Raw genomic sequence first — 52,548 nt, 5'->3', positions numbered from 1 at the left:
CCCCTCATTTCGTCCCTAAAAATGAGGGGCGGTGAGTTAAGAACTTGAGTTTTCAATGCCCGGCCCTTTTATCACCCCTAGTCGAGAATACGTGAGGGCCATGTAAACCTTTCTATGACGAGTCACGCTCTAAATGTCTAAATACGAAACATATTGCAAATTTGCAATATGATTACAAAACGATTGTGAAAATGATTGATTAGTGCATGTAACGTTAAGTGCTGGGAAGGTTCAAATAATTTCGCGGAGTACAGTCATCCATTCTCTTTTTTTGGTATTATGGTATATATTAAACCTGAGTTGCTGTAGTCCTGTAGGTCAACGCTCATAACTTGCAAATTGCAGGGGTTGAGTAAGTGTTGTGCTACATTGCCCTTAATAAGTGCAAATTGCAAGATTTTTTTAACACGGGGTACCTTAATCCCAAGTTCAATGAGACCTACATTGCCCTTATTCCCAAAGTGGTGAATCCTGACCATGCGTCTAAATTTCGACCTATCAGTCTCTGCAATTTTGGGTACAAAGTTTGCAAAATAGATTGAAAGGTCTCATGAACAGGATTATTTCCCCTTTTCAAGGGGCTTTTATTAAGGGGAGAAGCATTGGGGATAATGTGGGGCTTGCTTGTGAGGTGTTTCATAATATGAAGAATATGAAGTCAAAAAAGGAGGGCTGGTGTGCCCTCAAGATGGACATGGCAAAGGCGTATGACAGGGTGGAATGGGCTTTTGTTGATAATATTTTTGAAAAGCTTGGCTTCAACAATAAGTGGAGACATATGATCCACCAATGTCTATCCACTGTCTCGTTCCAGATCATGCTTAATGGTTCTCCATTGGAGAAAATTAACCCTGAGAGAGGGCTGAGACAAGGGGACCCCTTATCCCCATATCTCTTCATCTTGGTCTCGAAGCCCCTCTCAGATTGATTGCTTTCAGCCGAAGTCTAAGGAGGAGTTGCATGGGGTCAAAATAAGGAGGAATTCTCCTGCTCTTAAATCTCGCTCTACGGCGGATGATTTCATTAAAAGCCAACCTTGCGAATGGCCGTCAAACATATCCCGGAGTGTTATTGTAGGGGTTGGGCGTAAAATAAACTATGAGAAATCTAGTGTTTTCTTCAGTAGGAATGTTAGCTATAGACAAAAAATCAAGTTAAAAAGATTCTGGAGGATGAAGAATTTTCAGCCCAAAGAAAAATATCTGGGAGTACCTATTATGCTTTCTCGGAAGAAAGCTGAAGATTTTGACTATCTAGTGGATCGTATCCATAGAAAAGTTAAAGGGTGGAAAGCTAAGGCTTTATCACAGGCTGGGAGAACCACTCTTATCCAAGCTGTGATACAAGCTACCCCCCTATATGTCATGTCGACATATTGTTTGCCGTTGGCAACTTGCAACAAGATGGATAAGGCATGTAGGGATTTCGGTGGAATGGAACGAACAATCAAAAGTGTTCACACAACAAAAGTAAACAAGAAGGAGGTCGGGCCTCGGAAAACTAGAGATATGAACAAGGCTATGTTAGCAAAACTCCCATGGAAATTGATGTCCTCTCTGTGGGACTATGTTTAGTATTTATGGAAAACACTTGGATAGGAGATGTCCTTAAGCCACCGTGATCAAGCCTCCTTACGGAAAGGCATTCATCAGTGGGGGTGATGTGGAGAATTGGGAAAGGAACTACCACCTCCATCCTAAGGATCCTGGATCAAGTGTCTTAACAAACCTATGACTTGCAGAGGGGGGTGGTGGACAACTCCCTGAATAACCTTCATGTATCTAATCTCTGGATCTGATTAAGCTTAATCATTGGTTGCTTCTTAAGCCGGTGATCACGAGGAGATTGTAGTTAGGCCGCTCGCTTGCTCCGGTGATAAAATGATTTGGGCCATGGAAAGATTTGGCAAGCTAAGCTGTTAAGACGGTTTATGCCTACCTCAAAACAATGAAAAGGAGATGGGACAAAGTTCCAAAGTGTCAACTATATGCATCTCACTCCCCCGCCTTCTTATTTCTGAGATGTTTCTATGGAAACTATACATGCATGTGTTCCTCCGGGGATAGGTTAAAAAAAGAACATGAAAGGAGATTTCTCTTGCCCTTTTGCAATAGAGAAATGGAAGCAACAGAGCACCTTTTCTTCACATGTGATTGGACGGGTTTTGCTCCCAAGTGGGGCTAAGAATCAACACAACAATGGATTGAGGGAGAATAGAACTCTACCTATCTTGGTGCACTAGCAAGGGGCGAGGGACCAATGCATGGTGGGACCCATATCATGTACTGCTCCATTACATAAGCTAGAAATTGAAATTGACAAAAAGGAAGGCTAACAGAGATCGTATCATCGACAGAGTAGAGTCATGGCGCACAAATGCTTGGATGCCTTCAGAGAAGATTCCTTATCATTCCAATTACCTTCTAATCTTTCAAAGAACTCTTTAGAAAAGTTGTTCCCGAAATCCCAATTGATAGCATTGTGATTAGGTTTGATGCTTCTTATGACAGAAATCTGAGGGTGGATGGGCAGCCTATTGCTAGTAATAGTGAAGGGGATATGGTTGGAAAGAAAGGCGGAGGTTCAAGGCCGAGGATATTTTTGAGGTGGCATGATCTTCTTTGGGAAATTTTAAACACGATAGCTATGTGTTCGAGGGGGATAATCTGGAAGTTATTAAGGCACTTCAAGGGGCAGCATGTCCTTGGACCCTGGAGGTGCTGAAGACACATATTAACTCTTTAGTTCAGGCTTTTAGTTCTTGCATGTTCTTTTGGATTAGTAGGATTTACAATGGGGATGCAGATTCCCTAGCAAAATGGGCTAACCATCAGCTGGGAAATTCTGATCTTCCGAAGTGTATGTTGGACAACTTTTGTTTTCCTGCTCACCTTTAGGTGGCTCTAATGAAAGGGTAGAAAGTTTACATCGAAAAAAAAAAAAGAGTAAGTGTTGTGCTCAACTGCTCATTCCTATGAGAGGGCGGATCTAGGAGCTGGCTTGCCCGAGCTAGAGCCCCTCCTAATTTTGCTAAAAAAAACTTTTATAGTGGTAACTGTTCATGATTTATATCTTTAGAATCTCATATGAACTTTGTTTTTTGTTCGCCTAATCTCATGGGAACCTGTTTTTCAATGGTGAAAAGTTTTAGTATATTTCATCAATTAATTCACCAAACTGGAGAAGGTTCTCCCTTACGTCATCTTCAGTACTAGCATATTGCATTTTTAGATACATGGCCCTTCCAACAAAACATTACAATCTGGTATATTCAAATTTCAAATGATGTCTAGGACATCGCCTCAGTAACAATCTCACGTTGCTTAAATTTTAATGTTTATGTGTCTATGCAGAAATGAGTTCGTCTATTCTGAAAATATTTTTATAGGGATGAGATCAGAAACTATTGGATGTGTGATCTAATGGTCTAAAAATTAAAAACAAATTCACATTTTATTTCTTTTTTTTTTGTTTTTGATTTTTAGACTTTTGAATCACACATCTAACGATATGGAAAACCTCGTTTCTATTAAGATATTCTCGTAGTAGCCTATGGCATTCAGATCTAAAGAGAATTCCAGATTTTATTTTGTGACGGATAATTATGGAATGGAATTCAGATTTCGGAGAGGGTACCATTGTTACCAACAAAAAATAGAGGGCACCATCATGCGAAAACATGTGAAAGGTCAGAACGTGCACTGTTGACCAGAAGTTTTAACACATCAGGCACGTATCTCAAAGCCTATATCAAATATTCATGATTAGAATTGCATTTCAGTGAATCCTATTTGGGCATCCAATATCTTCATGGTATCTTAAGAAGTCCAGTGCTGAATCCAAGGCCATCATCTTACAAAGTGAATGCAGGTTTCAGGTGGACCACTAGCCCACCATTGTCAAAAGGCTCAAAATTCTGACAGTCACAAATCGCAATGGTAAAAAAAAATTGACTTGATTGGTTTGATGATTGCAGTCTAGTCAGACCCACGCACAAAAGCACCCCGCTTTAGGCCATCTCTACTCAGTACTCACTCTCCTCTCAAAACAATCAGCAAAAACTTACCACAAAGATACAACCTAACCACAGAGCATGCTGCTACATGCACACACTGCACTGTGCAGTCACTGTCCATTTGTCCTCACTCTGGCTAGTCCATCCAACCTCCAATCACACGTGTAACCTCACCACTCTACAACCCTATAAACTGCCACGTCCTCATGATAATGATGATGTGGATGAAATGTAAAAGGAGTAAAGGACTTAGATCTACAAGCACCACAGTAAAATAATAGAGTAGAAGCTAGCTAGAGAGAGAAAATAAGTAGAATCTTGGAGAGAGGTGGTGAATATATAGGCAATTAATAGCTCTTATCTACGTCTCTCTTTAAACTTGAAACTCTCCCTGCATTTGTTATTCATTTTTGTAACTCCCAACTTTGGAAGACAAAAAAAAAATGGGCGAGGTATGAAAACTTCAGTTAAATTATTTTCCTTTGTTATTCTTGTTGTTTGTATATTGGTATGAAGTGTATATGGTATTGCATGATTTTACAGGAAGAGAAGAAACAAGAAGGAGCAGAAGCCAAGAAACCTGAAGCAGAAAAGAAACCGGAAGAAAAGAAAGAAGAAGAGAAGAAACCTGAAGAAAAGAAAGAAGAGAAGAAAACAGAGGAATCAAAAGACCCACCACCCCCTCCACCTGATGAGATTGTATTGAAAGTTTACATGCATTGTGAAGGGTGTGCTAGGAAAGTTAAAAGATGCTTAAAGACTTTCCAAGGTTAGACCTTTTTTTTATTCTTTATGTTTCTTTTTTGTTATTTTCTTGAAATTTGATTAATTTTTTTTTTTTTTTTTTTTTTTCTTGTTCTGTTTTAAGGTGTGGAAGATGTTCAGACAGATTGCAAAACACATAAGGTAATTGTGAAAGGGAAATCTGCTGATCCATTGAAGGTGTGTGAGAGAGTTCAGAAGAAAAGTCATAGGAAGGTTGAGCTTCTTTCTCCAATTCCAAAACCACCAACTGAAGAAGAGAAGAAAGTGGCAGAAGAAAAGAAAGCAGCAGAAGAAGCTAAACCAGAAGAGAAGAAAGAAGAGGTATATAAAATAGTTTAACTTATCTTCATTGTCTTTTTATTTAGTTATATTATCCTTGTTTTGCAGCCAAAAGTGATTACTGTAGTCTTGAAAGTTCACATGCATTGTGAAGCTTGTGCTCTTGAAATCCAGAAAAGAATCATGAGAATGAAAGGTAATAAAGATTCACCTTTTTTTTTTATTTTTCATTAAAGTTCAGATTCAATTCAACTCAAATTTGTCAAAATGTTATTTTTAAGGAGTACAATCTGCGGAGCCAGATCTGAAGGGCTCACAAGTGACAGTGAAGGGAGTATTCGATCCAGAAAAGCTCGTAGAATACGTGTACAAACGAACAGGGAAGCACGCGGCAATCGTGAAGACGGAGCCGGAGAAGAAGGAAGAAGAGAAAGGGAAAGAAGAGAAGGATGAGAAGAAAGAAGAGAAAGAGAAGGCAGGGGAAGAAGAGAAGAAGGAGAAGAAAGAAGGGGATGGAGAAGAAGGGAAGCAGGGAAATGAGGAAGCGACTAAACTTGAGTTATTGAGAAATGAGTTTTATTATTACCCTCCTAAATCTGCTATGGAGTATGCTTATGCTTACCCACCTCAGATTTTTAGTGATGAAAACCCTAATGCTTGTTCAATTATGTAAATAACTAGGAACATAAATGGGTAAGAATGGCAAGTAGAGGAAAATTTACTTCTCATTTCCTTTGTTTTTCAGTATCTTTTAATCTATATATATCAACCGAGAAAGAATTGTAGAATTTTGTGAGGTTGTAGTTTTAGATGGAACATATAGATAGATAATATGCTCTGTTTCTGGTTTCTTGAATTCTATTATTCAGTGACCTACTCTTGGAAATTTAATTTTAACTCAATTTCCATTATTGAAGAACAAGCAACAAACTTTGTTTTAGCAGGTCAGCATTGATAGATAAAAAGTGCTTGAAAATCTGATTTGTTGTACTTTGAATTTCATGGATTCTTGTAGTTAATTGCTAGTTTATTTCTAGTATAAGGTCTTTAATAAATTCAATGTTGTACTTGTAGCATTTGGAATTTTATTTTATTATTTTTGTTTTGTTTTTTCTGTGAACTTTTATTCAAAAACAGGGCTGTCAATTTTTGGGAGTTTAAGGTAGCTGGGATTCTGGGAAGGTAAACTTAGGGAAGGTTTCCGTTGGTAGCCTCGTGCTCAGTTGCCCTTTTTATCCATAAAAAGGCTTCAAACTTTGAAAGCTATGTGCTACTGTGCTAGTCTTGGCCTCTTGGGTTTCTGGTTTATTTTATAATGTTGGGGCTTAATGGCTAATAGTCTAGAAAGAAAGGCTGGTGGCTTTGGTGCTATAGATGAGGCATTCTCAGATTTTTTTAACAAATAAAATAGAAACTTAGATTTGGTAAAGTTGAAGGTCTCACAGTTCAATGGAAACTGCTAGTCAAAATCAATTAAATTGGGACTTATTACTTTCAAAAAGCGAATACTGGTGAAATATTAAGTTATCAAAGATATGTGCTACTTGCCTACTTTATTTGTGGTTGATATTTTGCGAAAAATGTCTTTCTGTAGAATGGTTTGCAACTTGCAAGATGCACTCTACTTCACACTTGCGCTAACTTGTATACTTGAGCAATGCTGAGGTTCTAACTCGAGTTCAAACATATTGTCTCTGTGGATTCTCATAACCAAAATGGAATGGTTTATTCAGGGGACAAAATCTTGTACTAGTGAACTTAATAATCAACACTGGCATTGTTTTATAATCGAACCCTGCTTCAACTTTGGGACGTGTTTAATTAACTAACGTTAAATTAGGTGCGCTATTCCAGTTTTGCCTAATTTCCTCCTTCCTAATAGTTTTGGTTTTGTTTGGAAATAAGAAAACAGGGTTTATTGCTGGGTCATCAAGTAAACACCAGCGACAGTGGATTGCTACATAATTGTACAGATAGTCAATTTTGACAAAAAAAATTAGCAGAAGGTTCGTTTTTTCTGGTGGAAAAATAGAATTAGCCTTGCCCGCAACTTTAGTACTCCCTTTGAGCCTGACAAAATCATTCCTATTGCGATCACGAAACAATTCGGCATTGAGAAGTCCATCGGTACATATTTTCCCCTGCCGACACTTGACTGAACTAAGTTGTCTAAGCGGCTAGACCATTCTCTCTCAGCCAAGTAACTTAGCCCACAGGAAAGTACGGCCAGGACAGAAAACATGGAAGATGCTCTAAAAGCAACAAACGCGGGGCACAAAATGACAAGAGTTATAGATCAACAGCACTCAAAGAGTCAAGACTGTATACCCTTCTAATTCTCCCTAGGGAAAATGTGTAGTGTCCTTGTCAGCTAGGCTGTTTCAGAATCTCAAGGTAGATGCTACCAAATCACAACGAAAGTAGGCACGTACAGTTTTAATGTCTGGGAGCGAATGTCATAACGCCTTGGTCGATAACACCCACACGTACTCAGGATCAGAAAATTATTGGTGAGAACTGAGAAAGAGAATTAAAGGTAATGAATCATGAATGGCTATCACATGGTGATTGTACTCAAATAGGCCAAGTGGGTATTGACTGTATCAGAACCTGTCTGTTTTAAAACGGTAAAATGTTTTTCATTTTTTCCGATTATGAACAAGGAGTCAAAACACTAGAACTGGCAACCAAACAGTTCTCGTGTTAAATCATGTTAGTCGGTGATTCAGATAGTGCATGCCTGTATGGTACTCTCGTAGAAGTGACTAGTAAAGATGCTAATTAGGATTCGTGTATAGGCTATTCTAATCCTACCATTGGAGCTTTCATACAAGTTGTTTCTTGCTCATTACTCGGAGTAGTAACTTGGCTTCTACCAAAATTATAGTGACCACAGTGATAGAAGCATAAAACCCTCGTCCACACGTTAGATCCACACAATATTCTGTGATCTATATCATCTCTGTGTTGCTGTTGTAAAAGCCCATATGCAGTTCGATAGGGAAACTGCATTACATATTTCCTCATTATTTCCTACCCATATGCATCATCCTCTCCATATACTTTCTCTTTGCCTTTGCTGAACACTGAATTTTCTTTCCTAGTTTTCTTTGTTTACCAAACGCTTTAGAACCTTTTTTTTTTTTTTTTTTTTGGGTGAACTAGAATTACACCCCCACCCGCTAGAAATACACTAGATGGGAAATTAGGGTCTTAAATACACACAAAAAATTTCAACCAACCCACTGACTTTTTTTTTGTGTGTATTTAGGGGAGACCCTAATTTCCCATCTAGTGTGTGTGGGGGGAAAATCTAATTGGCTCATCTAGTGGGGGGGGTAATACTAGTTAACCCTTTTTTTTTTTGGTGGAAAAGCGAGGTTGTTATAGAGGACTTTAGAACTTTTTAAGTCCACACAAATGTTTTCATTTCCTTCAGTTTGTGTGAACGGTAATTATAAGGGACATTCTACCAAACACGTGATATGCACGCAGTCCACACACAATGACTCTGCCAGCTAGATTCCAAGAGTACAAGCACTTGCTCACTCGTCAAGATTGGTCTAACATCAACGACTTGTCACTCGACTTCATCTCGTGACGTTATCATCTGCCGCCCTCATCATGGCTATCATTAGCATTGGGCATTTGCCCATTGCAACACTCAAGTCATTACCATCATCACACCCTTAACCACACTCTTTCTATGATAGCTCAAACAACATAATACTTGGAGCTACCACACACATGCAATTTGTGAGGACGTGTCACTCATCCAAGTAGCACATTTGTCCATATCACTACACGTGTCCTACCAACTATTTGCTCACAATATTTATAAAAGCCACCCCCAGAACTTCTAGTCTCACTCCAAAGTGTTGAATACATAAGCATCTTCTTACTCATGAAGAACAACCATTACCATTCACCAAAACCATCCCATTTCTTCATATAAATTAAAGCTAAGTCATAAACCTTTGGTGTAATGTCCTGTTAATCCTCCAGGATAAAAATAGACACTTATATTTGGCACTATCTGTGGTAGATTTCTTAAAAATCTGATAACTCACACATCTCTGTTCTCCAGTGATCAACATCCATCACTGCAGCCTTCATAATGAACGTTGATCTACCTCCTCAACTGCAGTCACTTCAAGAGTAGTACAATGCATTCAAAACTACACAACCTGATCCACTAGTCAATGGTTCTGAAGTAGAAAACCATGGTGACCTTGCTCACAACCCGTCACATACTGAAGCTGCTACCGCAGCAGCAATACAACACCCTCCTACCATCACAGAACCACATGCCAGTAAAGACATGTCTCAAGCTATTCTCCAAACACTGCAGAAGTTTAATGACTCTCCCCCCACTAAATAAATCCAAGAAACAGTGGCATCACTGTATTTTCAGCAACCATATTTCTTGATGTACGATGGCTCCACTTGTCCTTTCGAGCACATCAAAAGCTTCTTGCAACGTCTGACAATGTACACTCACCTTGACCGATTGTTATGTCGTATCTTCCCATCTACCTTCAAAGGACCCTCTCTCAAATGGTTTTTCGACCTACCTGCTGCATCCATCACCAATTTCTACTCTTTTAAAACCATCTTCCCACAAGAATTCTTCCACAATTGAGCTAAACAACCAACCATGGTTACCATCTTCAAGACTCACCAGCGACACTCTGAAACACTCGAGTCATACCTCCAACACTTCAAAAAAGTTGTTTTGTCACTCTCGGTCATCATCATCACCTTTCGAAACGGTTTCACGCCCACTTCTAGCCTCAGTTGATCACTGTTGAGAGGCGACCCACTACACTGGGTGACTTGTACAAAAAAATGAACAAGTACATCAAAGAGGAAAGCAGACTCGTAACACTTGTCGAAAGAAACGAACTAGTCGTAGCAACATCCACTTAAGATCCGCCCCATAAGCGCCCCAGAGAACTCGATCATGAACCTTTCATCAACCACACCAAAATGCTACAACTAGACACCCGATCCTAACCTCGAGTGTTCACACCTCTAAATCGATCATTGTCCCATATCTACAATTGAATCAAGAACGCTTGATGGTTCAAACCCGAGATCCGACAAATCAAAGAACTCCTTGACCATGCTTACTGTTAGTTTCATGACATTCGCTCTTATCCCACCAACCATTGATGTGGTCTAAGAAATTACATCCAAGACTTGATCGACCACGACAAGTGATAAACACCCAAAACTGTAATATTAAACCCCATAGAGACATAACAATTTGGTTAATTATGTGTTTAATAAGTATGAAATAATTAGATTTTTGTACTTTTGCAGGTTTTCATAGTTAACGTGAAAATAATGGTTAAACCTGCATTAAAGCACGGGAATAGTGTATATATCTGAAGTCTTCCTATTCATCTTATGTGAACCTCAACAAAGCCGGACTAAAGCCCGGGGACTCAAACAGGACAGAATCAAGTCATAATGGGATTATGTGCAGAAAAACATCAAACTTTCGAAGCTCATCTCTTAAACCTGGACTCCGATTTCGGCGAGTAAGCTGCCTAGACGATCAGTACAACAAGCTCTATCTCAGGCCAGATTTTGCAAAAATCAACTTGCAAACCCACCAATGGACACAACACATGGACCCACTCTGCAGGCCCATAAGAAGAGATGAGTCATCGATCATGGAGCAAGTCAAGACAAAAGTACCAAATTATTGGCACAAATTGACATCTTGCATGTGATTAAATGCATTATTTTGACTTGTATGCTAAATAGTGTTTAATTTTGGCATGATTTGATTTTGGAGATAAGATTGTAATAAAGGTGAGTAAATGGGGGGAGATACTTTCACGTGGGAAATGAGAGAATGCTCTCATATATATTGAATTTGGAATTGGGAGAATTCATTCCCATTCATGCATGTTTTATTTTCTAGCTAAGTTTTAAGTTTCTTGAACTAGTGTTAATGGAGTAACCTTTGTTCATCAAATAAAATCTTTTATCCTTCAAGTAAAAATCAGGTATTTCATTCTTATTCTTCTCTTTTTATCTTAACTTAGAATAGCCCATTTGCATAATCATTTACTCTCATGATCATAAGCTAAAACCCTCCAAGGTGGAGGGTTAATGATGATCATGTGAGGATCAGGCTACGAATTTTTAGATTACAGAATCATTACTTAGGAACTTAGGACTCATTTGACATCCTACCCCAAAATGATAGTGTCCGGCCAAATTCGAAACTTGGAGCTCGAGATGAACTCGCTTGCGCGACCCAGGTGACACTAGGGCTAGTCGCGCGCGTAAGCCTTGGTGATTTCAGACTATATTTGATAGGTTGATGTAGAATGAAACCAGGAGTTGAGATGATATTTCAAAGATGAAATATTAGTTCAACTCCTCATGCTAGTAAAATGGACTCAGAGATGAGTACATCTTGCTAGGGATCGATACTCGAGTCCATTTTGGGTTGTCCATGAACCTAAAATGGATTAGAGATGGATTAGAGATAGTAGTGATCATTTTTCTAAAAAAATACGTAGTTAGACTTTGCATGAGTAGGATTAATCCTCTATCTTTTTCTCTTTCTTTAGTTTTCTCATAAAGTTTTATCAATTACCTTAACTTGCATATTAAGTTATCTTAGAGCATCATTAACGCATTTCTAAATTTTGTTGCAACGCTTTAGCGTTTTTTGTGAATCAAAATTGTTAAAAACGAGTCAAGCACCAAACCAAAATTTCTATATTTATTGTTTTGATTTCGCATGGCAAAAGTTGTCCCGTCCATCATTTTCCTCCATTTCTGTGGCGCCAAACCATTTTTGCGCCCATCGTTTCCCTCTATTTTTTACGATATATATCAGATCAATAACAGGTGAAGCATCATATATTTTTTCATTTCTTCATCTCCTCTCATCAGTCATAAACTTTCAATTATTTTGTCATGAGTTCTAGTAGTCATAATAGCAATTGGTGCGAAAGAGTAAGTGAACTAATTTTCAACGACGATGATGAAACTACCGCAATCGTTCAACAAATGCAAAGTGATGCAATTGTAGTGGCGACAATGATTTCATCTTTCAACACTTTATCTGTACCAATATGGGGTGGATATGTTGATGGTAGATAATACACTAACCGTGATCGTGTTGGTGCGCATGAACGGTTGGTGGCTAATTATTTTGTTGCTATACCAAATTATAAAGCAGGTAAGTTTCGTCATAGATTTCGTATGAGAAGACCACTTTTTAACCGTATATTGGAAGTTGTCACTAATTTTGATCTATATTTTAAGCCTTCTTGTGATGCTCTTGGTTTGCCTGGGGTTTTGAGTTTGGTGAAGATGACAGCTGCAATACAGATACTTGCTTATGGCTATCCAGCTGATTCAATGGATCACTGGATAAAACTTGCTGAGAGTACGGCCCGAGAATCACTTCATCATTTTTGTAATGCAGTTGTCAACTGTTTTGAAGAACAGTACTTGAGAAGCCCAATAGAAGAAGATGTAACACGCTTGTTTGCAGTAGATGAAGAACGCGGTTAGCCAGGTATATTAGATAGTTTAGACTGTATGTATTGAGTATGGAAAAATTGTCCAACTGCGTGGCATGGAACTCATTTGGGCCACGCTAGAAAAGCGACTGTGATTTTGGAAGCAGTTGTAAATCATAAGCTATGGTTTTGGCAAGCATACTTTGGAATGGTTTTATCGTGTAATGATCTTAATGTGTTAGATAATTCTCATTTATTTGATAATTTAGTCAAAGGAACAGCTCCAGCTTGTGTTTATCAAGTTAATAACAATCCTTACAACATGGGCTACTACCTTGCTGATGGAATATATTGACCATGGGCTACACTGATTCAAACAATCTCATCTCCTGCTACTCCCATGGATATTAACTTTGCAAAAGTGCAAGAAGTGGCTCGTAAAGATGTGGAACGTGGTTTTGGTATTTTACAGGCTAGATTCGCAATTGTTAGCAGGCCTGCTCGTCAGTGGGACAGAGGAGCTCTATCTCGTATAATGAAGACATGTATTATACTTCACAACATGATTGTTGATAATGAACACAATGATAATGGTGAAATGAATAGCTTTACCTATGAAATAAAGCGATGAACTCTAAACGCAAGTAAAACTAAACTTCATCTTATCAGTCTATATTTATCAAAGATTCTACTCTCAAGTCTATGAGATATAGTGGAGTAGAGTGATTCGTTCCACTCCTAGTCCTTCCATCTTTGTGTTCTCCGTGTTCGTACTCTCTACTTAAAGTCTAATGAGAGATTTACGAAAAGGCAACTAGACTACGATGCAACTACCCACGAATTGCAACTAGTCGGCGATGGGAATAACTTAAGGGAATGCTACGTTGATTCGATGATAAGGAGTTAGAGGGGAATTGATTCCACCTTAACTCGACTTAATCCTATTAACTACAAATCGTCGTAATCCGAATTGAATCGCCCATGAGAACAATTGGTTCTTCCTAATCCCTAATTACACATGGCATTTCTACCAATTAATAACTAGCATGTGAACGATTAAACCCATTCTCATGGTGAACTAAACATTTCTAGAGTGGAAAGGAAATTACGACAAATCTATGTTAATCGGAATCAAGCTTTCATCAAGGCTTCTCAACCCCCTCTAATGGAGGTTTAGCCGAGAATTATTACGCAATCATTTCCGATTACTTTTAAACTAAACATGATATAAAGAATTGAAATTTACTTAATTAAACAATAATGAAATCTAATTTAATGACTCAAATGAAATAAGGACAGGAATTGAAATTAGATCTAGAAATGGAAATGACAAAATCGAAATTGATAAAAATACTACTTTATTGATCTAATCAAAATGAAGAACAAGATTCAAAGGTTTAATCTAATACAATAATTGAAATGGAACTAAACTTAATTAATCTACATGAAAAACTAGATCTAGAAGCTATTTTAATGGCTACTTTCTATTCTAAGCTACCTTTATTTTCTAACCTAAAAATCTACCATTAACAAAGCATTAAGCTTTTGTTTTTATACTTTCAGATCCAAAAATCGTGCATGGGCTTGGAGCCATGTTTTGGGCAAGAGAATTAGGCCCAAAACCCAAATCTTTCAGTCCAAAAAGGCCTCTTCAGCTGCAGTTGGCTTCAATAGACTTTCTGTCCACTTCTGCTCCTCTGATTGGGTCAAGGCTTAGACCATTGGAAAGCTCTTTCCGAACCGGTCGTTTTGACATAAGGTAGGCCCCATTCCGAGGTCTGAGTTCAAAGATATGTCCTTCGGAAGTTCTGCTGACTTTGTGTGCTGTTTCGGCCCGCGTCGACTTTTTAGCTTTTGACCGGGCTTTTAGAAAGGCTTTGTCTTCTCGAAACTTGGCCTTTAATCACGGAACTCCTTAGTAACCGACCTTTGCTCCTTTATCTCGCTAAAGTGGCACATTTCGCACATAATGGACTTTGAAGCACGAAATGCATAAAACACGTAATCAGTGTTAACTCTTAATTATTACTCACATAATTGGTCTAAAAGTATGACTGTTAAAGGGTTAAAACTACAGTTTTGGGCTCTTATCACACAATGTACAACTTCCAAAGTGGAAACCACTTTCAGATGAACGGTTGCGGCATGAAGTTGAGATGCAGAGTAATGACCATTTGTTTGTTTAAAACATGGTAGCTGGACATTAAGTATTCATTGTGGAGCTACTAATCAACAATTGAAGAATGATCTGGTTGAACATCATTGGGCACGTTATGGTGCACGCCACAACCAAAGGAACAACTAATAAGTTTGTTTAAGTTTGTTAACTGTATTTTTTTAGTGTGCTTTTTGTATTTTTTGTTAATTGTACTTTCATCAAATTTGTTTTGTTTAAATAAGATTGTGATTTGTTGAATAAGCTTTGCACATACTAGAAATTAAAAACGTTGCAATATACTTGAAATTAAAAACGTTACAACATACTTGAAATTAAAAATGTTATAACTAAAAATCATCATTTTCATATTCTTCATTTTCATCCCTCAGAAATGGATTGGGAGAGCGTGCTCGCCTACCATGAGACTAACTAACAATGTTTGTTGATCCAGAAGAAGAAAAAGACCCAAACTATTGAGAATGATGAGTTTGAATGCATGGACTAGGAGGGGTTGGAATGTATGGACTAGGAGGGGTTGGACTGTATGGAGTAGAAGAGGTTGGAATGTATGGAGAAGAGGTTGGATAATGAGGAATAGAAAGAGCAATAGGAATACCTTGTTCTTGTTCAACCCATTTACGATAGATAGCTATTTGCTTAGCTTCCCAAAATGTCAGTTGAATACTGCTAAACTTGCTTAGATCAAGCATCATATCATGATATCTTGTTCTTTCTGTGCTTCAAGCCTCAATATTTTGTCTTCTTTTTCCTTTTTCATTGAGAGGAACATTTGTCGTTTTAGCTCTGTTTCTTCTTGCAGTTGTAAGTTGATTGTCTCTGACCTCCTCCAGAGTTTGTGCTATTTGGTGCGTAACTTCATCAGCATCTCTTTTCTTAAACTTTCTTCCTTTTAATCGTTTTTCTGATCCAGGCACTTCCCTCAATGGTTGACTTTCTTCATCTAACGAAATATTGGCTATTCCAATATTATATTGTTAGCGATTGATCCACCACTGACGCCACCACTAACATCACTACTAGAAGTTGTTCTCTGCTTTTTTGAACTACTATCACTTCTAACTTGATAGAAGTGATTCCATTTTGGACTTAAAATTAAAATCCAATAACAATGCTCAAATTTAAATGGTTCATTTTGAATAGTTGAAAAAATAGTACGAGCTCGTGATATTGTATCATCCGCATTAGTACCACTAGCATTCACTTTCAATTGTTGATCATAATAACCTTGAAATAAACTTACCGCATGTTGGATTATGTGAAAACGCGCTTGAACCAATCCACCAGTTCGTGGTTGCCATACATGACCAAGCTGGCTTAGACGCTTGTTCATTTCATTAGCAATTTTCTAAAAAAAACATGTCTATTTTGGCCCATTTCAACAATTGCATCTTCTGAAATAAAAATCCAACTATGACATAAAATTTCATCTTCTATGGCTGTGAATTTTTTTGAACAACCTTGAACATAGGTATGTTGGCTATTTTCTTGGCTTTGGTTTTCACTATTTCTACCACCTCTATTTCCTCCACCTCTAGACCTTTGTGAAGACATTTTGTGATTTTGGTGAAGAATAAAAGAAGAAAGAAGAAGATGTGAATTGGTAAAAAAATTAGTTAAACAACTATGCAATATATATAGGCCCAGTCCAACGGAACTAAATATAGCCGTTAATTCCAATGGTACAAAATCGAGCCATTTGAATTTTTTATTAAAAAAAATGCGGACGGTAAAATTTGGCTCGTCCCACTCTTGGACGGGACAACTTATCCCATGCGAGTCACTTATATTTATGACTAATTTGGTTTCGGATTTGACAATTGTTAAAATAAAAACGGTGTTTTGATAGCGCGTTGGGGACGAAAATTACCATTTTTTTTTGTCAACTGTCACATTAGAAATCGATTTTAACAATGCGTTGATGATGCTCTTAGGAAGTTAAAATAAAAAGATTAACACCCTACTCACATAGTTCTCTAAGGTGCTAAAATTTCAGTTGTAACATCATTCTAGTATTAAGGTTAGAATGAAAATCCTTACTCTAACCATACACACGAAAATATGTGAGTAAGGAAATCTTGAATATTGGTGTGTTAATGGTTGTGAAACTTTCATACATGTAAAGCCATCAAAGTGCTAACATTAAATGGCGCCGTTGCCGGGGAGAAAACTCAAGGATTGACTCTAATAACGTGTTGACTTCCTGAGTGTAAGAGTTAACATCAAATTCAGAAGCACCAAAAGATAGAAATTAGTGAACTTCATTGTCAGGAAAAGAGTTTGTTAAATACTCTTGCGCGAGACTATCAACCATGCTAATCTCACCATCAATGTTAGCCTCTGGAATTTGTTTCATTAACTTGAACACATTTACCTCGATTGAAAGATTTCCGAAGGACATAGTCATGGAGCCATCCCTAGAGTTTATGAGGGCATTAGCAGTTACAAGGAAAGGATGCCATAAGAAGATAGGAATGAAGTCACATGCAACTTCTGTATCCAGAATAACAAAATCGACGGGATAGTAAAAGTCTTGGACTTTTACGAGGACGTTTTCCACAATGCCTTTGAGATACTTAATGGAACGATCAGCTAACTGCAGAGTCATGTTGGTAGGTTTTAGCTCATGAAGACCTAGCTGTTTGAACAAGTAATATGGGAGTAAGTTCACACTAGCTCCTAGGTCTAGTAGTGTAGTAGCAGTGTATTTGTCTTCCAATGTGCATAGAACAATTGGTCTATCAGGGTCCTTGTATTTGATAATACCTTTGGATTCAGTGATGGAAGGGAACTATTCGATGAGGAACGCTTGTTGAGGAACATTTGTTCTCCTTTTTATGGTACACATATCTTTCAAAAACTTTGCATGTTTCGACAATTGTTTGAGGGCTCCGAGAAATAGTAAGTTGATGGTCAAATTTTTGAAAGTTTCTCGAATCTCATCAAAATTTTCATCAGGTTTGTTCTTTGCCAAACGTGCAGGAAACGGTGCCTTGGGTCAGAATTTTGCATAGGGATCGGCTTGCTCGTTTCTCAATTTTTGAGGTGGTGACTTGGTTGGACTTGGTGTTTCTAGCGTAGGTTCAACATCAGGAGTAGGGACTTTGGGAGTATCAGTTTCCTTTGGGAGATTATCTAGCATACGTATTTGATTGTCTACGATTTTGCCAGATCGAATAGTAGTGATGGCATTCACCTCCCCCTGGTTTGGATTACTTGTACTCGGTGCATTGTTTAGTTCAAAGGCAGTGTTTGCTGGCTTAGGGTTTGGAACTACTTGGCCAGGAAACATGCCTTTCTAACTATTTTCTTACGCTAATAATTGAAGCGATTGTTGGATAGACATCAGTATTTGAGATTGTTGGTTCATGTAAGCCAAGAAAGTCTCACCCGTCTTATTAGTAGCGAGTTGCACAGGTGGTGCAACAGGGACTAGTTCACAGTTATTGCTGAGAGGTTGAGGATGATATCCGTAATTTGGATTAGCTGGAACAAGGTTGCAGTTGTTTTGGTAGTTAGGATTGTAATTACTTGGAAACTGATTTTGACTTTGTTGGTACTGTTGATTATTTCTTTGACGGTATGAAATATAGTTGGTGGATGGTCTAACAGGTGGATTGGTGAAACATGGAGGAGCCATCTGTTGGTATTTGGGCGCCAAGTGAAATTCGGAATCTGTCTCCAAGGTGCATTAGGAATGTTGAATGCACAAGCCTCTTTCGATGGTTGGGAATAGGAGTCATATAACAAGGGATAATAAACATTAGGATGGTCAGGACTTAGACAAAGAATACATGGTGAGGTGTTAACGTTCATGACCTGTTTTGGTTTTTGATCGTTCACTTCAACTGCAAGGGCATCTACTTTTTTAGTCAGGGATTCTACCAGATTTTTTTAATTCGGGATCGGATTTTACCTCAAAGACAGATGTAGCTTTTGTAATAGTGTCCTCAATGATCTAGAAGAATCAGTGTTACCCTAATGGGTAACTTTCGTTGCTTGTTTTTCAAGAAAATTTTATGCCTCGGTAGCTCCTTTGTCCATGAAGCAACCGCCATTCATTATATCAAGTGTTTCTTTGTGATGATCGAAAAGTCTATTAAAAAATGAACGAATAAAGACAGTGATGTCGAGCAATTTGGAAGAACATCAATCTATTTTCTCTGTTGAAGATGACTTCCTCAAGAATCTTAGATACCCACTCTTCCTACCCTTGACTTAAAGCCTATTCCTTCGGATTTAAAATACCTACATCTTGATCCAAATGGTAGTCACCCAATTATCATTTCATCCAAATTGACTGCCGATCAAAAATCCCGTTTAATTAACGTCATTCAACAACACCGTTCTGCTTTTGGATGGTCTCTTGATGACATCAAGGGCATTAACCCTAGTGTGTGCACCCATCACATACATCTTGAAGAAAGTACAAAGACGTCGCGTGAACCGCAACGCCGTCTAAACCCCGCCATGAAAGATGTGGTGCAGGAAGAAGTTTTAAGGTTACTTGATGTGGGTATTATATACCCTATCTCTGATAGTGTTTGGGTAAGTCCTGTCCACATTGTTCCCAAGAAGTCTAGCATTACAGTTGTGCGAAATGATAAAAATGAATGCATCTCCACTTCATCATCTCCACTCGTATCCCAGTGAAATGGAGAATATACATTAACTACCGCAAACTTAATGCGGTAACTCGTAAAGATCACTTCCCACTTCCTTTCATTGACCAGATGCTTGAATGTTTAGTGGGTCATGCATATTCAGGCTATTTTCAAATTGTAATCGATTCTGCTGATAAAAAAAAAATGTTCACTTGTCCCTTTGGCACCTTTGCATATAAACGCATGCCTTTCGACCTTTGTAATGCTGGTACATTCCAACGCTGTATGCTTCACATTTTCAGTGATATGGTTGAACATTTTATGGAAGTTTTCATGGACGATTTCTCCATATTTGGTAACTCATTCGATAGATGCCTATCAAATCTTTCCCAGGTTTTTACGTGTTGTGAAGAGAAAAATCTAGTCCTTAACTGGGAAAAATGTCATTTTATGGTTACCAAAGGAATCGTTCTTGGACATATTGTTCCAAGGACGGAATAGAAATTGATAAAGCTAAGATTGAAAAAATTGCATCTCTTCCTATACCAAGAACAGTTCGAGACATACGTGCCTTTTTGAGGCCACGCAGGGTTCTATAGGAGATTTATTCAATATTTCTCCAAGGTTGCTCGACCTTTAGCAAATCTCCTGATTAAAGATGTCGTCTTCGACTTCAATTTCAATAGCAAACAAGCTTTTGAAACCTTAAAAACCGCTCTAACTACAGCTCCTATAATTCAACCACCTGATTGGTCTAAATCATTTGAACTAATGTGTGACGCTAGCGACTATGCTATTGGAGCTATCCTAGGTCAACGCCGATACGACAAACCCATTGTCATTTACTACGCTAATAAAATTCTTAATGAAGCTCAACGTAACTATACCACCATTGAGAAAGAGGTCCTCACTGTTGTCTATGCCTTAGATAAGTTTCTTCCATACCTAGTTGGTTCTTCGACAATAGTCTACACTGGCCATGCGGCATTTCGTTACTTACTAGCAAAAAAGGATGCAAAACAGAGATTGATCCGATGGATCCTCCTCTTGCAAGAGTTTACTCTCGAAATTAGAGATAAAAAAGATTGCGAGAATGTTGTTGCCGACCATTTATCACGACTCATTAGTGATGTCGATAATGATTCAGACCCCATCTGTGATTCCTTTCTTGATGAACACTTGTACTCAGTCTTTTCGTCTCCTTGGTACGCTGATATAGTAAACTACCTAGTTACCGAGGAAGTCCCTTCATCTTGGTCTCGTGCTGACCGAAAAAAGTTCTTCTCCACTATGAAATTTTATTTTTGGGATGATCCCTACCTATTCAAGTATTGTTTAGACCGACTAATACACCGTTGCATTCCCGACTAGGAACACAATGACGTGTTATCCTTCTGTCATGAAAAATCTTGTGGTGGTCATTTTAGTGGTAAGAAAATTGCGGCCAAGGTTCTACAATGTGGCTTTTATTGGCCAACACTATTTAGAGATGCACATGAGCATTGCAAAGCATATACCCGCTGCCAGCAGCTAGGATGCATTACTCAACGCAATATGATGCCTTTAAATCCAATTCTAATTGTAGGATTTTTTTTATGTTTGGGGCATCAACTTCATGGGTCCCTTTCCAAATTCTCATAGCTTTCTCTACATCACGGTAGTTGTTAACTATGTGTCAAAATGGATTGAGGCAATAACATGTTGTGCTAATGACTATAAGACTGTCATTTTTTTTTTGTACAAGAAAATATTTTCTCTCGTTTTGGTGTTCCCAGAGCTATCATTGTGATGGGGGAAAACATTTTTGTAATAAATTTTTTGAGTTGTTATTAAAGAAATATGGAATCACCCACAAGATAGCAACTCCGTACCATCCGCAGACCGGTGGCCAAGTGGAAGTCTCTAATAGAGAGATTAAGTCAATTTTAGAGAAAACAGTCAATCTATCTAGGAAAGATTGGTCTCTCCAATTATCTGATGCCTTGTGGGCATATCGAACGGCCTTTAAGACACCTATATGGATGTCTCCTTACCGCCTCATTTTTGGAAAACCTTGTCATTTGCCGGTTGAACTTGAGCAGCGTATTCTATGGACTATTAAAAGCCTCAATTATAATATCAATGTAGCAGGCGAGAAGCGAAAATTGCAAATAAATGAGTTTGAAGAAATTCAGAGTGATGTATATGATCTCTCGAAATCCTATAAAGCCAACATGAAAAGACTGCATGACAAGCACATATTGAGAAAAAATTTCAAAATTGGTCAAAAAGTTTTGCTATACAACTCAAGATTACATATTTTTCCAGGAAAATTGAAAACACGATGGTCTGGTCCTTTCATTGTCTATGCTGTCACCCCTTATGGGGTAATCTCTTTGAAAAATTTAAACAATAACAACGAATTTTAAGTAAATGGCCAACGCCTTAAACATTACCACGAGTTACAATCTCCAGATGTCAAAAATACTCTTCTCCAAGATCCAATCTGCAGAGACTATTCGATTCGCTGGTGTACTTCCTTCCATTTGTTTAAAAAAAGGGGAAGTACACTATTTTGGTAGTCGGGCCCTCTTTTCTTTTCTTCTCTCATATCACTTGGAGTGTGTGGTTGCAAGCGCTAGAACCGTAGTCCACAACAACTCTATTTTAGAACTATGTATAAATGTCTTCTGATAATTGAGCAAACGTGCCTTCTGGTAAACGATGGGTACCAAAAATTTCCCCTCCTTCCTTCTCTTCTCTTTTCTAATCTTTTTCTCGCGAACTTCAGCTAATCATTTGGTGTAAGTCTCACTCATCACAAATAGGTAATGGTCGTAGTACTTTTGCTCGTAAACGATGTGTGCAAAGGATGGGGTGGTGTTTGCATTGTCAAACACCTTTCTGTCCAGGTTTTCAATCACTATCTAATACTTACCGGTATAAGGTATACTTTTGCCTGACACCAGCTGAGCAGGATAAACTTCATCGCCGTGCCGTTGCTCCCACGGGTTGGGAATCGTCTTGAGGATCTGACGTTAAAAGATTCAACATGTATATACTCGTGTCTTTTCCATTTCCCCTTTGCACTACGAGATTCATGTTCAACATCAGATGTTGCCTACTTGGGACACGGGTAATAGATTCCACCAGGCCAACCCCTAACTGTTTGCTATTTGATTTCGTTTCGGGGCGGTTTGAGGCTATACCATATGCAATAAGGGTAATATTATTAGACTGTTACACCCCTCGCACGGTCAAGGATGGTATCGTCTTGCACCCTAGGCCCCAAAATTATCAAGGTTAAGCGAGAGTCTGGCTGGATTGGGTTCGCTCCAGCGTCGGCATGATCCCCTATTTTGCCGCTTTTAATTAAAAACAAGTTTTGCCAAACAAACTTATCCTCTTAATCTTCATACTACCTTCCTTTTCTTGATTTTTAATGTTGATCATTTTGGAAGCTCATTTGTCCCATTTGGAGTTGAAACGAATCGGGAATCCACGTTTGAAGTTTTTAGAACAATTAAGGACATAATTGGCATTTCTAGATTTTATTTGGGCTTGGGCCAAAAATTCCACCCCGACCCAAGTCACGTGCCCACTTCATAAACCCACCACGCGACCATCACACGCGTCATTCCCTTCATCTTTCTTCCCCAACAAAAATCGGATCTAGTTTCCATCGCCTTTTCTTGCGCATGCGACACACATCATCATAGTTAGACTCGCGCACGCGACCTAAACTAAACCAAATCCAGTTATTTTCCTACATTAACTTCCCCCTACATTGCTCACTTCACATCCACCTCATGCGAGTCAAACACAATTCTCTATGGCCGCGAACAGACGCATAATAGTTGAGCGAAATTTTTTTAATCTCGTCAATGGTGGTATGTTCCACCCATTTTTTGACGAGGAGATTGAAAGTAGAGGGTGGGAGTATCTATTGCACCAAAATGCGGAACATTACTCCAAAGATTTGGTTTTGAAGTTTTACAACAATGGTGGTTTTTGAGGAAATGAATTTTGGATTGCGGTGGATGGGTTGGAACGTGAACTCATGTTGGAGTTGATCTTTGATATCACTAGCATTCTAATCAACTACTATACTCTGACACTGCAAATATTGGAGTACCCAACCACTTTGGACTTGATGATCGACACGCTAATCAAGGGAGAATACAATGACGGCTCAAGATGCGCGTACCAACACTCTCTGCGACGAAACCAACTGGCAGTCACTCAATGGATGGTCTACAATGTGATTGGCACATCAAAGACATCGGACGTTAACAAGATGTTTCTTCACTTGTTGTGGATCCTACAGGAGAGGAAGGAAATTTTTTGCATGGTGCACTTCCTCGGCTATATCATTACTGAAGCCTCTAACAGGTCAGCCCCTCTTGCTATTTTTGTTACACAGATAATGATTCATTTAGGTTTCCAGTCTGCTACTCTATTAATTCCCACAAGGCCCTTTGAAAACTTTGGGATTTTTGAGACATGTGTCATGGATCACTAGGACCCTACAACGAAAGTAGCGGCAGAGCACAATACACTCAATCAACACTGGCCTGCGTAACATGTTTATGCGCCAAGTGAATATGGAAACTTCCATGGGTGAATTCCAGCAGAACATACATACTCGTCAGAACAAGTTTCAGTGCATGATCATGGCAAACCAGCACCAGCTTCAGGGTCAGGTGCTGCAGTCTTTAAAAGATATTTAGGATTAGCTAGCCACCTTGGGAGCTTGACGCCCTCGTCATCGCCGTAACCCTAGTTCATCTTCAGCTAATCTTGAAGATTCACAGTAGCAGCTTTACTCATTCTAGTTTAATAATGACTTTTGTCATTTGTTCCTTTACGTAATTGCATTTTATTTTTCTATTAATGTAAAACGGTGTGTTGTTTAATTTCTCAAAATTTTGTATCTTGAGACAAATTAAATTGGTATGAGAAATTATCTACGTATAAGATTATCGTCTTCCTTATATATAAATATACATTAATCAGTTGCATTATGCATTAGGCCTAATGATTAAGTCCAACGGACTTATCCAAAAGTAAGTCCAATGAACTGATCCAAAAGTATGCTCAACGTTCTCATCCACCACTAAGCCTAACGACTTTATTCTGCACACTTCTCCACAAACGGTCATGTTTTTTTTTTTTTTTGCTATAAAATTTGACCCTCCTCACCATACTTCACTCATCCCATTCTCTCACTTTCCACAACTTAATCTTCACCAACTCTCATCTTCTTTAACATAATGGATCCGATTAAATTTTTTGAAAAGCATCAACGTGATGATGCATTTAAGGTCTTCCTGCTAACAGTATTTATCGTTGTCATATTGTTGGTTATGCATCTAATTCTCTAAAATATCTAGATCTATGTAACGTACATCTCTCTTTTTCTTTGTACGATTTACATATTAAATAGAGAAATTCCCTATTTAATATTTGTGTATATTAATTGTATTTTTACCGTATCATAAACATAAAAAATTATAAAAACCCATAAAAAAAAATCAATAACTCGCAAAAATAACTCAATCTTGATTCATTGTATTCAAAGCAAGTCGCGCACGCTACTTCGGTACGCCTAACAAATGTCGCGCACGCAACTATATAAAATCTAACCATCTTCCACTATTGAGGTTTGCTACATCAATTCAGAATTTACCTGTAGGTCTAACTATCTTGTGGCCCATTCCTCCGTATGTTTTATCTCTTTGCATGCCTTAATAACAGTCTTCGGGACGTGACATTAAATGCCTTATTTGACAACTCAAGATAGAAAATACGTGTTGATCTAACTGCCATGTGAAACCTTCCTCCGTATTATCTTCTATTTGTGAAAATATCTTAATCATCTCGGGAATCTGACTTTAAAAACCCACCTTAGATATCCATACTCGATACGTCCTGCCACATTAATGTGATGCAACAAGAGCACCTGTTCTATATGTTTTTTTTTTCAACATATTAATTTTGGATCTAACTGCACTTGCCATCCTGATCCGTTAATATTCATATATTGCCTATAAATATCGTTCTTTCCACCATCTTCATTTCAATCATTCTTCACTATTCTTCCCTCACATATAATTTCAAATGGCTCAACTAAAACAAATCAAATATTGCCCAAGAAAAATTTTATGAATTTTTTTCATGATGGCTTGTTTTCCCCATATTTTGACACTGAAACTGTACGTCGAGGATGGATGTCTCTGCCATATCATTCGGCAGCTGCCTATTCCAGAGAATTGGTTATGATGTTTTACCAATTTAGCGAAATGGTCCATGGTAAATTCTATTTCCATGCCCATGGACAACGTTTTGAATTAACTCCAGAAATTATCTCCGAAATCCTTCAAATTCCTATGATGAACCCTAAGTTAGCTATTCTAGAGTCACAATTTTTTACCATCAAGCAACTAATGCAGGCCACTGTATCTCGTGGCGAACTTGGAAATAGAAACCACATTGTTCTTCAGCGCTCTTTGCAACATAATCAATGATCCGTTATACACTGGTTAGGACACAATGTGGCTGGAATATCAAAAACATCTGAAGTGACCAAACCTCTTCTCCACATACTCTGGGTGAAGCAGACTCAAAGGGATGACTTTTGTATCATCCAATTTATCTGGAACTAGATCACCAGGACCAAAAAATGGTTAGCCCCTTTGCCTATCCTAGTCACGCGAATTATGTTGCAATGTGGTTATCAAGCCGTTTATCCAGAAATACCTATTCAAATAGCTCGCCTTACTACCCTTCACGTAGAGTGCGTCGCTGGTTTTTGAACTCCATATACTTAAATGAACCTGACAACCGAACAAGAAGACCACAAACCATCCTCTGAACATTTCTTTGATGAAAATGCCATGCATATCATCTTTAATCCTGTGGAAGGCATCCAATTTCTTCACCAAGGCTTGGGAGCACTGCACGCCCGTCAGGAGATATTCTTTACATGTTTGTTGGAATCACAGGAAGGTCAGGCAATGCACGAAGTGGCACAAGAAGAATTCTTGAACAACCACTCACAGTTTTTGGAAAATCACGCGATTATAATGAAGAACCAAAGCGATTTTTCCACTCACCAGGGTGAAATTCAGCAGCATCTCATCCAGCAGATTGATCAACTCGACAGTCTTGTAAATGATCTGCTTCCACTTAGCCATCCTTGCCGTCAATAAAACCTTGGATTTTGTTCCACCTTTCAATATTAGGTTTTTAGTTATATTTATCTCTTAGTCAACCTATTTTGTCTTTTTTAATGTTTTCTATTGTTAAGCAGTAGTTAAAGATATTGTGCCCATTAAGTTGTAATAATTCTTGTTGTTATCAATAAACCATCATTTCAAGACAAATTTTAAACTATTGTTTTAAATTTGTTTGTAGGAGAGCCTATCTTCTTTCATACTCTTTCATCTATCCCGACAGACTTTATTGGATTCTTCCCTTTGTATCACTTTATCCATCAGGTGTGGTGAACAGACTTGATTCACTTACAGTGGGACCTTCTCGTTGCTTCACGCAACGTGACTATTTCATTTTGGACGTTTCCTCACACTGATTAATAGTCTGTCTGGACTCCTTGCCTTACCCCTTTATCTGCTCCAACTAACCTATCTTCATCAAGCATGGCTACACCAAAAATCATTCCTGAGTAATCCTTCCAGGCTTTGATGGATTCCCATGCTTATGGCATTCATTTTCGTGAATACATCACCAACATTGGGTGGTCTTCCCTAGTTTTTCAATTTGACCAAACTTATTCTCCAGGTTTGGCTGCATACTTTTATGCCAATATGGGAGACACACAATAATTTAATCATGCCCAAGGTTTCTTCTTAGACGGGTTCACAATCGAAGTTGGTGGCACACAACATATCTTTTCTGAGCCAATGTTTGCCTTAACTTTGGATCTTCCTTATCACAAGCTTGTGACAACTTGGCCATACATCAGCCAGAACTCGTACTGTTCCTTTTCATGGTGTGCTTTTCGTGGAACATATGGTGACAGTCTTGTAATTAAAAAAGAAGACATTACAACTGGCAGATGGCCAGACACCACCATTCCCTTAACAAGCATGACCATGAACGTAGGGAATGCAATGTTGTTTATCCTTCTGAACATAATGGGAGATTGACATTTTTCTACTGCTAATGATGTTGCATGTGTTGTATTCAATGCACTTGCTCAAGGTCATACATTCTTTGACATCATAAATTGTGTTATCACCAATCTGAAAAAAGTTCGCACTGTTCGGCATCAATATCTATTTTTACCTGTAATTGCTTGTTGAATTATGAGGACACATTTCCCACAGTTTTTGGCTACTTTTAACGATTGGGTTAAAGTAGATTCTATGTGCCCTGCGAACAGAATAATTCGTTCATTAAGGTTTCGGCAATGGCGTGAACGTCTTTCACGGTACCTGAGGTACGTTCGCTGTTTTCCTGATGGTGATAATATGTTTGAACATTTGAACGAATCAGGGGAACAACAATGGAGCACCATTTGGCAAACTATTACCGATTGGCGCAATCCTAAGGAAATGCATTTCACTCGAGATGACAAGAGAACATCAGTATCTAGTGGCTGATAAATTTGAGTACGCCACTGTGTATATAAATCTAACTGTATATAGTTGTGTTGGTGTGCTATCGTTTTTGTTTATTTTTGTACAATATATTATGTTAGAATAACTTTTTGTTGCAGCTATCCAGCCCTAATTTTGCTCAAGGTTCTCAAGTAATTTCTTTATTTATCTCTTGATATTTCGAGGACTAAGCATCATTATGTTTGGGGGTGAGCTTTAAACCTGTAGCAAAAATTAGGCAACTTGTAGGTTGTATATAGTTTCTATTTTCTTTTTAGTGAATGTACTTAGTGACAAAGTCTTATTTCCTTTTCTATGATGAAAATTTTCTAGAAATCTCACATTATCATTCGAATTAGGATTTGTTCTTAAGAAACTTAAGATAATACGTACGCAATAGTTTTTACATCTTTTCATGAGTATTCATGCACTTAGTATCATCGATTGTACATAGTAGTAAGTTTATGGAACCCACAGTTAGTCTACTTAAATTATCAATCCTGTGAGAATCTAAGCAAAAAGCTTCGATATGTATGAATTATGAGTAATGACACAGACGAGTAGTTTTTTAGAATAGAGAAAATCACGCGTCTACTTACTTGATCATCATCCGAACCCTAAGAGGGAATTTAGGCCTTCTTTGGATTGACATAGCCAAAAATTCATACCTGTTACAAATTTTACCGCTAGTCGCCCCACTGACCCTTTTATCAAACCTTTTACTTTCACCAACAATTCCTTACCTACCTATTAACCCCAAATAAAATAAACCCACCTAAATGATGAGGATGAGAAATAGGATGAAATGTAGAAAAATAAAGAGAATGACTTGTCCCAAATAAAAATCAGTTACTTACGTCAAAAAAAAAAAAATTAAAGTGGAACTCCTAAAAATCAAATCAATAGGAGTCCAAAAGTTTAAAAGTTCAAAGTAGGGAAAGTCGTGTAGAAGCAAGAAAAGAAAACAAGGACTTCTCTTGTGTAAACATCTTGAAGACTTTATTCTCTCATACTTGTTATTTTTTGATTTTCCATTCCCATTTTCTTCTACACCACCACCTAAGTCCCATAATACCTAATAAAGACATCTAGCTCAATTAGGAGTAGGATGGTGTGATAATAAGTAGTAGATGTGATTGATCGACCTCGACTCCTCTAACTGTCATTGAGATGTGAGGAAACGTGTGCCACTGTACACTGGAGTTAGCAAAACCTGAGTGGAAAAATTATGAGCGAATTTGTGTTTCGACATATACCTGTGAGAACCTATTTAGGGACGCTCTCCAAAGGATCCAGAAACGGCCCTGCTTGTATATTTCAATGAAAATTTCACTGTATGCATGTTTATATGTAGATGTTTTAATTATTGTATACATATTAATTTGAGTTTCAAATGAATTAATCCTTGTTCCCCACTAGGAAGATGTATAGATATCTGAGATAAATTTAGGAAACAAACTTTTGTTACTGAGTCGTTGTAATATAGATGAAGTTTGTGAGTATCGTCTCTGGAAAACTCTCATGAGACTATAACTCATCCACTAGGGAATTCCTAGTAGTTTAAGGCCTTGTTGCATACGGTCAATGCAACCGCACTCTGCGAAACGAGAATTAGTTTAGGATTACACATTTTTTGCAACTTATGTGTTTTAATGTCTCTTCTTTGCTTAAGGACAAGCAAAGTGTTGTTTAGGGGTGGTGTGATAAGTAATAACTAAGTTTTAATAGATGTAAAAACAGTAGTTAAAACATTACTAAATTATGCTAATCAATTAATATAATACTCTCTAAAACATGTTGATATAGAGGAGTAATCATTTTTTATCCACTCTTGCATGCACGTACTTGTAAACTTAACGAATCTAGAATAAACTACTATTAACTAATGAGAGTAATATGAAAACAGTGAATTAAAGATAAGAGAAAGATATATAGGAGAGTAATAAATCTACCTAATGATTAGTTTCATGCAAATCGAATTATTCATTGAAAAGAGATAATCTTTAGGTTTTCATGCAATGATCCAACCTAAAGCCTCAAACTTTATCATCCCTAGCAACAACCTACATCTCTATAGTCATTATTACTAGCATGTAGGATTATTACAACCAAATCTCTCGATTTAATCATAACAATCCCTAGTTTAATTTACTATATGCTTATTTTGGAAGTCATACAATAAACTAAACTCATTGAAACACATACAAAATTAAATAATTATCACTAAGCAATATATTCCTCATTAGGCTTTATAATCACTCCCTCTAATAGGGGGATTAGCATAATATCATTGGATTTATTAAACTAAGACAATAATGTAAAGACAAGAATTGAATATAAAACTAAAGCTTTTTATTGAAAGGTTCTAATTAAGGCTACACTACAAACTAATTAATTAAACCTAAACTAAACTAAATAGGAAGAGAGATAGAGAACCCTAATTACAACTAAACTAATGTGGGAGTAGCCAAGTTTTGTTTAGCATTAACCCTCTTTATATATAAGAGGGTTAGGGTTACATTTTCATGCATGAGCCAAAAAGGGGGACTTTGGGCCTCTAATGTGAGTCCAAAGTCCATTAGGTTAAGTCTAAAGAGGCCACAACTGTTGGAAATTACTTGAGTGCCTTTTTTGTCAACTTTTACAGCTTTTATTAGGATAGTCCTGGGTTTATTGGAAATATTATTTCGAGTCGGTCGTTTTGACATAAAGTAGGCCCAATTCTGATGCATGAGTCCAAATATATGCCCTTTTGAAGTTCTTATGGTTTTTTGCCTTTTTTCTACCTGAATTGTCTTCGACTTCTCAACTTTGACTGGGCTTGAAAAAAGCTTTTCTTCCCGATTCTTGGGCTTTAAACATAGAAATTCCTCAACAATCATCTTAACTCGTTTTCAATACAAAAGTGGTGCATTTAGTTACCGAATCAACTTCAAGTCCTGAAATACACAAAAACACATAAACATTACTAACTCTTATTTATTATAAACATAATTGGCCTAAATAAAATACTATTAAGGGGTTTAAACTACACTTTTGGGTGCTTATCAATAAGCACCCAAAACTGCAATATTAAACCCCGTAGAGACATAGCAATTTGGTTAATTATGTGTTTAATAAGCATGAAATAATTAGATTTTCGTACTTTTACAGGTTTTCATAGTTAACGTGAAAATAATGGTTCAACTTGCATTAAAGCACGTGAATAGTGTATATATCTGAAGTCTTCCTATTCAGCCCATGTGAAACTCAACAAAGCTGGACTAAAGCCCGGGGACTCAAATAGGACATAATCAAGTCAGAACGGGATTACGTGTAGAAAAGTATCAAACTTCTGAAGCTCATATCTCTTGAATATGGACTCTGATTTCGGCAAGTAAGCTACCCAGACGATCAATACGACAAGCTCTACCTCAGGCTAGATTTTACAGAAATCAACTTGTGGACCCACCAATAGACACAACACGTTGACCGACTCTACGGGCCCACAAGAAGGAATGAGTCATCAATCATGGAGCAAGTTAAAAAAAAAAGTGCCAAATTATTGGCACAAATTGACACCTTGTATGTGATTAAATGCATTATTTTGACTTGTATGCTAAATAGTGTTTAATTTTGGCATGATTTGATTTTGGAGATAAGATTGTAGTAAATGTGAGTAAATGGGGGGGAGATGCTTTCACATGGTAAATGAGAGAATGCTCTCATATGTATTGAATTTGGAATTGGGAGAATTCATTCCTATTCATGCATGTTTTATTTTCTAGCTAAGCTTTAAGTTTCATGAAATAGTGTTAATGGAATAACCTTTGTTCATCAAATAAAAGCTTTTATCCTTCAAGTAAAAATAAGGTCTTTCATTCTTCTTCTTCTTCTCTTTTTATCTTAATTTAGAATAACCCATTTGCATAATCATTTACTCCTATGATCATAAGCTAAAACCCTCCAAGGTGGAGGGTTAATGATGCTCATGTGAGGATCAAGCTACGTATTCTTAGATTACATAACCACTACTTAGGGACTTAGGACTCATTTGACATCCTACCCCAAAATGATAGTGTTTGGCCAAATTCAAAGCCTGGAGCTCGAGATAAACTTCGGCGTCTTGTGACCTAGGTGACATACTTGGGGTTAGTCAAGACGCTTGAAGCCCTTGGTGATTTCAGACTCCTCTATTTGACAGGTTGATGTAAGATGAAACCAGGAGTTGAGATGGTATTTCAGAGATGAAATATCAGTTCAACTCCTCATGCTAGTAAGATGGACTCAGAGATGAGTACATCTTGCTAGGGATCAATACTCGAGTCTGTTTCGGGTTTGTCTATGATCCCAAAACGGATTATAGATAGTTGTGATCATTTTTCTAAAAAAAATACGTAGTTAGACTTTGCATGAGTAGGATTAATTATCTATCTTTTTCTCTTTCTTTAGTTTTCTCATAAAGTTTTATCAATTACCTTAACTTGCATATTAAGTTATCTCAGGAAATTAAAATAAAAATATCAACACCCTACTCACATAGTTCTCTAAGGTGCTAAAATTTCAGTTGTAACATCATCCTAGTAGTAAGGTTGGAACAAAAACCCTTACTCTAACCATACACACGAAAACACGTGAGTAAGGAAATCTTGAATATTGGTACGTTAATGGTTGTGAAACTTTCATACATATAAAGCCATCAAAGTGCTAACATCAACAAGTTAGGTGACTTTATCGACTATCCGCAAGATCCACTCCATCGTCTCTTACTGGCAGACCGCAACCGCTCTCTGTCACCCCCAATTGCAGAAATCCTGCTCCCATCCGTCGTCATACTCATTCACCAAGATGACAATCCTCACCATCACCACTACAACACAATTATAATCGACTTCCTGCCCCAGCAGTCAACCAGGAAAACGACAGAGTCATCAACACCATCACTCAAGCTAACGAGCCCACCGCAGACTACTCCCATCGCGACAAGCGTCACCAAATCGGTGATAAGAACCATTGCTTCAACCTTACTCATACCAGAGCTTCCGTCATTCCACCCATCAAAAGCCTCAGACTCTACTTCATAGATGATGTTCTCAACAAAATTTAACTTCATACAATGATGCACTCGTAGTCCAACTAAATGTCAAAGCCATTCGAATCTAGAGAATCTTAGTTGATCCCGGAAGTTCATGCAACATCCTTCACTACATCACCTTCAAGTAACTCGGGTTACCCGACTCTATCTTAATTCCAACAGCCGCCCCAATCTACAGCTTTAACGGACTATGCACCGATCCCAAAGGTTATGCCTTACTGCTCGTCTCCATCACAAATAACACAGGTTTTAATGTCACCATGAGGATCCGCTTCAGCATCCTAGACATCCCATTTTCATACAATGCCATCTTAGGACGCCGCTGGATCCACAGCATGAAAGCAATTCCATCAACCCTGTACCAAGTCATTCACATCCCTAGTTCGTATGGCATCATGGAACTTAGCGGCGACTAATTGCAAGCGCAACAATACAGTCGAATCAACACCACTATTCCCGAAGAAACTTTTTACCAGACAGTGTTCACTCCTCCACCACCCGTCACTCCAGCTTAATCGACTCCCAAACATGGTCAAACTTCAACACCCCCAGCCCTTAAGATAAGCATTGACATTCCAAGTGTCCAGGTCAATATAAGCACGGAAAAACATGTTTTCATTGGCTGTGACCTAGGACAAACCATCCATGAACAACTTGTAAAACTGCTAATTAAGTGATAATAAAGATGTTTTTGTTTTCTCATATACCAATATGCCTGGTATAGATACTTCAGTTACATGCCATCGACTCAATGATAACCCAAAATATCGACCCGTCACATAGCGACCCCATACTTTGTCACTTAAATACAAACATAAGGTCCACAACGAGATCGAACGATTGAAAAAGGTTGGGTGACCAATATTGTCGTTGTACCCAAGAAGAATGGTCAAGTCCGTGTTTGTATTGACTTCACAGACATCAACAAAGTATGCCTGAAAGACAGTTTCCCACTCCCACGCATCGACCACCTTGTCTAACAAACTTGCAGCCATGCCTTACTCTCATTCATGAATGCATATATTAGGTATAATTATATCCCACTACACCCGGATGATCAAGAATAGACTGTTTTCATTACTGAAGAAGGTTTATTTTGCTACACCGTCCTCCCATTCAAAATAAAAAATGTTGGAGCCACATTCCAATGATTAGTTAACACCGTATTCAATGATATGATTAGTAAAACCATGGAAGTTTATGTTAATGACATGCTCGTCAAAAACATGGAAGCCGTTGATCACATTATGCTCCTACAAATTGCTTTCGATAGAATCCGTTAATATAAAATGAAGTTCAATCTTGCCAAATGCCTTTTCGGCGTAACTTAAGGTAAATTTCTCAGATACCTTGTTTCCAAACACGGAATCGAAACCAATCCTGATCAAATCAGAGCTATAGTCAACATGCTAACTCTAACCACCAAAAAGTAGATACAACGACCCAACGGACAAGTCCCCGCTCTCAATCAATTCATCTCTAGAGTATCTGATAAATGTCGACCTATCCTCAAGATTATCTGCAAAGGCTCCCCATACATATGGAATGATGAATGCAATGAAGCCTTCTCCAAACTCAAGACATATCTTTATACTCCACCAGTAATCTCCACCCCTGTCAGTGATGAAGATCTCTACCTATATCTCTCCACATCTGATTTCACAATCAATTATGTACTTCTCAGAAATGACAATGGAGTCGAAAAATCGGTTTACTTCACTAGCAAGACACCACTACCTACTGAACAGTGTTACACTCCACTCGAAAAAGTCGTCTTCGATCTCCATTATTTTGCTAAGGAATTCAAGCCATATTTTCAAGGGCGCACCATTAGTCATCATCGAGTACCCCTTAAAACACATCTTGAATGACAAATCCAAACCAGCTCATATCGCCAAATTAGCAGTCAAGTTAGCAGAACATGACCTCGACTTCCTACCACAGACAACTTTCAAAGCCCAAGCAACCATTGATTTTTTAACTGACTTCTCCGCCGAAGATCTACATTGGCATCCTAAATACGAACCCTGACCGCCAAAGCCAACTGGACAAGACATATGGTCTCTTTATATTGACGGTTCTTACAACAACGATGGCAGCGACATCGGTGTGACACTTCACTCACCACATGGCTCCATCATTGGAAAGTTTGTTCGAATGGACCTCACAACTTCTAACAACGATGCAGAATATGAAGCTCTCATTGATGGTTTACAAACCACCCAAACTCTACAAGCTCAAACAAGATGATCATCGAATTCAATTAAATCCAATCAGTTTCACAATGATAAAATTCTTATTCTACAATCTAATGTCAAAACATTATTTGTTCGCAATCATTAATAGTACTTTTCCAAAATATTCTCAACATTTTGCCTTAAATTTCAAAAAAATCATTAAGAAATTTAACAAAATGAGTTCACTTGAACAATTCTTAGGGTTTAATTAATTTTTTTATTTCTTCCAACATAGAATCGAATCGAATCAAAACTGCAAATTGGCGAGACGGGGTATCTTGTTTGAAGAAGAAATCACCATTTGAGCTAATTTGATTTCTAAATGAAGTGTGAGAAATGAAAAATGATGTTAGAGAAATGAGGCGACCTAACAATCATTTTTATGTTTTCGTGCTCTACTTTCGCTATAAAGCCTTCGAGAGTTTATCGCGTGGTGCGCTCGTGAATAAGAGGAGAACAAGTACACACTTTGGTGAATAAAAGACGCCCCTGTACGCATCGTATTAAAAAAACAATGTGAAGCCGTCATTGGACTTGTCTTATAATTGGCAATCTGGTGTAGTATCGTTGATCTCCACCTGCTTCGACTGTATCTCAGTATCAGATGCCGCAAACACCGAAGTAAGAACCTCCAGCTGCTACATATAAAGCATATTTTGCACAAACAAAGAGACGCTAATTCGTTACAACGAACAAAAGCCAAGCAACAAACACAACAACTCATTCAATACTTCCACGATAGCTATTCACAATAGTCTGTTCCAAAAGCTCCCCAACAGTCATCGACTCCACTTGTTTCTGATTAGCATCCAATCGGATCGAATCTAGTAAACCATTCGCCATCAAAACATGGTTATAAGCTTCATCAGTACGACGGACACGACACTCGATTCGGTAATCCAGATACACAACCTTCCCTACATAGTTGTCCTCCCTCACCTTCTCCATTTTTGGCATCGTAGCCCGATTGCTAATCACCTTGCCACCCTTCAATGTCCAGCCACCCCTTCCACCATCTCCTTTCTTCATTGGCCGGCTAACAATCCCTCCTACACCACCATCACTAAGTAAACAATCAACCTGCTAAAGAGCCAACTATGCCACAACTCCATCGACCACGCCAGCCTCAACTCCCCCAGTTGTATCTTCCACACCAGCTCCATCCTTTGCATCAACAACTTCCTCCACAGTCAGATCCACAACCGGTTCCACAGTTTTCTTCCCAACCAACTTCACAAAAATCAATCATAACTGCTCCCGTCTTTGGCCTCTTCAAACTTAACCCTACAGTTTTAGACGAATCCACCCCCTTCTCCCGATTACCACCTTTTCTCTTCAAACCTTTTTTTTTTTCATATTGTCAGACGAATCTCTCAACAAACCCGATGACACCCCTGGACAAGTTCCAACTCGATCCTTTTGCAACTCCCTCCTTTCATGAGCTGCAACTGATCCACGTTCTTCAAAGTAATGAGAAACCAAACTTAACAACGACTTCTTATGTTCCCTCCCCAAAGCAGCAAACCCTTTAATCTTCCCGTGCCGCTTGGCACTGGCACCGTATACTTTGAAACCTCTGCAAAACCAAAAACAAGAAACATCAGCAACTTCAAACCCAAACAACAATATATACACAACCAAAAAATAAACCCTTTTCTTACCTTCATTATTACACTACTTAGAGTTCAAAGCACAACCCGATTCACAATTTATAATCAACACAAGATATTCCCACCATGACTCCTGGTTGTTTAACTCCAAAATATCATCCATACACGTCCTCAAACTTAAATTAAAGCACACGTCATGACATTCCTACACTTCGGCCAAGTTGACTTCATAAACATGTATTCCAAAACATCCTTCAGACCGATATCATACCCGTGTTTCTCATTCAACAGATCAAACTAACACCCTAAGAGACCTCCAGCTATTTCCAGAAAATTGGTAAGGACTCTTCTTACAATGATTCAGAAATTCCACAGTCAACTTTGAAAAATGAATCCTCAAACCGGCACGCACTTGACCAGTACTTATAACAATGATCTGCAGTGGCAACTCGTAGTCAGGAGTCCTCACCACATACGCATCTGGCCGCAAGTCAGCAATCACCTTAAATTTCAACTTTTTAACCCTAAGATCTCCCTAAACACTTTCTCAAGCAATTCAACACTTTCCAAACCTCGGTGCACCCTCCCCGCCACAGGATCGCCCACTACCCCACTTGATCGGCCCTCACCTTCATTTGCCTCATCACCCACCCCATGATCACTACTACCACTATGTACCTTCCTCCCGATTCAATGACAATTCATCCATGTCAAGAATCTCTTTACAAATAGGACCTCTACCACCAAAGTTCACAGCAAATATTACCTCCTTCGAAGAAACACTTCTCTCTTCACTAACAAAATATTCATTTCCTACATAAGTGTCATCAGAACTATCATTATTACTATTTAAATCACAACCAAATATCCAACCATACCTCATAACCAAAAAAACTTTTGTTCTAACACAAACCTTCCCTAGCCAAAAACAAAAACCGACGATTGAGATAAAAAAAAAACGCACCTTTTTTTACAGATGTAGAATCTACTCCTTGCAAGCTTCACTACTGATGATAGGTAATAGTTGATATCGTAATCCCTCTTACAACACTCCAAAACTCCTTGCAGCTTTGAGATAAAACCGTTTTTTTTTTTTTTTTGCCAACTCCTTCGAGTTATATACTCCCACCAAATGAACCACAACCAACAGATGGAAAACTGTCATTTCCTTTATCTACGGTCCACAACCACGACCTTTCACATACCCGTTATGAGCGCCAAGTTTCAATATAAAAAATCCATATGAACGACTCTGAGTGAATCCATCCAATGGTCAAACATCAATACCGCCCATGCAGAGCTCAACCAGCGCATTGACCGTCACATACCCACCTTGAGCTCCACAGCCGTCTCTTCAACGAAAAAGCAATCATAACCGCAACAGTTATTGTTCTAGCTGTTCACCACTTCTCCACCTAACCATCCCATCACGTGACTTCGGTTTCCAGATTTCTCGTCAACACGCCCTTTTCAATGGCGTACTAACGAGAGAGGGTTATATAAAGGTAGGGCTGTCAATGGATCGGTTTGGGTCGGGTTTTGGAAAATCCAAACCCGAACCGATAAGAAAGTTAGGAACCCAAAACCGAACCAAACCGATAAAAAAATTGAGAATTCGAAACCGAACCGAATCGATAAGAAATATTGCAAACTGAATCCGAACCAACCCGAACCGAAAACTATAAAATCAATTAAATCAATTAATTTCAATCACATAATTGATAAACATATACAAAATTAATCATAAATATTACTAAAATGTCATCTTATCGGTTCAGGTTCATATCGGTTCGGTGGAGGGCAAACCCAAAACCAAACCAATATCTTATCGATTCGGTTCAGTTTCGGGTCGGTAAAAAATAAATCAAATTATCCCAACCCAAACCGTTTTTTATCGGCTTGGTTCGGATCGGTTATCAGGTTATTGAAACCCATTGACAGCCCTATGTAAGGGACATCCTACCAAGCACGTGATATGCACGTAGTCCACACACAATGACTCTGCCGACTCGACTCCAAGGGTACAAGCACTTGCTCACTCATCAAGATTGGTCCAACATCAATGACTCGTCACTCGACTTCATCTCATGACGTCATCACCTGCCGCCCTCATCATTGCTATCATTAACATCAGGCCTTTGCCCACTGCAACAATCAAGTCATTACCATCATCACACCTATGTGTACATATTTTAGCAAATAAATATGTGACACGTGACAACATATTCTTAACTCTCGGGTATGGTCTTAGTGTGGGTAGGAAGTACCATAACACACTTTAAGTCCAGGTCCTGACTAACTCACCTCCTAGGTTCAGGAGTGAAATAAGAAGAGGAGGTTCGGAATTGGTTGGAGTAGTAGGTTTGGATTGCTAACTCCTGACTAGGAACTCCAAATCCGTAACTACCAAGTTCGGAACTCCAACTCCCAGTCCAAACCTGAACATATTTCTTTGTTGTTTAGGTCAATAAAAGAGACTTATTGACTTAGGAAACATGAGCTTCTAGAAGAGTCTGGATAAGAATTAACAACATATTGTTTCATAGTTAAACACTAATTACTTATCTCATAAGTAGTTATGAGAAACCTAATCTATTCTTATAAATCGAATAGTTGAACTACATTTTGAGTTTGATTCCTTTTCACAGGATACGTAGGTATCCATTAAAGAATGTGGTTCAACTCATCATTTTCTAGATCTCTTCTTCTTCTTGATCCAATATTTCTCATTGTTCTTTGATCATTAACAAAATATTTGTATTTCTAGATTAGGAAAAATCATCACACAACACCCTTAACAACACTCTTTATATGACAACTCAAACAACATAATACCTGGAGCTACCACACATGCATCCTATGAAGACGTGTCGTTCATCCAAGTAGCACACCTGTCTATACCACAACACGTGTTCTATCAACTATTTACTCACAACACTTATAAAAGTCACCCTCATAACTACATTGGCTTGATTCCAACACACTTGATTACAACATACTTGACTTCTAGTCTCACTCCAAAGTGTTGGATACGTAGACATCTTCTTACTCATGAAGAGCAGCCATTACCATTCACCAAAACCATCCATTTCTTCATAAAAGTTAGAGATAAGTCATAAACCTTTAGTGTAATGTCTTGTTAATCCTCCGGGATAAACATAGACATTTACATGAACCAAACATAGCAACAGGAATAAACTGTCGAGCCTTGCTCTACGTGTGCTATTTTAATGGCCGCAACCAAGCCCCCTACCCCCGCCTCCCACTTTCCAATCCCCACTCCAACCCACTTCAACCACCAACCCATCTCTTGTTGTTTCCACCAACTCTTCCTTGGGTGTGGCGAATCCATCTATTGAGAAGGAAGCTTCCTGCTTTGATAATATCTATAGAGCTTCTAATCCAAATCCTTCACAGCCGAACAATGAGGGAAGAAGATGGAGCTCATTGCTTAAGGAAATCCCACCTTCTGCAGATTGTGAGGAGTTATTTTATTTTGAACCCAAATTTTTAGGTGATGCATTGGTTATTGAAGACCAGGTGTTTGAAGAAGGTGCCAAGGAGTGGGAGGACCGTGTAGTGGGGTTTTTTCTCGACAAAAAGCTCCTGTATACTATGGTAAAGACCAATGTATCAAAAATATGGAACTTGAAAGGCGATTTCGACTTAGCTCTTGATGGAGATATATACTACTTCAAGTTTTACAATAATGAAGACAGAGTAAGTGTCTTTGATAACGGGTCATTTTGTATTGCAGGAAAATTATTTGTTATCCGACCTTAGACAATAGAGGTTGAAGAGAACAAAGGTTTAATTAGTAGAGTCCTTATTTGGGTGAAACTTTATAATGTTCCAAAACATCTGTGGAATGCTAAGGGATTTAGTTACATAGCTAGTTCTCTAGGTAAGCCTCTATTCATGGATAAAAACAACTGAAGGAAAACAAATGCTTACTTTTGCTAGGATTTATATTGATATCAATACTGATAAAGAATTGCCTGTATCTATTAAATTGAAGAGTAGAAGTGGGAATATCTACAAAATTCTATTAGAATTACCATGGAAACCCCTGATTTGCACCAAATGCAAGGTTTTTGGTCACAATTTGACAGGATGTGAAAAACAAATACCAAAAGCCGCTCACAGTGCAAGAATTGACCAAATGACGCGTAAGAACGATGGGAATGTAAAGAGCACTCAAGGGGCATGGAGAAAAAAGGAACAGAGACACGAGAAGGTCGCAGATGAGCCGATCATCGAAGCCACCCTAGGCAGTCCATCAGTGAGAAATTTGAATGCAGGTAACAAATTTGCTGCCCTCGCAAATGACACAACACTAGTTGCTATCTCTGATATTGTTCAAGCTACTACAATAAGAGAATGTGCCATTGGCATAGAAACTCAGCAAGATAGTCTACGTTTTCTCCAAGACAAGCACCACCAAATGTATGAAGCTCTTGTGAATACAAGTGAGGATGAATGCTCGAATACTATCGATGGTGAGGTCAGTAGAGAGAAAGAGGATGAGTTCTTCAATGACCACATTATTCTTGTTACAAACCAAGTTGAAGGCACTCATCCTCAAGATTCTGTTGAGGTTACTTATGAAATCTTGGCAGTAACACCTCTAATTAATAGAGATGAATGGAGAACTATTGAGAAGAAAAAGAAAACTAAGAAGCACGTTCAGCGATCTCCTGGTGAAATTGATGATCCCACTCTCGCCATGATGAAGAAAGTTTCCTCTTTGGCCAGGAAAAAGATTAAACATCTTGATGGTTATATTAAAGAGATTTGGGATGAGCGAATGGGTCAGACATTTGCTTGCATCCATTGTGGAACCTTCTTCCGAGAGTTTGATAAGGCCCAAAAACATGTTTCGAAAGATCACTCAGCTGGAAAGTAGGTGGAATGAGGTACTTCTAGTAATGGTGTACTTTGAATAGATTTGATGTTAGGCTTGAGGCCTTAGAACTTGTGTTTTTGTCGAACCTCCTTCTAATGACTATACTCTTAGGGAAGGTATGCATGAGAATGATGCCTCATGAACTCCATATGTAACAAGTTGATTATCAATGAAGCAGGCCTTAACCCCAGCTTAACTTTTTTTTAAACAAAAACATAGCGACAGTTCAAATTTCAACTAGAAAGAATTACAACATGGTAAAGTACAAATGCAAACATACTATAAGTCTATATAAAAGTATGATGGTATTGAGCCACCTCCAGCTGGCTTTGTACTGTGTGATGGTACTGTGTACCTTTCTCATTTCCAATTTAATCGGGAAAATAAAATGCACATTGGTGTGGGGCTTTTCATATCCCGAGTTAAACATCTGCAGGTTAAACACCGCCGATTGAAGTCTGCTGAACGCTTTAAAGTGCCTGACTGAAATTAAGAACTGCGGAGCTGCCTCTAGTTGTGGGCAATATAGATCTAGGGTCCACCCTAAACCTATTGAAGAATATCAAAACGAGGTTAGTATAATACTGATGAATAATCAAATTTTATTGTTACACGACTATAGGCTTAACTGCTTAAGGTAGTAAGCAAAAACATTGTCTCAATCATTTCTGGTCACATGTTTTAATCAAAGTTGGTATGATGTGGCTTTTGATTTTGGAGATGTCATTTTTATATTTGTTCGGTTCTCCTCAAATTTCGGTTCGTCCATTGATTACCATACCAGTCATTTTATGGTCAAGATACTTCATAATTATGTTGAATAATTAACTAAAGGAATGGCGAAGAAGATGTGGCATTATTTAAAGTAATTCTGCACTTTGGCGACAGTTGAAGAGTTTGGTGGTAGGTCCAAATACGTGGATATAATAAAGAGTTTATGTTATGTGTTTAAGAGACAAAGCCAGCGAAAAGTTAGATCTAAACATAGGAGCACATGAGGCGCTAAACCAACAATAATCTATCAAAAACCATTATTTGAGGACCCCTCTTATTACAAAACCATGATAATAGGCCCCGCTCTTTATCGAAGATCTCCATGCAGTACATTATATTCTGTTAAATCAGAGTATGGAAAGATCATTAGTTTATAGAGAATAGTCCAAAGTGAGCGGTAAGTGTTCTGTGTTCAGGTGGACAGAATGAAGAGATTATGTATCCTGCATGATTAATGTACTCTATATCATGAAGCACATGTAACGGCACTAGCAATCAAAATGGTTATAATATAATGGATGCATATTCCTGGGATTGGGAACTTTTGGATGGTTGGATGATTTCATTGGACTGATCTTAAGCCAATTAATGTTGGATGATATGGCCTTAATATTTCGGAAGCACTTAAATTGAAATATTTAGAATTCTTTCAATTCAATGTCTCGCTCGAACCTACCTTAAAACAAAAGGAGCAATGACATACTGTGGGAGAATATTTTTATAATCCTTCTAAAGAGGATACAATATCAATTAAGAAGACGAGCAGAAGCCTTACATTGCCGAGTAGCTGGGTAGGTCCTCCTTTGACCATATTTTTTGGCATGCATATATAATCAGAGCAAGTTGTGCATCAGGATCCACAAATGTTGTTATTTGTTAATAATAGATAACTAGGCTTGATTGGTGTCTCTCTAACAAAACTGGCAGTCATCTAAAAACGTTTCTTAGGTGCAGATGGACTTTACATAACAACAATGTTGAATTCCCAATTGGCTTGAAAAGCTTCAAGCGAAACTCCAATAGAAGAACTTGAATCTGATTACACAATAACCTTGTTACAGCGTCCATCTTTAATGGGCCAGAGCACCACTATGTCCCAAACTCTTGTGCAATGTACTTCCAAAGACATGCAAGCAGGCAGCTGCCCTTGTACGGTTGTACAAAGTCGAGTGGCAATAATGTAGAACGTCAAGGTATGTTGTTTATGCCTTTATGGAGGGAGAGGATTGAGTTAGAGGCAAGAAAAACAAATACAAAAGAAATAAAGTATTCAAATACAAGTGTATAGCTAGACCTAGTGTGAGCACCTACGGACTTCCAATCAAATCTCAAACAAGTCATCTCTGGTCCCTCCAAATTATATGGCCGTAGAGGCCACCTTCATACAAACGAAAGTGGACTAAGTTCAGTACCAATCTTTACAGTTTGTATACGCTGCAAATTTGGCTTGCCTGAACGTAGAAGTGATGATGCGAAAATTGAGTTGTGACCTAGCTAGACATGTTCCATCTGCTCTAAACAGCCAAGAAATATTGTTCCAAATGTTTGGACTGTTGTTCCAGAGCCAACCGCAATTTCTTTTGAACAGCAATTTATGCACTTTCTACTAGCTTGACGTTCTGTAATATAATTGGAATGAAAGTACGATCGCCAGGGCATCTACTCATAGTTAGAAGGATCCTCCCATTATATGCCTTAAACTTTGCTCCTATGCATCCAATGCGTAGATTTCTGATTGATGACACATCCGTGTTAATCTCTGTCATAGGAAATGGAGGCAGATTCTATAAGTTCTAGCGTTGGTACTCATGATGCAAATCACTCTCTCTCTCTTGTTTGGATAATCTCATGCATGGTTTACCTGACTTCTCCCTATTAGTTTGCATTTGGTAACGAAGGAGATTCATCTGCGTAAACCTTCTCTAACTTCAAATTTCAACTATAAAGCTCACTATTGCTGCTGCTCGTGCAGATATTATTAGGTAGAGAGAGGACTGTAGCTTATTGAAAACTATAGAAACCTTTGGTGCTTTTTAACCTGTTCGATATTACCACCAATGCTTGCACAAAGGAGAAGTATTTTAAGTGTGTTGCAGCCCTCAAGCCATTGGGCCAGTACAAATTCCTGGACCCAACAGAATTCTAGAAGTGTTGCATTTTGCATGCCTTTCAAAACAATGCTTATTTTGTTTTGAAAAATGCTTGCAAGGTGTAGTGCTTACTGCCTACAACAAGATTTTCAACATTTCATCATTTTTGGTGGGACGATGAGTGCTCTTTATGTGCAAGCCAGTCAGAAGATGGAGCTTGATAATTGTTCTTTACGTTTACGAACAAAAAATAAACATCTTATCTAGGTCGGCTTTGCAAAGATTAAGTGGACAAGAACAAGTTTACATACGCATTGAATTCTCGGGACGAGTTTCAAATTATCATATGGTAGCTTATCAGAAGTATCATGCAATGTACTGTCTACTGAATGACGTGAGATCCTTCCATTCTTTGGCAAAATTATGTTACTTATTTGTTGTTAGTTCAAAATCTTAAGCAGTTCAATGACGAATCTTTTCCTATAAGATTTATCTAAAGTGAGAGTTATCAAGTACAACGCTAAGGAGGTGAGAGCCACGGGATGGAATTCCTGATGTGTCTAAAGAGGTAAGTGGATAACCGTTAAAGTGTTGATTCATTTTAGCATTGCATATTTGCATCCTCAATCTTGTTCCGGGTTTCGGGCCTTGTTAATGAGGCTTAAATTGATCAGGAATATATGTAGTGCTGTGAGGTGGTGCGATTCATTGGCATCTGAATTTGCTCCATATCCTCATTTAAACTCAATCTATAGGAGAGTAGCCGACTGATTTGGCTTCTCATGCTTCGAATCTAGGTATGATGAATAATCAATTACGTGTTGCTACCTTAGGTGCTAGTGTAAAAGTGCATATAACCAAAATAAAGCTGCTAAACAATGATGCAGTGCTTAACCAAGGACCTAACATGGTGCACAAGGTCGCAAACACATCATCCTGTTGCTTGAGCTGCAGAGCAGAACACTAGTTGCACCAATTTAAACCCGACTCTGACAGCATGGGAAGGACCAGTGTCGAAGAATATATAATCATCTTTTCCACCAGTTTCAAGGCATCTACATATGAATAATTGGATTTGGCCCCAGTGCCATGAACTAAATTCAGATTGGTACCCAAACGCGGATACACACCAACCCCCATAAAGCTTTAATATTAGAGCTAACCAACCAAAGTATGGTGCAACATTTTATATTATACCAAGTACAGCAACACAGCCTAAGATGTATCAAATGTTTGAACTGCAACACATTTTTCCAGTACAAGATCTGAATCCCAACTCGAGTACAGATGTTATGCAAGTCAGAGTTGGTGCAAACATAAAAAATTCTATTGAAAGAGAATTTTTACTTAAGCACGCGTACGAATCTACTTTCACTAGGTGCTCATCGGCTCAGGGCTGCCTGAAGACAGTATGTCCAGCAGCGATCCACAGGGCTCCAACTCATCGTGCCACAATGGCAGGGTGTCACCAGGGTAGAAGTTCCTTGTGACTCCATCAGAGTTAATCTGCAAAGTATATGGATCAAAGCCATTATGAAATAAGAAACGTACAAAATAATTATGTCATGCAAAACCATTTCCAGAAAAACACTACAAATTGTTGGATTCTGTTCCAATAGAAACACAAGTAAAACCGTGCCAGAAAAACTTTGTAGGGCTCAAATTAATAGCCTGAATGCTAACCAAATTGAGTGATCACAAAATTGAAAGCAACAATTTCCGAACTTCACAAAGTAAGCAAAACTAATTAGATCAACAGTTATTAAACAGGATTCAATGGTTCTCCCTCTTCTGGTCTCATACGGCCATACAACAAAATTGCAGAAAAAACAAAGATCGGGGGTACAAGTGTGCAACGGTTTAGGTGTTAAAATGATGACAAGTTCTACGACAACCATCCAAAAGAAAGAAGGACAAAACAACTTATATGATAGCTGGATATGTACATCAACTTAGTGCTTAACCAACTGAGACAAGGGAACAACTTAGTGAACTTACAACGAGAATGTTCTGTGCAACCACAGCATTTAGAGAGTTTCTGGGGACCTAAATAACTAGTAGGTAAACTACATCCATCTCAAGTTATTCTTTTCAATGGGGCAAGAGTCTGTCAATAAGGTCCGTGACAAAGAAATCAATCAACACAACAATGCATTGGCTAGCAAAAAGAAAATGGCCAAATTTCAAAGCATATAAATCCTAACGCATTAAATTTTAAGAAGCAATTTGGGAGCTCAGTTTCGTTTCACTAACAGAATGATTTGGGTTGTAACGCTCAAATTTCAAAATAAGGTTGTTTTGCTAAGGAGAAGGTGCAGGTAAATGAGATTGCATGATGAGAGTAACGAAATGCAACTCACAATGACGGTCCGGATGACACCCCCACTAGCACCATCACGAGCAATGGCTAGTGATACTGCCTTGACCACCAATTTCTGCAAACAACACAAAAGTATCTTCAAGATATATATCGAATATACTGTATGCAGTCATGATACCACCAAGAACTCATCAGACAGTAGAAACTACTGTGCCCAATCAAATACTACGTAAATCACAAAGTAGGGTAAAATACAAACACCAGTGAACTAGAACCCTACACTGCACACTTGTGTGAGAAGCTAAATCAAATCGACACTGCAACTATAAAAAAAAATGTAGACAATGATAGGTCTAGGGGTGTGCTAGCACAATGAAGGGCAATCTAATAATTAGGAAACTACAGATCCCTGTGATAAAAAGGACAACCTAGGGCTATTAAAATAAAGCTTCTGCTTCGCAAAGTCTTTATAGTCTTCTTATCCTTAGCAAAATAGATATAGAAGATCTAACTTTTGCACAACTGTGACAAAGATTTCTTGGAAGAAGTGGAGAATTAAAAAGGAGATGAAAAAGAACTAGTGCCTGTTTACATAATTTCTAAATGCCAAGTATTTTTTTTCCCATAGAGCACATTTTATTTAAATTTTTACCTTCTTTTTGAAGTTTTTAAGCTCATTTTGTATTTTTGTGTCACTTAATGTTTGTTTTGTATGTATGACGACTTTTTTTCCCCTATTCATAATTGTTTTTCCAAAAAACTTCCAATTAAAATTATTAAAAAAATAACTTATTTAATCCTACCGTGTGTCCGTGTCAATGTAACTTAGAACAATGTTTAGCTACTTTCACAAAACAGCAGACTTTTAGTCACCGTCGATCTGAAGCAAAAGGAAGGGATTACCTGCCCCCACCCATCCCACCACTAAGAGTCTTTGGTGTGACTCCTCAAATAAACCCATATTAAAGCATATGAAACTACTAGGCCTCTTTAGTTACAAATTTCCCTAGCAATTAAGTATCTGTTACCACATCTCAGTTATTCTCAAGAACATACAACACAATTCTCTCTCAGTTATTGTCGTTTATATAGTAAAGATAGAATATTAGAAAATTTATCAATTTTGGCTGAAAGAAACAACAATCTGACTTTCCCTTAATAAGTTTGCTTAATATATTTGCAATTTTTAATGGAATTGGAAAATTGTCTCTTCGCGTTTTTTGTGTCCATGCCTGATAATCTCAACAGAATATATTTACATATTGTTAGTTGAGAAGCAAGTGCAAGTTAGCCAGTTAATAATGACATGCTACAATACCAGTAGTTTGTATATGTACCTCGGCTTCATCTTTAGTCATTCCGTCCTTCCAGGCTTGGTCAAAGAATCCATATAGGTAACTGGACCCAGATCCTAAAGAATTTAAGAAAAAAAAAACAAATAAGTATGGTAAAGAATCTGCATTTAAAAAATGATCTTGCACAACAAAAAAGATATATTATAGGAATCTGTTTCTTTATTCTTTTCTGCTAATCTCTACAAATGGCCCATCTGAGATGAGCTAAAAGTAGCAAGGTTACAGATGAGTAAAATAGTGTACCTCCAATAGCAAAAGGTTGCTCCAAAATTGTACCACCAAGAGGCACAGAGTATATTTTGCCTCCTTCATACTTGTCCCAACCACCAACAATCAGGCCGGTCTCAAGCATGTTCTAACAAGGCCAGACCATGGTACGTTAGATTGATTGTATGAAACATAATAGAAAACGAAAACTTCAACAGACAGAACATGATAAATCAAGACACTATATGAGATTCAGAGCAGAGATCCAGTATCAAGAAAAAAAAAACTAAAAAAAATGAACTCAACCTTTCCACCAGTAAAAAAATGAAACTTCAGGGATATAGTGAGTGTGGCTACTCTCACGATGATGTTAGACTCTATTCCTTCTGTGAGACCGGACAAAAATAAGAGGCTTTGGTCTATTGACAAGAAAGGGAGGCTTTCTTCTAGATCATTTTACTTTAAGTTTCGTTCTCTAATCTCTCGTCATGATCTTAATACCCTTCCTAAATTTCTTAAGTCATATTGTCTGGGGTTCTAAAGTTCCGTCAAAAGTTGCCTTTTTTGTCTGGTGTGCATCTCTTGGTAAAATCTTGACTATTGACAATCTCAGAAAAAGACGTGTCAAAGAAGTTCTTGTCAACTTTTGTCCGTTGTATTTAAGGGATGGGGAGTCTGTGAATCATATTCTTTTACTTTGTCCTTTTTCATAGCGGGTTTGGTGTCATTTTATTCTAGAGTCGGGGTTTCTTGGGTTTGTCCGGTTTCGGTGACGATGTTATTAGCCTCATGAGACTTGAGAGTCCACTATGGGAAGGGGAGACGACTTTGGAACATGTTGCCTTTTGCGATTCTGTGGGGCATTTGGTTGGAGAGGAATCAGAGACACTTTGAGGGAACAACAACGCCTATAGAGAAAGTTGTGTTGGCAATCAAAACTCTTTTATGTTTCTGGTCAAAGGTGCATATTGATACACGAGACTTGCCTTTTGAGGCGTTTGTGTTTCGATGGGAGTCCATAATGAGATGATCGGGCTAAGAGACTTGTCACTTTATGGTTTTTCTTTTCTTTTCTTTTCTTTTTATATATGCATGTAATGGAGGATATCTCATCCTTATGTAATCTTTAATTATATTAATAAAGTTATACTTTACCGAAAAAAAAAAAAAAAAAAAAAAAATGAAACTTCAGAAACTGCAGAAAACGAAAAACCCTCCTGGAGAAAGTAGATAAAAGACAGACCTGGAACTTCATTGCAATTAGGCCATAATTTTACAGTTTCTGCAGAGCTATGCGCTCTGAAAATATGATAACTGTTCAGGTAAACTACCCAGTTCAGCATGGAAGCAGTTCTCTCTTAAAGGAGAACAATTTACTTTTCGCCATTGAACTAAGCCTACAAAAACTATGACCCAAGACAAATTAGTAAAGCTGGATACATGGAATAGGATATGGTCAATCTGGATAAAACATTCACAAACTTTACCCTTTCGTCATTGAACCCTTCAAATTTGATTAAGGAAAATGCTTCGAGATCTAAATGGGTTCTATACTTTTATACCACTATAATCTACAAGGAAACTGGTATACAATCAATTTAAGTATGATGTACTCATGTAGTGACTCTGACGGGCTCCATGCAAGTTTGAACATTATAAACCAGTTATTTGTGTTTGCATATATATAGGACAGCTTGTTTTACAGATAAAATTCAGTCCATTAGTTGATTGAATAATTACAGTAGGTTACAATCCCATCAAACTTGCTAGCATATCCCATTATACATGATATCTTGATACATAGCCTGTTTGAAGATAGGATTCACACACCCAACCGAATAGCTCCTCTTTGATCCCCTCCACAACCTAGACAAGTTCTTTTTTTTTTTGGAAGGCTATACAAGTTCTCCTCCTTGTAGGTCAAAGACCCTTGCAATTCTCTCCTTCCACAGAGGCCATATAATGCCTCTTGGAAGAGAATCTGCTATCCACCTTGCTTTATTAGAGAGCAGTAGGGCTATGAACTTGCTACATAAGGCCTCCCAAATACTAAGCGGTTGAATCCATGTTTTGTCAAAATAATGATAACCCATCCCAAATTGCAAACGAGAATGAGCAAGCAAGAAGTAGGCGGTCCACATTTTCTTCCACTAGTTTACATAATGAACACACATTCCAAAATCCCATACTCCTTTCATTTAAGATATCAATTTTTTATCCTCCCCAAGTAGACAAGCCAACAAAAGAAAACAAATTTGAACAGAACAGAATCCAACCAAACTTAATCTTCTTGTATGGGAAATATTGAATGATCTCCTCACCCTATAAAACTACCAAAGAATGTTCCTTAGATAAGACTTGAGAGAACGATCGTACCGAGAACTCCTAGTTGCTTTCCACAACCCATCTTCACCTATCAACCTCCTCAAAAGACACTCCTTGATAGATAGTCAACATCATAGATCCATAGCTTCTGACCTCCTCCCAATCATTTAAACCCCTCCATAATGCAAGATTCTATACTACCACTTGACTCTCTCATGATATAATCCAAAATCTTTGGAAATCAACACTAACGTGTAGTCCCATACTATGCTACACCTCAAGCTATCCTCTTCCTCCATACTATGCTACACCACAAGCTCTCCTCTTCCTCCATATCTCCACATCCATTTTTCCATAACGCTTTACTCATTATCCATATATTTTTAGACCCCAGCCCTCCATCTTATATTTGGAGACAAAGCCTTTCCCATTTAACCAAATGAATTTTGGTTTCTCCCCAACACATCCCCAAATGAATCTTCTAAATAACTTCTCAAGATGCTTTGTCACCCCCTTTCGAATTAGAAACAAGGAGCGATAGTAATAATTAGGAATATTTGCAAGAATAAATTTGGACAAGGTAAGCCTTCCACCGATTCATAAGCATTTGCATTGCCACTGTGCAAGATAAGATGTAACCCTCTCAATAAAATACCCCCAAATTGCCTTCAACATACTCTTACAACCCAAACTGAGTTATCCAAAATAACTCCATCTCGCAACCAAAGATATCAACAATCTTTCTTCATGTTGTCTACCACTCCCATAACATAGATTTTTTACTTTTAGAAGTTAATTGTCACATGGACATCAATTCGAACCATACCAAATGGTTCTTGATAATATGATCCCTTTCAACCATAGCATTAGCAAAATACTTTATATCATCAGCAAATTGCAAGTGTGAAATAGAGATTATTCTCTCTATTTAAAGACCCAAATCCACCTAAGGACTCTTGAACTCGTCATATGACTTACACACCTAGGTAACCATAATGAATAAAAATGGTAAGTGATGATCACCTCGCCTCAATCCTCTAGTGTTTTTAAAGAAGCCGTGTGGTACGCCATTAATAAGTGTGGAGAACCAAGCCATTGATATACACACCTTCTCCACACTACACCACATCCCATCTTTTAGAGTACAAACTCAAGAAAGTCCCATGACACAAGGTCATATGCCTTCACGAAGTCCACCTTGAACACCACAGCCCCTCCCCACATCTTCTTAGCATCCACAATTTTATTTGCTATTAAACAACAATCAAGAATTTGTCTTTTTTTTACAGAGGAGTTTTGGAAATTGGAAATGATACACCCCCCCCCCCCCAATAACCATTCTCAATATTGTAGCAAGCGCCCTTTTTATGACTTGTAAATAAACCCAAGCAGGCTTATTGGTATATACTCCCTTAATTGCTCGACTCCATCCTTCTTTGGAATTAAGGTAATCAACGTTGTATTGATATGCCAATCATGAAAAAAAAAAATTGTATAGAATTCCTCCATCACATTATTAAAATCCCCTTTGATAAAGTGACCACCACCTCTTGAAAAAGCTAGAGTAAACCCATCAGGTCCCGCTGACCCGGTGCCTTGTCTTCCCCAAGCCTATCCACCACTTCCTTTACCTCTTGTTCAAGCATTGGTGCCTCTAAGGTCACCCTCTCAAGATTAGACAATCTATCAAGTTGTATCTCTTCCAACCTAGGCCT

General features: G+C 38.1%; 3 protein-coding genes across 4 annotated transcripts in view; 2 read left to right on the top strand and 1 right to left on the bottom strand.

The window, feature by feature from the left end:
• Nucleotides 1-4,050: 4,050 nt before the first annotated feature.
• LOC147496662 (heavy metal-associated isoprenylated plant protein 7-like) lies at nucleotides 4,051-5,915 on the top strand. The gene is made up of 5 exons (XM_086559599.1): nucleotides 4,051-4,467; nucleotides 4,559-4,784; nucleotides 4,884-5,101; nucleotides 5,168-5,255; nucleotides 5,341-5,915. The coding sequence occupies exons 1-5, from the start codon at nucleotides 4,459-4,461 to the stop codon at nucleotides 5,730-5,732; spliced, it is 933 nt and encodes a 310-aa protein (XP_086415725.1). The 5' UTR covers nucleotides 4,051-4,458; the 3' UTR covers nucleotides 5,733-5,915.
• Nucleotides 5,916-12,292: 6,377 nt separating this feature from the next.
• Nucleotides 12,293-12,910, top strand: LOC147496661 (uncharacterized). Its single transcript, XM_086562630.1, has 2 exons — nucleotides 12,293-12,602; nucleotides 12,798-12,910. The coding sequence occupies exons 1-2, from the start codon at nucleotides 12,293-12,295 to the stop codon at nucleotides 12,908-12,910; spliced, it is 423 nt and encodes a 140-aa protein (XP_086418756.1).
• Nucleotides 12,911-45,800: 32,890 nt separating this feature from the next.
• PBA1 (N-terminal nucleophile aminohydrolases (Ntn hydrolases) superfamily protein) overlaps nucleotides 45,801-52,548 on the bottom strand; it is a 7,978-nt gene continuing 1,230 nt past the window's right edge. For both annotated transcript variants that reach the window (XM_086559597.1, XM_086559598.1), the window contains exons 5-8: nucleotides 48,545-48,656; nucleotides 48,284-48,357; nucleotides 46,987-47,061; nucleotides 45,801-46,132 (exon numbers count right to left, since the gene is read on the bottom strand). In XM_086559597.1, the coding sequence (XP_086415723.1) occupies nucleotides 46,001-46,132; nucleotides 46,987-47,061; nucleotides 48,284-48,357; nucleotides 48,545-48,656 (393 nt within the window). In that variant the 3' untranslated portion in view covers nucleotides 45,801-46,000. The remainder of the gene's footprint in view (nucleotides 46,133-46,986; nucleotides 47,062-48,283; nucleotides 48,358-48,544; nucleotides 48,657-52,548) is intronic.

Source organism: Coptis chinensis, chromosome 5, assembly GCF_015680905.1.
Source record: "Coptis chinensis isolate HL-2020 chromosome 5, ASM1568090v1, whole genome shotgun sequence".
Classification (NCBI taxonomy): Eukaryota; Viridiplantae; Streptophyta; class Magnoliopsida; order Ranunculales; family Ranunculaceae; genus Coptis; species Coptis chinensis.
The sequence above is the reverse complement of the archived record's forward strand: the minus strand, read 5'-3'. Positions and strand labels throughout refer to the sequence as shown.

What these genes read in the sequence shown, in the direction of transcription:
- LOC147496661 (XM_086562630.1), top strand. Translation starts at nt 12,293, where the DNA reads ATGAGAAGACCACTTTTTAACCGTATATTGGAAGTTGTCACTAATTTT. An exon ending in TGCAGTAGATGAAGAACGCG is followed by an intron (nt 12,603 to 12,797) that starts GTTAGCCAGGTA and finishes TTAATGTGTTAG; the next exon opens with ATAATTCTCATTTATTTGAT.
- LOC147496662 (XM_086559599.1), top strand. An exon ending in CAGAAGAGAAGAAAGAAGAG is followed by an intron (nt 5,102 to 5,167) that starts GTATATAAAATA and finishes CTTGTTTTGCAG; the next exon opens with CCAAAAGTGATTACTGTAGT. An exon ending in AAGAATCATGAGAATGAAAG is followed by an intron (nt 5,256 to 5,340) that starts GTAATAAAGATT and finishes GTTATTTTTAAG; the next exon opens with GAGTACAATCTGCGGAGCCA.